General features: G+C 48.5%; 1 protein-coding gene across 1 annotated transcript; it reads right to left on the reverse strand.

Moving 5' to 3' along the window:
• Window positions 1-1859: 1859 nt before the first annotated feature.
• On the reverse strand, window positions 1860-50366 carry LOC126524239 (uncharacterized). Its single transcript, XM_050172571.3, has 2 exons — window positions 49001-50366; window positions 1860-2707 (listed from the first exon to the last, which is right to left on the reverse strand). Exon 1 carries the CDS (start codon window positions 49964-49966, stop codon window positions 49022-49024), a length of 945 nt encoding a protein of 314 aa, XP_050028528.1. The 5' UTR covers window positions 49967-50366; the 3' UTR covers window positions 1860-2707; window positions 49001-49021.
• Window positions 50367-72089: the final 21723 nt, after the last annotated feature.

Below are 72089 nucleotides of genomic sequence, written 5' to 3' on the forward strand. Positions count from 1 at the left end.
TTAGTGAGTGAGTGAGTGAGTGAGTGAGTGAGCGAGTGAATTAGTTAGTTAGTTAGTTAGTTAGTTAGTTAGTTAGTTAGTTAGTTAGTTAGTTAGTTAGTTAGTTAGTTAGTTAGTTAGTTAGTTAGTTAGTTAGTTAGTTAGTTGCGTTTGCGACGAGATGCATAAAAAAGGGCTGCTGCTTCGCGTCTAAGATGCAACTTTCTGGGGAATAAATCGATTGATCTTGTGCTGTGACGCTGCCTGACAGAAGAGGAAGCAATGAGTGAGAAGACGCAGACTAAGTGGCATTTGGTCAAACCTGACTAAAACTGGAGTTCGGTTGCAAAACGAGGGAAGTTCGTTGATTTATTCAAGAAGGATCCGCTTTTGCGTAAACGCATGCCAGCACAGAAATAGTCTTGTTTCAGTTGGCGACTGTAGAAGCTTTAGGAACACAACTCGTCGCGTCCGTCACTAGGTTAATTTCTCACATCTAATAACGAATTTATTATTGGCCATGGACGTTAGTCTATAGTTGCAAAGATTACATAAACATATTTACTAAGAGACCGTATAAGCGCTGACTATTGCAAACAAAGAAATAAATACCCGAAAAAGCAGTTAATTTTGAAGCACTTATACAGTGCGGTTAAAATGGTCATAGAGATGATGTTTCGAGAATTGCTATACTTGTCATATTTACGACGCTGCTGCGTTGCAAACAAGCCTATACTTGAAAGTTTCGTGACCTGATGGAAACGAGCTTTCGGCCGGAAATTGAAAAAGAATAAAAAAGTTACTTTGTGACTTCCTTATTACTCGGCTGATTCTGGTAAATTGATGCAGTCGATGCTCAAGAGGTGCGTTTCGGGGTTCCCGTGTGAGTCGGTTGCGAGGTAAAACTTTCATTTACGTTTCCCGGGATTTTAGACACACGCGCGTCCCTCTGCTTGCTTTTGTTGTCGCATTTTGTTTTTGCGATCAAGATTTTCTTTTCTTCTTTCTTTCTTTCTTTCTTTCTTTCTTTCTTTCTTTCATTCATTCATTATTATCAGGAAGAGAGAAGGGGAAGGGGTGGTGGGGTTGAAATGCAATCATCGAAGCACAGCGTCTGCTGTGATTCGAGGTGTTAATTTGCCTTACTACAACATGCGAGCAACACCGTCAGCAAGCTCATTCCCGATACTTTCTAGCTGTAAATGCGAGAGAGTGGGAAAAAAAGAGAACCGAGAGAGAGTTACAATTTATACTAGCTCTTTCTCTCTGGTAACATTTCACTAGCGGGAAGGAACCTCCTCCGGAACGCGATACAATCGGTGACTGTGCAAGGTGTCGGGAGAGCCCAAAGAGAAGAACTGAGTGATTCGGAGAACACACGTGTGACAGCAACAACGGACGACGCATAATCAGCGACAAAGAAATTAAAATAGTAGCATATTACGTTAAATGCCTTTCAAGGAATGTTGCACTCTGTTTATATAGCACATTTGGATCGACTAGCCATCACTCTGTATATAGACAAAGAATGCTACCTCACTTTCCCTCTATCTATCTATATCTCGGAGCGCGGCGCTCAGCAATGCACACTATCTATGCAGTGCGAGTGTATATAAATATATGAAAATGCAACCAACGCCGCTCATGCGGTATAGCTGAGGTGCCAGGACGGTGTCGAGGACAGCCGGCGCCCCGCGAAACAGCCCGGCTCCCTTCGCGAAGCTTCAAGTCCAGCCTCGCTATTCCACTTAAACGTCAACGCTTTCAGCAAGGAAGATATAAAGCGAAATTCTGGACTGATGAAAGCGCCAATGTAACGTGAAGCCAGATCGACATACTATCCAACTCCGGCTGTCCCCCCCTCCCCCCCCCCCAGAAAAGAAAGTCGCAAATCCTTAGTTTGAAAGCTTGCATCGCGTCAAGCATCGCAACTCGGACGGTATGAACAATGCTGACATTTTTTTTTTTTTTATCGTGGGCTTTCGAGCAACAGTTAAGGATACACGGGGGACGCAAGGAAGATATAAGGCAAGAGGCGCGAGTTGTCAATTAGCTTCCCATTCGGCGCACAACTTCAAGTACCGACGGGCGCACCGAACAAGTTCCCACGGGTTCCACCAGGTACTGCCAGGTTCCAAAATGATGCAACCGCCGGGGCGCAAACCATCTTTTAAACGCCTCACACGTCATATTCGATGCTACGTCGTGCAATATCTATCCCGCTTAACAAGGCGAAAGCAACGTGAGACCAAGAGCGGCGTTTGCGTTAACACTGGCCAGTCCGTGATGTTATACTACAATTAAAATTATTTCGGAAGAGCTAGGGGATCCGCGCTCGGCGTAATGTGCAGCATGGCGCTCCGTGCTTTTTTTTTCTGCTTTTTTCACCTCTGCTGTCTTTAACTTGTAAGCATAAGCTTCTTCCTATAACACGTGTGCTAGTTCGAGGCTTCGGAGACCGCCGTTTCAGAATTTCGTTTTAGATCTCCTTGCGAACAAGACCCTCGGCTCACAGATGCAGGAACGCTCTCAACAACGCAGAGCTGTACGCGGCTCCGACAGCACAAGTCTGGGCTTTTGACTGACTCCGCCGAAGCACAAGTGCAGCACCAGGGTAGCACCGGTGTCGTCTCGGGACCCCACCGCAACGACTGCGACGGAGCCGCACCACACAGGCTTGCTCCCGGCTTGCCTTGGACGGTGACTGATGAGGCAGGGTGACGAGGCACTGGAAAAAAAATTAATAATAAAGCACTTTTCATAAATAACGCTCGCAGCATGTCAACCACTGAAGTTACGGTTTGAATGAGTGCACAATCTGTTTCCATGCGTACTTCGTGAATATCGTTTCATGAACTCGGAAATAGCGCACCATTTTTATACCCTGTGCAAACTAACGTTCGCGAACCGCAAGCTCACCTAATGTAACGAGAGGAAGGACTAAAATGAATGGTGGAAGTATTGTGGCGACGTTTATGTATTTATTTACTTATTTATTTAATTTCTTTCATTTGGCCATCAGATTTCAGAACAATGCAGACACATGGACTTCTCAGGCTAATATCTAAAATTTAGCACTCCAAAGTACAGAACTTAATGCAAAAGCATGTGCTTAATGCATGTGTGGGGTCTGATTAATTCCACGTAACGCTTCGACAATTTCAACTATATTTCCGATGTTTTCGACGCGCCCTTCACTTCTCTCTCTATGGTATGCTCTATATGCTATGCTAAATCGCTCTGATACACCGAATTTGACACACATGACACCCATGGTGTTTAATCCTGGATGCCAGAGTAAAACGAATGTCGCGTCGTCGCTCGTCCGACCACCACTGCCACGTAAAACGAGGGAAAAGAAAAGGAAAAGGATGAGCAAAAGAAAGAAAACGAACAGAATTGTGGGCTTTTCGCGGAAGACGCCAAACGCGTGAGTCAGCTTGGCGACTCGGAGAGCGTTTCGCGCACACGTGCGTAGAGTAGAGAAGCGCCAAGTGAGCGTACGTTCCTAAGCGAACTCGCTGGAACACGCGACAACGAATCCGTCCAATCGGCCGCTTCGATGCAGTAAGTAGGCACAGGCGACGTTCCTACTCCGACCGACGCCAGCCGTTGGCGTGTTGTACGGTCTTTCGTGACACAATAAAAACAAAAAAAAATGAGAAAGAAAGAAAGAAAGAACGCGAGGGCTTGGAAGTGAAAGAAGTGTAGCAGAGAGAAGCAGAAGAGAAGAGAGAGAGAGAGCGAACACGTGGTCACGCGACCGGAGAGCAGACGAACAGTGGGTGCAGACGACAGCCATCGCGCGATCGCACGCAATCGTGGCCCGTAGCGCAAAAACAGCTCGGCGTGTAGCGCGCGTGCGCCCAGCCAGGGTATCTCCCTCTCTCTCTCTCTACCCGTTAATTGCTCCTCGCTACACGCCAGAGGAAAGAATGATTCACTCGCCACCACACCGGCTCTCGCTTTTTTTTCTTTCGCGTGATTGCGTGATCGCGTCGCAAAACGGTGCAGAAGGCTCGAACACCTATAGACGAGCCCCGTCGTATGTGCAGGTGTGTGCACTGTATCCGCGCCTTCATGAACGCGTAAGTATAACGCGTCGTGTGATCCTACAAGATCGCAGTTATGCTGAAAACTGAGGTACGGCCTTATGCGCGGTACGCAGTTGCACCCCTTAGACAGAAACCCTGAAGAGCGTATAGACAGCTTCGAAGTTGCATACATACATACATACATACATACATACATACATACATACATACATACATACATACATACATACATACATACATACATACATACATACATACATACGAGAGCCTGAGAATTACAGGAGGAATTTGAGCCCTCAAGCACACCTAACCCTTACACCGCACTGATACCCCACTCTCGTCGCAGGTGAGAAGGTGTTGCGGTGAAATAATGACACAGGCACCACCCATCTCATGCATCACTCATGAATTGTTATGTTCTATAGAAATGTACACTGTAAAGAGATATGCACCTTTAAGGGTCCATAAGGGTGCAAATCGGTCTATAACTCATATCCCTTACACCCCCAAATGGTGTAGGAGGGGGTATGTTATAGATAGAAACCCTCTTTAATGATGCAAATTTGTTTCCAGTGTAGGCAGAATAAGGTAAAGGGAATTGAGAGTGGACGAAAAGATAACTTGCCGCAGGTCGAAACCGAAGCGACTTTTCCCCATTACGCCGTCGCTGGTTTGCCAATTAGGCTACCATGGCGGCTGTCTTCCCGGCCGCTTTCTTGAGTATTTGTTTGTATGTACGATAGTAGCAATGATCATGATGATGATGATGATGATGATGATGGTTTAATGGCATCCTCTTTGAAACGGAACGGTGACGAATAGTCACCTAGCCGGCTTGATTTGATCAGGTATACTATACATGTTTTTTATCTAGGATTTTTGTACCTTCAAAATCTACTTTGCCCCGCTAGCTACGACTGTAAGAGATCCGGTTGTATCAATATCTTCCCTTCTTTTTTTCCACCAATACTCTACAGGTCTCGCACTTATCTCGACTGCTGACCGGTTGACGCTTCCGTTCACTTTAAGCCCAAGCGCTACTGGATGGGGTACGTTACCTACGGTTCTCACGGGGTGAATCCCTTCGCAGTCCATTAGGATGCGCTGAGTGGTCTCCAGATTTTTTCTGCCGCATACACATGCCTCATCTAGTTCCGAATATTTGCTCCGATACGTTTTTGTCATTAGGCAACCAGCTCGGGCCTATAATAGCAAGGCACTGCTCTTTGTGTTATCGTACAGATTTTTTCTTCCAATTTCTTTCTTCTCATTCTTGTAAAACTCCATGGTCCTTTTTCTTTCCATTCTTTGCATCCAATTAACTGCCTCTGTTTCTGTCCCTCTCTTTCTGATGACTCCTGGTTGTCTATTTACACTTTCAATTACCCTGTACTTGGTTGCCAACTTTCGTAAGCTCTTCCTCGATTCTGTGCCCGCGCCTTTCAAGTACAGGTACTTGTGCACTTTAGCTGACCATTTATTTTCATCCATGTTCTTGAGTCTTTCTTCAAAATTAATTTTGCTCTGCGTTTCTCTGACTTCGAAGGAGGCCCAACCCATGTCACGCTGCACAGCCTCATTTGTGGTTTTACCGTGGGCTCCCAAAGCCAACCGGCCAACCGATCTGGGTAAATTGCGACCCCGACAGGATATCTCATATTAACCCATTAAAGACCAGCGTGACCATATGGTCAAGTTAGTCTGCACAGTGGATTTCAATTAATTAAGATTAGCAAAACGGCACCAAAATCGCCTTTGGCATGCCGTTAGACAGATTAGGGTTCCCTTTATGGATACCAAGTGGCAGCAGGTGTCCGTCGTTTTGTGGGAGCCCCTCGCAAGGGCGGGAATAAGTGTTGCTGTGCGAGTAGCGTCGCCATGCATCACTCCAAGGGATAATGTTTTTTTTTTTTCACTACTTGTTTGAGCAATAGTCGGATATCCTTACCTCCATATTGCTCTTTGAATATGTGAACTTCGATGAGCATTTGTGAAAGATTAATGTTTGATTTATCCATGAACGAGCGTGTTATCTTGCGCGTTGCCATATGGTCACGCTGGGCCTTTAGGCTACCTAACATTTTTTTTTTTTTTTTAACTGCATTCTCATTTCTTGCACGGCTGCTGGCATGTTCCCGCATTAGTTATTTCTTATTTTATTGTCTGAATAGGTTGATGTTGGAATAAATAGCGAAGATACTCGAAGAAAACGATGACGACGTGTCAGTGATTTATATCGACCGCGAGACGCTAGCACCTATTTGGATGAAGAGTCGGCCGATGAAGACTCTGGCGGGCTCAATGACAATCTAATCGGGTGGCAGCTATTAGCCGGCGCTGAAACTGTTTTCTCTGAAGGACGCCGCATTGGTGGATCCGACTCGGACGATGACGACCCAGGCGGGCTAGGTGACGGAACATGAGAGGTTTCTTCTGCTGTAGTTGATGCGGCCATTCCTGCGAAATTATCCACTGCTTCTAAGTGGACGAACGGTGATTTCCAGAAAAGCCTTGGCATATTTTCCTGCCCAAACTTTGCTGCTTACAGGGACATTTCACCTGTTGAGATGTTCGAAATCTTTTTTGACGAAGCCGTCGTGGAGCCGCTAGACGAACAAACAAGAAAGTATGCGTTATTTTTCAATATGCCCGATGCGGAGGTTACCAAAGAAGAATTAGGTTTTCTTGGAGTGCTCGTTTTGTCCGGCTAAAACCGCTTGCCAGGGAAAAAGTGCCACTGGGACAGCGGCTTGGATATGAGCAACACGATGGCCTACAAAGCTATGCGAAGAAATCGCTTCGTACAGATAATGCGATAGCACTATTGATGGCACCATTGAAAGCAAAGTTTCTGGAGCACTTTCAACCTGTGCGTCACGTGAGCTATGACGAAAGTATGATTGAGTATTATGGTCGTAATGGCTGTAAACAGTTTATACGCGGAAAGCCTATCCGCTTAGGGTATGGCGCCTAAACGCCATACCCTAAGTATGGCGTTTAGTATGGCGCCTAAACGCCAAGAGCGGATACCTTGTAAACTTCAAAGTTTATCAAGGCAAGCAGGGGATCCCGGAACATCTGAAAAATATGAAGAGGACTTCGGAAAAGCAGCGGCGCCACTTCTTCAAATGGTGGATGAACTCGCAGCAGAGACGCACGACCTTCCTTTCTTATTGTATTTGGATAATTTATTCACAGGCATGCCGCTACTCAGGCATCTCAAGGCACAGGGCTACGAAGGCACCGGGCACAGTGAAGCAGAACCGTGTTCCCAAAGAGTGCCCTATCGCTCGACCACAATTCGTCAAGCGCCAACCTCGCGGGCACGAAGAGCCCGTGCTGAGCGACAATGGGGTAATTGCTGTCCGCTGGATGGACAATTCTGTAGTAACGATCGTAAACACCATTCACGGCGTAGAGCGAATGTCATCTGCAGACAGGTACTCTCGTGTTCCGAAGAAGTAATGCACAAAGTATGAGGACGCATGTGTATTCCATGATTTAAACCATATCACACTAAATAAGTGCTCGACTATTCGCAATGTGTTTTTGTGATATTTCATAGCTTGAAATAAATGTTTTTCAATTCGCGTATTTTGCTGTAGCGTAAGGGCCCAGTGTGACTATATGGTCACGGGCGATATTTCAAAATCTAATTAGGCAAGAGTAATAATTTTTTGCGTGTGAGTTATTAGTACAAAGGTAAGTTAATATATTAGATTTATTTCAACATAGCAAGAAAAAAAAGAAACCGGTCCCTAATGGGTTAAGCATAGAATGGCATTTGCGAACGTTGTTAGCGCTGACACCACTACTCCTTTCCAGATTCCACGCACCACCTCATACATGTTGTGGCCCCACGGTGGTCTGTGTTTCATTATTGCAGCACTCCGCTTCCCCCTTTATTTTCAGATTCTCTTGGTGGGCGCTTAATTGAGTCTTTCATTCGCTTATGTATACACCGAGGCATTTATGTGGTTTGACTATGGGTATGACTTCCTGTTGAATTGACACCACGTAATTGCTCGTCTCTCCATTAAAGATAATTATTCCTGATTTCTCTCTGCTAAACTTGAGGCCTAGATTTGTCGCTGCGTTGCCACAGATATTCGCAAGTGTCTGTGACTTTCTTTTATCCTCCGATAGCAGCATGATGTCGTCCGCATACGTAAGTCCAAGGAGCTTCTGTTGCACGAATTGTCCATTACGCGTGTAGGATAAACCAAAACCCTAATTCGCTGTTTTCCAGTCGTCTTTCTATGACCTTAACATAAAGTATGGTAAACAATGGAGACAGAGGACATCCTTGCTTCAGTTCTTGGTGAATTCCCACCACTTGATTACCTTTTCGACTTTCCCATTCTTCTTGTACTCGGTTGTCTCGATATATCTCCCTCAGCAGCTCCACTAAATCGTCCCATGTGCCTTCATGCTTAAGATTATCTCATAACAATTCCCTATCTGCGTTGTCATAGGCTCCTTTAATGTGTAGAAATGCTATCGATAAAGATCTATACGGAGCTGCTGAAATCTTTATGTAGTGAGTTAGTACAAACATATCCTCTAATCGTCTGGCTTATGTGAACCCATTCTGTACTTCCCTCGGTAAATCAATTTTTCGACCCATTCCGACAGTTCCAATTTTATGGCTTCCATTGCCATTCTATATATCACCGACGTTACTGTAACTGGCCTGTACGAGGTAGTGATGTCCTTATCACCTTTGCTTTTGTAGGTGAGGTTCATCTTGCTTTCACGCCATCCAACTGGAATTCGTTCTAATCATTTGCTCTATTATATTAGTCAGCAGTGCCTTGCTCTCTGGACCGATGTTTTTGATTAGCTGTATTGCGACTTCGTCGGGTCCTGTTGCCCCGGGAGTGTCAGCCAGCGCCCCACACGGCAAAGGCGGCGAACGCGGAACGTCTGTTCTGTCTGCTTTCCATCAGGCATTCGTCTGCGGAAGGACATCGGGAGCATCAGTCTGTACCGAACTTGAGTGTCCTTTACTGTGTGTGCATCTGGCGTTTGTACGAAGCACCATTATGCAAATTAACGCGCTGATGCTTGCACGATTAAGGTGCAATAAAATAAAAATTAATAACGAAATGCCACAATCGCCTAACGAGTGTGTGTTCTTCTATAAACATACTTCCGCACCGGACATAACCGACCGCGTATGTTCGCTCAGCATTGTCAGATTTATGACATCGTCCAGTTGCGGCAGTCAATTTAGCCTTTCTTTTGCCGTAAAAGCTTTTTTCTTATTTCGCTTCGTGGTAATTGAACAATGTCGATCGTTCTCTTTACGGAGGACAGCAGTTATATAATGCCTCAATTTCAGTGCGTGCGCATACACGCGTATCTTTTTAGCTCACAGGCAAAAAATGAAAGAGAAAAAAAGAAAAACGCCGCCCGACGCCGCGTAACGGCAGGCGAACACGAAAGGGGCGGAAATGAAAGCACACATACGCACACAAAAGAGGCGCCCTAGAACGCAGCCTGGCTGCATACATGATTGGAGCTCGATCATGGTCCGCCATTTTATACTCGTCCTCCTCCTCTCTGGACCGGAGCCCCCACATCGCGGCGTCCAACAATCTTGCCGCAGGTGGAGATAGATCCAGCTGGGGGGCATGCGACCGCCAGCTTTCGCCCGTGCGGGTTCGTTGCGGTCCGTTGAACCCCACCAAACCCCCCTCCCGGGTTTCGAATCGTTTCAGCTAGCTCCTGACAGCCCTCTGTTTTTCGGCTCTGTCGCGCTCACCCATTTGTTTGTTATTATTTTTAGCTGTCTTTCCTTCTTTCGCGTAGCGAGACCTTCCGACTCAGCACGCGTGCCTGTGCGTGCGCGCGCAGCCGGCACGGTGATGATGATGATGAGAAGATCCAAGCTTTTTCAAAATTGCCGATAGCGGCTGTATTTGTAAAGGAAGTACGCAAACTGTTGCAAGCAAAAAAATAACGACCCGCACTTGTACGCATGTCTACATAGAGCGAACCGTTGTGCATCCATTCGTGCGGGGCCAGCATGCATGTTTGCATTCAGAGCAACAGCGAGAAAGAAGAGCCACACAAAGAGTAGAACAGAATGAACGCACGTTGCAGCTTCGGCGCAGCAGCCGCCAAAGTGACATGGCGGAAGAGAAATGCCGAGAGAGGAACGCGCTCAACGAGGTGCATCGACTCCCAGTGACCCCTGTTATTCCGTTCACCGCGTATAGGTGCGCTCGCGAAGGTCTGCGTCGTCTGCTAGCATGTGTGTCGTCTGCTACACAGCATGCCATGTACAGTTCGTCGTCTGCACGCACGCTCGCCTTCCGTTTCGTCTGCTCGCACCGGAGGCGCGGTTGCCGTCTGCTATCGAGCATGGTGGCACGCGAGTGGTCGGATTCTTATGCGCGGTCATGCGGAGAAATGTTTAGCCCGTTTCCTTTCAGTTGCTCCTATATGACAGTGGCTCGACCATTACGTCGGCCCGACTGACTAAACTCTGCGCGTGGCTAAATGAGGGTACCTGAGAGCCAGCGCTGGTCTCGTAAACGCAAACACAGATGCACGCACACCAAGACACGATGGTTGCAAGTCCAATGAGAATCGATTGCAGTTGTTTCCCCTTCAGTCCCCTCAGCGGGGCTTTCTTCTCTCCAGCTCGCGAATCGGCTGCAAAGTGTCTTCTTCATTTTCTTATGAATTTCTTTGTTTTAGGCCTATCGGAGGGGGGGGGGGGTAGGCACTGCTGCGCACGCACCACACTATTTCGCGCGCTCGAAACGGACCAATCAAAGAGCGAGCTGCTGCGTCACGGCCCAGCGATTAATAAAGACGACGCGGTTCGGCCCTCCCCGTAAAACAACAAATCGAAAATGGGAACGCTGTATTCCAGCGAGCTGATTAATGACCGCGCGCGGTGCATCCGAGTCGATCATATCACCTGGACGCATCAGCGTTAGCTTTTTCCGAGCAGCCAAGAGGGAAAGCAGCCCGAGCCAGTCGCGGCGCCGACCGCCGATAGAAATTGATTTCTTTTTCCCCCGCTCCGTTCCCGCGCACTCATCGATTGCGTTAATATATCTCTACATTCCTGCAACCCCCCCCCCCCCCACCCCTTTCATTTAGCTCCCACAAGAACCCCTGGCGTTGTAACTCGTCGCTACTCATTGCGATGCACTGCGTAACGGCTCTAAAGTCGAGCTCTACGCGACCTTTTCATCGAGTCGCTTCTTTCATTCGATAGCGTATTAAAGCGTCGTGGCTCTTGTAAATTCGAGACCTTTGGTATAGCATACGCCCAGTCTAATTTACTTCCGTGCAGCCTTTTTCTTGAAGCTGCAACTTGTTCTTTAGTAAAGGAAGACATCCCTGAGGAATGAGGCTGTCCGAAGAGGCAGTTGTTTCGATGATCAAAAAATATGCTCCGGCGACAAAGAAATGTAAAGGAAAAAAATAACAGAGGGAAACATAATGATGTCATAAAGAAAAAAAGAATAGTCCAGGAGTAACATATCGCATGACTCAGGCCTGCCATAGTGTATGTATAGTAAAAGCACGATGTATCGGCAGCGAGCCAGCGTCCAACTTATAAGCGCGCTATACCATAGTGAGTATCTGTATACTGCCAGTACACAAAAAACTAAACAAAATAGAACTTCAGCGAAGAATAAAGCGAAGAACTGTAAGTGCTACACGCAATGCACTGGCAGTGCGTTCCACCCAAGAAAGCAGAAAATTATAGTTCGAGTTCGCCTAACCGTGCAGGAAGTCAAGTCAGCTAGAGCTGGTTTCGGTCAATCAGGCACCGAATATTCACAAGATGTTCACGCTTAAAAAAAAGACAGCAGCGAGGAAGGAAAGGTGGGGAGGATCATGAGGACTGACCCACGTCGGCTACTCTGCACTAGGAAAAGGGAAAAATTCGGCTGCATGTTGCAGTCCTGTACCACGTGAAGGCGAAGGCCTGCTGCACACTTGGCAATGCGCCGTTCGGCGTCGTCGCGTTGCTGCTTTCGCAGTTCGGCTTCTTCGACTCGCGCCAACGGCCACGTTTTTTTCGACTTTACGTTGCACCCTCTCAGCAGGGGATTGAAACGTATGCTGTTCTGTGTTCTATACGAGTGATTTCATTGAATATATGCACTGTTCGCTTCACTTTCCTGAGCACTTGCAGCCTCAGGCTTACGGGGGTATGAACCATTGCACTTTTTTGCTTGCTTACGGGGCTATGCGCCCTTCGGATGGTTGCGTCGTTGTTATTTTTTTTACAAACGCCGCGTTTCTGTACGCTGTAAGCGTGATTCCACTGAATGTATACACTGTGCGCTTCACTTTGATGAGCGGTTGTAGCCTCTGCATTATGAGAGGGATGAGGCATCCCGTTTTTCGCTTGCTTATGGGGGTTCGAGCCCTTGCTGACGATGATAATTTTTGCACCATTGGACCGGACGACGCATTTTCGTCAAGGCCATCGGGGGTATCAGCCACTTAAGGCTTTGGCTTTAAAAGGAGATCTCTCTGTGTGTGTGCGTGTGCTTGTGTGTGTGTGTGTGTGTGCGCGTGTGCGTGTGTGCGTGCGTGCGTGCGTGTGTGTGCGTGCGTGCGTGCGTGCGTGCGTGTGTGTGTGTGTGTGTGTGTGTGTGTGTGTGTGTGTGTGTGTGCGTGTGTGTGTGTGTGTGTGTGTGTGTGTGTGTGTGTGTGTGTGTGTGTGTGTGTGTGTGTGTGTGTGTGTGTGTGTGTGTGTGTGTGTGTGTGTGTGTGTGTGCGTGCGTGCGTGCGTGCGTGCGTGCGTGTGCGCGCGCTTACAGCCGAGTAACTCATTGTCGTGTAGTACAACGTAATTATGCGTAATATCGTGCAATGTGACAAACCTGTATGCCACAACCATGTGTGTACTGGGCAGCTGACAGCTTTTTTGGTTATATTTTGATTGCTTGTCTGGTTAGTTATTTGCGAATGCACGCGTATGCTGTAGCGGCACGAACCACACCTGAAGAACTGAAATGTGTCACTTGACGCGTCACCGCCATTCATTGAGTTATCAAATTAATATTGTAGAAACGTGGGCAACATATGAGACACTTAGGCAATATCTCAAATTAATTAATTAATTAATTAATCGTACCTTATTATTTAAAGGCCGGCTACCGTGTGCTGATGGTCCATGTATGTTAGTGGTCACATCCGGTAAAACCTCCTAAAGGGGTCCTGAACCACTCCTCGGGCTTGGTGGAAGGACACAGTCCACTGATAGCACATGCTACACGTGAACATCTCAGACAAAATTAAGTAACACTCGAGCGCGGTGCGTGGAGCTCGCAAGAGGAGCGTGTAGAGTCACCGTTCTCTGAAACGCTCTCTTTTCAACGGAAGCCTGACCCTCACTCTTTACTGGACGTCTCATTTCGTAGTTACATCAAATTCCCACACTCGGCACCTGACGTCAATCTAGAAGAGGTGTTTCGATCAGAGCGCTTCTCCCTAATGTCACTGTGCATATTTCACGAGGTGATGTAAGCGGAGGTATGCTTTCGAATTTCGATAATAATTTCGTACTTCCCGAAGAACACTACTGCCTTTTGCTTATGAACGGCCGCGGCCGCCCGCGTGGGAATTAGGCTTTGGCCACCCTGCTTACCGGCGTCGTAGCCATCGAGTCGCGCTAGTTTCGAGTAATCTTGAAGACTCAAGCAGCCTCGAACCCCGCGAAACCTGAAGTCTATAGCCTACAGCCTTCGGCTATAGGCTATAGCCGCTACGAGTCTGCTCGCTGCGCGCCCTGCGGCTACGGTGGCTAGTACTGCGGCTCTCTGAGGACGACTGCGCTCGGCGCGTCGCAGGCGTCGAAATCGGGAGTGGTATCATCTACGGGGTCATCCAAAGTCAGATTTGAACTGCGCGCCGCGGCGACGTTCCGTAGTCGGAAAGTTGTGGGCACGCCCCGCTCCGCCGCAGCTTTTGCAGTGCAAGTCAATGAAGAAGAAGTGGAAGCATCGCGAACTGGGCGTTTGATTGCCACACTTAATTCTACGCTATTCAATGCTAATTCCACAGATATTAGGAAATTTATGCTCCAAATAAATTCGGAATAATCCGCCCATTTCTTGGCCAATCCCCCATCGTGGGTAGGAGCCACATATGCGACAGGCTACAACAACAACAACAACTGCCCTTCTGCTGAACGCACTGAAATACTTCCTGCGGCAAAGTATTTGTGAAATTGTATGCTGTAACTACAAGTGTATTTCGCTACTTCTATAAAATGTGGTTCGGGGCCTGTTTATGACCTCATTCCTTTTGCCCGTCAACCTTACTGCTTTATTGTTGTATCATGTTCACTCGTGATGTGAGTGCGATGACTGAGCATGAAAATACGGCATATATCTTCTCTAATGCTGTCCTTTTTTGCGTATATCCTGCCTATGGACAACCTACACACCTTACTTGAGTGAAAGTTCAAGGCATAAATTTCTGGGGTCTTTACGAATGCCGTGACCTTATACGCCTTACCCAACGGACCGTGTCTGTACAATAAAAACTGTGCCAACATTGTCGCGGAGTCTTCTACGGTGTTTATAGAAGCATGTTTACATGCATCCTGTAAACTAGGCGATATAACCAAGTTTAGGAGTGCAAGCAGCTTTGACACATTCGGCTCCGGTTGGCTATAGCCGCGGCTACAGCTTCTGCACAATGTTGTAAGTGTCTGTACAGTGCCTGAGTGCAGTATAAGAATCGCAGTGGGCTTCCCTATGTCTGCACCCCCTTTCTTTTTTGTCCTTCCCGCGTCCTTATCTGCAGCGGGCACTTACGTGCTCGAAGGGGTGCTTCGGTATTCTTGTCTCTCGCTAATGGAGGGAGCCTCGTTTGCCGACGCATATCGCGCAAGGCACGCCGCTCGATTTCCGCAAGATGCAAAGCGAATGTGTGCTTTAAACCACCACTCGCGGTCTTGCAGCGGGCGCCGTTTCTCCTTAGATAACTGGCGGGACTATTGTAGAAGTAGTGCTCGGAGGTCGGTCTGTGCTGTGTGTGGATAAGGAAAGAAAGAAATAATAGAAAAAGTAACAGCGTCGTTATCTCCGTATGTTGAGCAAAGTTCTGGCCCAGCACACACGCATGCGATTGCTCGAAACGGCCATTTTGATCTATTGTTTTCGTGCGCGTTCTTCGTACACGGTATAAGCGAGGAAGTGGGTCGAACATATACGTGCTCGTGGCGGCGGCTAATGTTTTCATTTATCTGCTACGCATGCTTATTTATGCGGCGTGCGGCTCTCCTTCCAGCTGTAGGTGGGTGTCCTAAACGCCACGTCGTATGTTCCAAACTGGATGTATATCGCATAAAGCTGTAGCTTCGCCATAGTAAGGGTATCTATTATTTGTATACTTAAATACAATCCCTCCGTTTTTCTTGACGGCGATAACTTGGAACCCTATTGACATTTGCGTTCTGTGGCCTGAGAAATGTCTCTATTCGCCAATAATTCCAGTTTGAATTCCGAGCTCGTGAGCTGTTTGGGACGGCTTTTTCCTGCAGCTCATCTGGCTGTTTTAAAACGCATCGCAATAAAAAAAAATTATTTTATTTTACGCGCAGTCGTAAGGATTGTGACAATTTTTAAACGACCCCTCAGTAGTTTGGCCATTGCAAACTGAGAAGCGCGGCACGCCGATCACTCAGCGGTAATCGTGTCTGCGATGTGTCAAACGGTACAAAAAGCTGCTGATATTTCAAATAGAAGCTCAAGCTCTCTTCCCTTCGAAAGAGCCCTCCCTTCCTGCCAGATAATCACGGTTAAGCACGTAAATGCCTCTTCGTAACACTCACTGCTTGCAACGTGCCGATTATGGCACGTGACCTCGGTGCAATCTCGGTTTACACTGTGCAGGGTTTACGTACGCTGTGTACAGAGTTTAAAACCGAAATTTGCGCACAAGTGTTGGACATGTGCAATTTTTCGCACGACCGCACGCGTGCGGGGAGGCTTGCGGCGCTGGGCGCCTCAAGTGTGAATCGGCCTTTCCCTTAGGGCCGATTTACGCTCGAGCCGCGCATCGCCGCAAGCCGCACCGCGCACGCTTGCGGTCGCGCGAAAAATTGCACATGTCCAACACTTGTGCACAAATTACCATTTACACTGTGTGCACAATGTATACCTCGCACATTGTAAACCGAAATTCGTGCACAAGTGTTTGATACGTGCAATCTTTCGCGCGACCGCACGCGTGCGGTGCGGCTTGCGGCGATGGGCGGCTCGAGCGTAAATCGGCCCTTACCGGCACGTTATTGCACGTAGTTGCGTGCGGTGCCTTACCCAGTGCGGCAACGGCCTCGTGAAACCAGCACCAATTGCTGTTTTGCGGCTGCGGGAGGAACGATAAGCAACGTTGACGAGTACTTCGAACGGGAAAGTCTGGTTGGCGGTGTTGACTTATACGCCGCTAATTATGCACATTGAGCGAGGGAAGAGATCCGCAGAGCCATCGCTTTGTCCGAAATCTTCGGAAAAGTTCGTGGCGCAAGTAAAAAAAAAAATTTGGAGCACGACTTGCACTTACACGTCAGCACACGCTTTAAAAGCTACGCATTCCGGGTATCATCGTGTAACGGCCGTCTTGTTGCGCTTTCACTTTAGAAAAGCTATACGTTTGGTCGCCAGCTTGGCGCGAACGTTTGCCCCACGCGCCGCACGCAAGGACAGGCACGCGGCTGCCGGGTTACAAAGTTGCGCGCGTCGCAGTTTCGCAGCCCAGCCCTAACTTCACGCTAGCAGGAACAAAGGCCCCTGGCCCGTCGATGATGCCAGAAACGGGCAATCCAGGCCCGGCCCGAATCCGCAAATATTCTCGTTTCTAAGTGCTCTTTGCCATAGACCACGCGACTTCGCTAATAATGCGACAAGCATCAGCATCGGTTGTAATTTTTTTTTCTTAAGAACCATTTTAGCATAAGGAGATTTCGTCCATTACGCCCAGCTTAAACATAAGCTCGTGGCGTCAGACCAGGCCGCAAGTGAAAGCAGGCTAGATGCACCTGCGTGTAGCGGCTCGAGTTTCCATACGCCACTCGTTCACTAACAATAATAAAAGAAAAACAAGGGACACGACTAAGCCCTAACGATAGATTAGAGAACAAGGAGCAGAATAAGCGTGCGAAGAAGCGTTTGCTTACTTAGCGCTTTATTTTATATGCCAAAAAGGAAGCCCTCCTCGAAAAAAATATGTAGAAAGGAGCTTTGTATGATTTCCAAGGAAATCGATAAAATTCCACCTTCACCAACTTCCATGCGGTGTTAATTTAACCGTTGTGAACTCTTACGCACAAGAGTAAAGAGAAGCTGATCTTCTTTCTTTTTTTTTTTTTTCACCGCGTTTACAGGTTCTCTTAGCCAGTGGCCATTCTCCTCCCCCCTGCGTGACAGCAAGCAGGGAACGCAGGTTTTTCGCCGGCAGTGGCACTGCATGTCCGATTCGAAACAACAGCGCACGAGGCCTACAACAGAAATTTGCAATGGCGCCTAGCGATATGTGGCCTTTGTAGGACAGCGAACCCGCACAAGTGACTATATCACTGACTATAGGGTTAACTCTTGCTGGCATGTGATCGTGTGTTGTTGAGCGGCTGTGATCGTTCTCCATGTGTGTGTGTGTTCCTTTCTTAATTACCTATCTACGTCCACCACTTGAATTTCTTAATGGAGGGCAGCAAACTGGATCTTTTGTTCTGGTTAACCACCCTACTTTCTCATTTTCACCCTACAGTGTGCAAATATCTTGAAAGACTTCGGGGGCCAAGTTCATTCACCTTCTAGCTCTATGTATATATATATATATATATATATATATATATATATATATATATATATATATATATATATATAACTTTTTTTTAGTTGAACTTTCATAGCTTGCTTTGTCATGGTTCACACATTCTGCGCGAAATCAAAATCCATGTAATGCTAAAATAAATAAAATCACGATGGTCGACAAAGTGTGCCTTGTAAGGCCGGCACCACGATAAGACTTTTTTAACAACACTTCCAGCAGGAACGGCGTTGTTGGCGCACAGCTCTATACACCAAGCGGCCCGGCACCCATCGCCAAGCCCGAAGCTTTCATTATGCAGCGGCAAACAAACATCGTGCTCAGCAGCTTTACGCAATCTTCTCTAAACGTGCCCGCAAGCTCTTCCAACAAGTGGCGCAAGCTTCTAATCGAAAAACCTCGCTCCCTTATGAAAAAGATGAGGAGGCGTTGTGTTGCTAGCACTGCGTGACGCGGTTATCAAAACATACGTCGGGCCTGGTTTTCCCCGTAATTGATCCCACAAGCTCCGTTCCAGAGGTAGACGTTGCCCGCATGGCAATTTGGGAAGCATAGAAAATAGGTAGTAAGAGAATTGAAAAAAAAAAAGAAAACACGTATTGCCAGTTGCGCGGGGCATGAGAGCAGATGACACGCCCACTTTAGGATGGGATTAGGTGGCCAAATCGGAACTGGCAACCCCCGTAATCACTCCCGATCCGGCCTCCCCCCACCCCAACCCGGGTCCTCTAGCCAGCCATCTATATACTAACCCCGCTCATGGGCGCGCTTTCCCGATCTCCTTCAAACCTTCCTCCTTTCTAACTGTCCTCCTCTTTGCCGCAGGCAGCTTTCCATGGTAACGCAAAAGGAACGTGGGATAAAAATGTGACAAGACAAAACCACGAAACTAATGCTTACTCCGTATCGTTCCAACATAAGGCCCACACGAGCTCGAAGGAAAATAGTGCGCTCTCCCTTGCTGTAGAATGCGAATACCGGGAAAAAAAGGCGACCACGATGAAGCCGATGCTGATTAAGCTCGCATCGTAAGTGACAGCTTGCAATCAAAGATGAGAAAGATAAAGCGACAGTGACGCGAGTAGTCACAAAGGAAAAAAAAACAAAATCAAAAGAAAACATCAAACAAAACGAGAGGAGGTTCAACTCTCAAGCCCCCACTCACGTAGCGAGAAAACCATCGTTCTCTCCCCTCGTCCCTGTTTTTTTTCCCTTCATACCATTTCCTCACCTTCGCCTGTTCGCTATTCTGCCTTTTTTTTTTACTCTGCAGAGCTTTCCGTGCGTAGGGACGCTATAGGGAAAGGGTGCGGCGAAGTGCGTGCGCCACTGCTCCGCGCGTGTCCACACGACAGGAGTCTGTCTCGCCGTGTCACAACGCGTTAACCGACCTGCCGAGGGAAGGCCGTCCCCGAGCGATGCTGCCACTCCAGTGCAAGCATTTTATCCCCATCGCTTCAAGCAGCTTTTGTTCGTTTGCGCGCGTCGGCGTGGGCCGTGGGCGTCGATGGACTGGATGCGGTCGCGCGCGCGACAGTGCTCCCCCCTCGCCTTTTATACTGAGCGGCGTGTGTGCGGCAGTGCCATATGTTACACTAAGATGCTCCCTACTTTCCTTGTACGCGCGTTCCCTTTTTAGAATACTGAACTTATAACATCGCGACATGACACAGACCACAGGGGAAGAAAAGGAATCGCGGGACAGGACACCAATCGAGAATCCGCGGTTCCTTTGAAAGCGAATAGCTTTCTTTAGTCTTTGCGCCCGTTCTCGTAGTCAGTGGCGCGTGGTCGCTATTTTACCGCCGATGCAAAGGCGCCGATCCAATGGGTGCCTGCTGTGTTATAACCGAGTTGCTAGGCGCATTATAATCGCCGAAGGACAACTATTTTAGCTACTTAAGACACATGTGCTGTCACGCGACAACTTTGGGGCGCCTGAAGGTTCACGTACTGTAATGGAGCGCTTGAGAAGCACAGCCCTCCCGTCATTCCGGCCCCCCTCTCCCTCTGCGGCGGAGGAGGTGGACGGCAGTCGCCTTCTACTCCTGCACTTGCGCCGCTGTAGCCAACACACACTCGCGACGAATCGGCCTATATGTAGAACCACCTCTACTACCGCTACATATGTGCTGGCTAACGGCTCTTTTCTCGACGGAATTACGCAAAGGAAAAAAAAAATAAGCGATACTTCAATTTATAAAGCATTTAGTAAGCAATTTAGTATTATCTCTGCAAAAAGTACACGCCTTCGCGCGCATCGTCTCTTTCATGAAAGTTAACTAGATCGCCAATTGTCATCGAGTGCGTCCGCACAAATTTTGTGTGCCCTGTGTCTCGATTGCTATAAAATTATGTTGTTTAATTATATCTATGCCAGCCACCTCAACTGAACGCGCTTTTTTAACTCAACAGCGTTAAGGAGCTCGTGTCGCAGAAAAGCTGGTGTCGGTGGCGTTCGCCATGAGCGAAAAATCCCTGAAGGCAATCCATGAATAAAAACAACTTGCAAGATGGGCTGTGTGGTAATCGAACCATGGTCTCCAGAGTGTGAGACGGAGACGCCACCACTCAGTCATGAGTTCGATAGTTCAAAGCGCGACAAAAGCGCCTCTAGTGAATGCGGTGTTGGCTTAGAAACGTGCCGTAGAAAGTTACATTGTGGTGTATATCGGTAATTATGAGCATGTAAATAGAGAAGTCGCAGTTAAACGTGTAGCAAAGTACGTTTCCGCTACATTTCCTCTGCACTTGCCCACACGCAGAGCCCTTTTGCGGCAAACACAGAAGACCCCCTCCTCGCAATGTACGGCGCAGCCCCGACAGGTGGCGCGCCACTCGCCCGCTCCTCGCGGCCGTGCGGGGGCCGGTGCGAGGCGCGTCGCGGCCCGGCTGTCCGTGCCGATCACGACGTTTTGCTCGCGTAGATCGTTTCTCCCTCCGAGACACCGAGTGCTTTGGTTCGTTCCGCTTGCTCACGCGTACGTTTCGTTGCCGCGCCGAACGCTGCGTTGCTCAGCGCTTACCGCGTGATTGGTGGGTGCAAAGTCCGATGCGGGGCGGCTCGCAAGTGATAGCTGCGCCGTAGCGCATTGTCTTACACCCCTTGGCGGGTGTGAAAGCTTCAAATGGCGTGTTGAGCGAAAAACCGGCGTCTTTTGTCTGTAGCAACGTTACGGTATCTACACCAGCTCCACGCCAGGTCACGAGCTATGCCTCAACGGAGCAGAGCGAGCTATAGCGCGCCAGGTGTTGCGTGAGGTGAGAAGGCATCGCTGCGACGCCATGTCACCCTAACTCTCGCTTTCGGCACGAGCGCTCCTCGACGGAGTAGAGCTGGTAGAACGGGTGAAAGGGAACTTCTGCTGGGCGTTAGTGCGCCAGGTGTTGCGTGAGTGGAGAGGGCATGGCTGTGACGCCACGTCGCCATAACTCTCGCTCTCGGCACGAGCACTCCTCGACAGAGTAGAGGCGGTAGAGCGGACGGAAGGGAACGTCTTCTGCAGCGCTATCGTACCAAGTCTTGCGTGAGGGGTGAAGGCACCGCTGCAACACCACGTCACCTTCCCTCTCGGCACGAGCGCTCCTCGACGGAGTAGAGCTGGTAGAGCCGGTGAAAGGGAACGTCTTCTGCCACGCTAGTGCGCCAGGTCTTGCGTGAAGTGAGAGGGAATCGCCGCGACGCCTCGTTACCCTCGCTCTCGCTCTCGGCACGAGCGCTTCTGGACGGAGAAGAGCTGTTAGAGCGGGCGAAAGGCAACGTCTTGTGCATCTCTAGCGCGCCAAGTGTTGCGTGAGGGGAGAGGGAATCGCTGCGACGCGTCGCCCAATGGGCATCGCCACGTCGGGGGCATGCGGCGTTGGTACCGCAGGCAACTCCTGCTTGATGCTCGGGCAGCACGGACCGCTTTGGTACATTGCTCGCAGCGCAAAGCTCGAAGGACCGCTCCGCACCGTTCAATAGGACATTATATGCCTTTGCATTCACAACTCATAAGAAGTGCTTAGGTTTCCGCGGATTTTTCATTCTTCCCTCGCTTTTCCGAGAGGCGTCTAATTCGCGTAACTATATAGACGACGTTTCTAGCACAGTTGAGGTATGGCTTTGAAGTGACACGCCTCGACTAACAGGGAGCCGTTTGATTGATTGCTGTGATTCTTTATCAAGGGCTGCAGTTCTAGTTTTAGAGCGATATATATAACGGGTTTGATCGTCATGCCAGCCGCAAGTTGGAAGTCATTAGGCTTAATTACACAGGCTCCAGTGTTGCTGCCGTACGCAACGCGCTACGCGTTGATCCCAAATAATATTTTTCCTGTGGATTTATTGGTGTACGAATTACCAGTCCGAAGCAAAGGTATATGTGCGTGCGTTGTGGCTATTCTTTACTGTGCACGCCTGCAGGCGTGTTCATGTGTTTGTGGTGGATGGGAGGGGGGCTTGTGTTTGCGTTTCTTTCTAAGTGTGTTTTCTAGAGAAGTTCTTATATTTCCTGTGCACGTGTCCTAGAGAATCAAGGGCGGGCAAAGAGGCGTACTGTTTCTTAGACAAAGCAAAGCAAGCAAGAACTGACATTGCCTCAAGAGAATACTGTTTTATCACTCGGTCCTTTATGAACCGTCTTATCAAAACATCAAACGAAATCGCGCCGTCGCGGAAACACGTTGCGTGTTTTGATGATTTTTGTCACGGCTAGCGTGCATTTAAGCCGCCTCGCTACTTTACTTTGGTATACTCAATTTAATTCCAGGATCTTTTTTCTTCTTTTTTCAGAACACCTTGAGCGCGGTCATGCTCTACGAGGTAACCCCTTTTCGACCGGCCTTCCAATATGGGATCTACGTTCGCTTTTCTCAGAGTAAAAAGGAAAACGCGCTGGACTTGGAGACAGCATGTCACCGCTGGCGTTGAACGTCCACCGCGCATATCAATGGAAAGAGAGATCGAGCTAATGAAACAAGCATGCAGGCGGATCTGGATCTGGCCGTCCGGTACATCCCTGTCGCAGAGAGCCACGTGACCACTGGTGTTGCACAGTGACGTCTACGCGTGCGTCAAGCGCGGGCGCTAGCACCTGAAGTGACACTTTTACTCGCGAGCCGTACTGCAGCTGAGCTCCTAGTCGCATGTTAGGAACGTTCATGCGGTAGCGTTGCGTGACTGGGGCGGCTGACGAAGTACAACAGCAGCAAGTTAAGAATAATATAGTGCTTAGAGGGGACCGACAATGCCCAAGCACTGCGTTTTATATGCGGAAGCATTTGTTTGCATTCCCCTCACCCGCGTTGCTAAATCTGTCTTTTTGGCATCTGTGCGTTCCCAGGGCCCCACAGAGGGCGCCCCGTTTGGTGTCGGGAGATTTGGGGGCCCGCGGTATAAGCACAAATGAGGTAGTGCAAGGCGACACGGGTTGAGCTTCTTTTCAAGTCAGAGAAGCGCAGGGCAAGATTAGGGCTGAAGAAAGAAACATGGATGAAAAGAAATGGCCGGCTAATATGCAGAAATATCTGCACCTCAATAGCGTGGACATGGAGTGGAGGAAGAGGTGAAGAAAGCGGGCAACCAAGTAGAGGGTAATTGAAAGTGTAAAGAGACAACGAAGAGTCATAAAAAAGAAAGTCAGAGAAACAGAGATGGCAAATTGGATGAAAAGGATGCAAACAAAATAGACCACGGAGATTTACAAAAACAGTTAGAAAGAAATCGGAAAGGAAAATACGTATGAGAACGCAAAGGGGAGTGCCTTGCTGTTTGAGGCCCGAACTGGCTGCCTGAAGACAAACACATACCAGAGCAAATATTCGCCACAGAATGAGGCAAGCGTGTGTCGCGAAAAAAAAAAAAGTCCGGAAATGACTCTGCACATCGTAATGAAATTGCAAGACATTGACCCAGGGAGACCCGTAGGGAGTGTCCACCTTCCAGAGGCGTTGGAATTCAGAGGAGGAAGGATGGTCAGCGGTCGAGATAAGTAAGAGATGATTAGAGTATTAGGGGAAGAAAAGCAGGCAAGAGATTGATAAAACCGCAGTCATTGTAAGTGTAGATAATGCTACACCATAGTGATAGAGGTATTAAATACGAAAATTAAGATCCAGATCAGATAGACAGAATAAGGCTAGATAGCAACGGATGTAGTAAAACCTGATTAAATTGAGCAGGCTCGCGGGCTATTTCCACGCGCCCCGATTCAATGGAGATGCCAATAATCATCACCATCATCAAGGAGCATTTATAGGCTTTCAAGACGTGTAGCCTGATGTACATGCATTGCCTGTCTCAGGGCCCCCAGATTGCATAGCGGCGCTCCGCTATGATGAGCGTATAGATGATGATGATGCTATATGTTCATGAAAATGATCATGACGACAACGATGGTGATAACCATGATGACGATAACATGCTCTCACATTGACAAGGTGTCATCGACGGATGGATACCACGGAAAAATTTTCTTGGTATTCTTAAATCAAGTTTCTAGCCGTGTTTATACAGTCTTGAAGCCAGATACTCGTTTGTTGAACGAAAAAAAAAATAGATTGAAGTTATCGTCATAAGTTCAAGCGAGGAAAACGAGGACCAAGAAAGATGTCGGCCATTACAATTTATATACATAATGGAATAAAAGAGAGAGAGAGAGAGAGAAGAGAAACACGCTCTGATCACTTGCAATGGTATCGTACTAATCGTCCACAGAGGCTCTTATATTGCTAATGTGAGAAAGCTATTCGTACGTTCGATGCCTGGAGGAAGTTTTAAAACGATACCCTGAAAAAAAGTTAAAAAGAGAATTAACGATCCAGCTCTCAAACTCAAGACTATGTGCAGGATGAACTGCTTGTAAATCGTGCCCAATGTTGGCCTTCCTGTTCAATAGTTTCGATTCGTATGAAAAACGCATTCACGGGAACGCTACATGCAGTTTCGAAGTGGCTTTTTCCGGTCTTTGGTTTTTGTTTCTTCGCGTTCACGGATGACCGCTACTTGAAGCCCCTAAACGATATGGGCGATAGGTCGCCCCATGCATTGGCAGCCGTTCGATAAAAGCCATGACGGGAACGCGCCACCGTGATAGGGAAGCGCCGTTTTTCTTTTAGAGATCGCGCGCTCTGTTGGCAAAGTCAAGCCAGGAAACGAAGAAGCGACGCAGCCGGTCATGTCGCTGTAGAAGAATCCATATATCCGGAAAAGCGATAGGGTATCGAGTGCGCTGATCATAAGTTTTAATGACGCAAACTTGAGGCATAAGAAAAATGCGGGGCCAAGAAGAAATGACGTGGCGAGAGATTCGACGGAATATAGAACAGAAATGGCTAATCGAAAGCTACTTGTTGGGTTCCCTGTAGCTTTGGAGCGTGCGGGGAAATTGAAGCGTGCAGCGGCCATCACGCGTGCCGCGAAAGGAGCCAACGTACAAAACAGAAACGAAGAGTCATAAGAAAAAAAAGAAAAGGTCACTAGACACTAAAACGCGAACTTCAGAGAGACGACGAAGCGCCGTATGCGGCGTCACCAGGAATAGCGACGTGGGACACTTCATATGCCGTACGGGGGTGCCGCGAGGCCGGCTTAATCCTAGCCACGCGATTCGACACCGTGCTAGTCCCAGCAAGCTGTCCGAGCTTTGTGTGCTTATGCGATGCGCGCGATTGACGCCGGGACGCCACCGAGGTGGTTCGCGCCGTGGTCGAAGCGGCCGGCGCCTCTGGCCGAAGGGTTTTGAGTGATGGGCGCCGGCGATAAGAGCAGTGCGGTGGCAGGCGAGAAATATAGAGAGAGAAGGTGGGGGAGGGGGGGAGGTGTATCCATCAGGGCGCCATGGCCAAGCGGCTCCCTCGGACACGCAGCGCGCGGCCCCGTTTCCCACAGGCTGTATCTTCCCTATCTCCCGCGCTGTTGTCGTGACGGCGTTGGGAACCGTTGGATGTGCTCGGGCCCTCACTCCCGCAGTCCGAGTGGTGGCGAGAAGGCGCCGGCGTGGATAGAGGAGGAACGACATACGCAGCGCAGGCTGAGACAACTGAGGCGTTGGCTGGCGGTGCATTTTTCTTTCCCCAGGGCATGGCGCACTCTTCAAACACCCACGTTGCATCGCTCTCGCCACCTCTCTCTCGCTCCCTCTCTCTCATAACATTTTTTTTTGAAACTTTTCTTTTCATAGCCAACAGGCGTCTTGGGCGCAACAAACGGCGTTGAGCCGCCGATAGCGGCCTGCAGAACAAGGCGCCCGGTTAGTGCGCTGCCGCTAAGCTAATATCGTGCAGCCTGACCTACTGGTGGCGAACTTCGAAGCGACAAAATGTACGTGGAACAAATGGCGATCTTGGACTAGTATTTCTTGTCTCATTGTTCGCGTAGTGATCGCGCGGGTGCGGAGGCGCTTGTCCTGCCGTCTAGTGCATGTGTCCATGTAATCCGTTCTCGAGCTCTTTCTATATAGGAATTCCTCATTTCTGATGTGGGCCTCTGATCGGATAGTCAAATATGGATCTGGGAAAATGTCACGTCCATTTACCATTAATTGTGACGTTACAGGAGAAAGACACGAATTTTCGAGAGTCTCTAGAGAACACACCTCGTCGCACCACTCTGTTAGTGTTTGTACCTGCATGGACACGGAAGCGCGTTTATCTGTAAATGGCATTTGTTGGAGGTCTCGAGTGTGCGTGAGCATGTTGACGGGGCCTTTCGGTCGGGCCAGCACAAGCGTGTGGCGCTTAAGAGGAAACTCAGTCCGGGCCGCGTTACGCGAATCTTTGGTAGGTGTTGTTACCCCCTCGCCACGAGCGCACTTAGTCGAACTACGTTTTGTTTGGGTCAGCTATTCTGCAAACAGCTCACGTGACAGGTCAAAGAGAGATGCAGACGACGTAAAAGCAGTCGTGAATCCTGCGCCGGTGAGCTAGCCCATGGACGGCACGAATGACTGACAGCATCGAGCGGCTCTACCGTGCGTATTCACTAGCGAGAAACGGGGTTGGCACGTGCATACCTGCATTCTCTAAAATTTTGCAGAACCAGCTAACGCTACTTGAGGACTCTGTTTGAAATAAGCGAAAGTGGCCGATATTGTGTTTATTATCACGGCAGCTTCTTGAAAACCTTTCAGCCATGCTGCCCACTAGGTAAAAAGAAAAAAGAAAGGTGTGTCATCGGTAACTATATTGTAGAGTGCTAGACGATACACTTCTCGTCAACCTACCAATCAACCAGCCCTGTAGCGAATAAAAGCAAAACGAAAGAACTGCTCAATGGAACAATGTTTCAGTTTCACCTCGCGACAAGAAGCACATTTATTTAACACGAGTAAATAATGGCGGTTCGCATGTCTTTTTTTCTTTTTTTCATCTCATATATCTTGTAACCGTTGGGAACAACAAACGACAAAGTGGCCTTACGTAGGCTAGGCATGTATTTAGTCCACACTGCGCTTACACAATAGATGAGATGCTGATGTATGCGTGCACGCACGCACACGCACAGAGAGAAAAGAGATAGACAGAAAGATATTTCTCCGTGTTAGATTATCTACCAAGAACCGATTTTTTATCCTCCATGACGGAGGCTGTTAGAAACGGCATGGTGTTAAAGGGCTGCGTATTATTATTTGCAACCGGAGATTCTCCAGTGTGCAGCCAATTCTCCGTCCTAAAAAAGCGTCCTTGCATTCCGCTCCCACCGAAATGCCGCTGCCGCCATCTGGCACTGTGCTCAGCATCAGGACCCCGCGTATTGCAGTATTGCCGTGTAGTAGTGCGTAACATGGAATTGTAAGTGCAGCAGCGCCGTTGTATATAGTGCCTATAACGAAGTACTGCTCTACGGAGGCACATTTCTGCTCTAGGCGATCAGCTAACCTTAGGGTCGACATAAAAAAAAAAAACACGATGTGCGACCCATCACATGGATTACTCACAAGATTACTGACCTTGGAGAGTGGGATATACCTCGGTACCTCTGCTACTTTAATTAGCACCTCGAGAACAATCGCGCACATTCGGGTCGGTAATATGCACGTCATGATGCCTTTGCACCGGCTTCGGCCGAACACTGCTTAGTCGGCCGTTTTCGCTGAGAGACGCAACACGTCTCCATCAACTGCCGCACGGAGATCTACAGAGCGTTCCGGCACGTATGCTCAACGAGGGGATCCGCGCCACAAATCGAATATCTCTTCTTTTTGTTTTTTTCACCCCGTCAGCCGAGCGTTCAACCGACATGGAGGCAAAAATTGGTCCTAACCACTCAACCAAGTTGGGTTTGTGGGAGGAGGGAATGAAAAGACAAAATAAACGCGCAAGGGCAAACGAAAACAAGCACTGCTCATTCGGCCCGCCTCATACTGCCACCGGCGCCCATCCTCGATCCACTTCTCCATTATCGGTTCATCATGATCGACCCTTCTGTTTCGTCCCTTTATTTTTGTGTCGCATCCACGAATCGCGTGTCGTACGCTATGGCGTGTATGCGTTTTTACTTGCACAGACTGTCAGGTAGACGGCGCGTGGCGAGGCACCACCACGTATCATCCGCTGCGACCAACGCGCTCAGTCCACACCACGCAAGCAAGCGCGGCCCTACGCAGCGTAATCGCCTTCCTCCTCGCCACAGCCGAAGTAATGAGAGAGAGAGAGAGAGAGTGAGTGTTACGAAGCTTGCCACCCGCTCCCCCTGATCGCTATCCAAACCAAAAGACAAGCGCCGATGGCTGTCACGTGACGGCTGGACGCCACGCGACTCGATGCTGCTGGCAGATGGTGCAGCTGCCGACGCTTCAAACCATTCAATGTGATCACCCCCTCCCCTCGTCCGCTCCCCCTCAAACCCCGCGGCGGCGGCGCGGCGGTTGCGTGTATTAATGCGGCCGTTCCCCTGCCGCCGCCGCCGCTTTTGAACTGAGAGTGGCCGGCTAACGGTTCCCTACGCGTGCACAAGCCCGTATAGCTGCGGCGGCTCGTGACACGAGTGCGATCTATGAGAACGCGAGCGTAGAAGCAAAACAAGAAAGTGTGGTAACGGGGATCTACGCGCTCTCTCTCCCTAGCTCGACGTTTTATTTCTTGTATTGTTCCCTCTTTATCTGTCCGCAAACAACGATTCCATAACCTGTACTTCCCTTCCTCTCTCTCTCTCTCTCTCTCTCTCTCTCTCTCTCTCGTTTGCTGCCTACTCCTCGCGATAGGTAGCATCCTTGCGGCCATAGCGTTAGCTTTCTCCATTCTCCGGCCTCGCGTTTCCAGTTACAAAATCTGGCGTTCATGAACCTCTTTTTCTCCTTTCCTATGTACTCTTCCCCTCTCTTTCCGTCTGCCAGATCGGCTGCCTGCAACCTTCTCTCTCTCTCTCTCAAACTTTCACTACAGCCAGCAGATACGATAGCTCTCACGACCCTTCCCTTCGGATTTTATGGGAATCCTCAGAACTATTTCACTTCCCATCTCAGCCTTCCCTTTGTCTTTCCTTCTCCTCCGTCTAGCACTTCTCGCGACTCAGCTTGGCCTTTCTTTTTTTCTTTCACCTACCTCTTCATGCTTAATTCTTTCCTCTCCACAGTCCATCCGTTCGGATCTCCCTTTTATCCCGGGCCTACCTAAGCACTCCGCTATGCCTTCCGCCCCGTCTGCTCGGCAGACAAAGATAGACAGAACAGGAAAGGGAAGGGAGGGGGGGACGGGGTCTGCTGCATCGGCGGTATGACATGTGGTTCGGTGGCGGCGTCTGCGAGCACCATATCACCCCTCCCCCCCACCCGCTGTAGCATGTAGGTATATACGGGACCGTTGTGCGGGGGAGACCGTATGGTTCGAGTTGGTCGCATAACGACGCACTGTTCTCTCTGCGGGCCGCTATGACGCGTCCCTACTTAAACGAAAAAAAAAAAAGAAAAAACGCCCGCGGGTGCAGTCAGCCGGGAGTACGCGTGCTGGGGAATAAAAACTGTCCACACGCCGCCTGTTGGTTCCGTTAGGCTGAGCCTCGCCTCGTTTTCAGGAGGACGAGATCGCTGTTATGCTTAGAGCGATAAACCTCAACATTAATACGCGCACTGTCGGCATAACGTCTAAAGACACATACTAGGCAGGCTGCGTTAACGCTCTACGTTTTGAGCGCAGATGCGGGTATTGGCAAAGGTCTCCTGCCGACTTACGTTCCGCGCAAACTCCGTCGTCGCCCGACATGTCTCAACGCAGGACAACGCACCTAAAACGAGTCGTCGCTTACGTATAGCAAACTCTGTAATTACCGCTAAAGAGGCACCGACTGTGTTCTATACGGAATCGCGCAACCAAACAACAAACGCTACGTAAATATCCTCGCTGCTAGGAATGTGCGCCGTCACACTCATCATTCTTTTAACAAACGAAACATGTTGACTTTTTGTCCCGTTTTAAAGCGAATAGTTTTCTTCAACATTTTCGCCGTCCCGTTTTTGTACTGTAGACTCTTTTCTGCTAAGGCACTTGTTTTCGCACAACCCCGTTGCGCAGTGCGTTGGTCGGCGAACGCCAACATTGCTATAGCAGGGTCTTTCTATACTTTCCTTCGATGGAAAGTATTGAAGGACCCCGGTTATAGCGCTTTATAGACGCACGGAATGCTTTCGCGAGAGCTTTGTGGGTAGCGAAGGTTTATACCATCTCGTCTTTTTTTTTTTAAATTGCCTGTGTCAGAGAGCACAGTTCCAGCCATTGAGCTTAATGACACGATGAGGCGGCCATTGCTTCTACGAGAAATCAAAACGCTTAAATGAATAAGTAACATTAGCACGCTAATTAAGTTTCTAATTAATTACCTTACGGCACGTATTTTCATCTGCGATTTATAGCCGGTGAGTTTACAAGGGGTACACTGGGAACTAATTCTCAGGACTGCATCAGTTTGGAGATATTCATTTTCAAATTGTCCGACCAAATGTGTTCCAGTTACTTTTGGGCTTCAATGCATAAAAGAGCGTTTTCCTACATAAGTAAGGGGAACAAAAGCGCATTTTTATCGCAAGTTTGACGGCGCATATCTCGAAACCGGTGCCATCCTCAGAACCCCCCCCCCCCCCCCCCCAACATGCTTTTCCAACTCACCACCTACAATTCGTAGATTAACCGTAAAGTAACTAATTAAAAAGTTAACTATTGCAGTTATGCTATTTATTCAATGAAGCATTTCCATTTCTCGTGCAAGCAATGGCCGTCTCATCGAGTAATTTAGCTGAAGGGTAAGAATTGCGCTATCTGCCACAGGCATGCTTTTCAATATAATCGGTGCAGCTAAGGAAAGAACACCCCGCATATCTAGATGACGTGGTAGACGGCGGCGCCTGGTGGCGTTTCTCTGCCATCTTGGCGGACGGTTACGGGTGCGTTTGTCGCGGAAGTCCACTGCGCGCCCCTCGTCGAGGTGTCACGAAAGGTATTCTTCCATGGACAATGCACAAGTCAATTCCATATACTCGCAACTAGAGCTAGGTGGATATTAACCTTTTCGGTATATCGAATAGTCAGACGCCGACGCATATATTTACTGCAGGAATATTTACTTCGATGTAATTTACCGACTTGTACTGACTAGTGCAACCAAGACTGTTAACTAGCAGGGACAAATAATGAGCTTTAAATACAAGGTCAAGAATTGTCATTAAAAGTACTGCACGAGCCGCTTAAAATTGTTCGAGCCTGATTGCAAACTACCTTTCCAGGAATGAATGGCTGCTGTATGACTAGCTTTTCATATAACCCTGAATGAATAGTTGCTCAAAAAAGATCAGAATTTGTGGGAAAATAAACAAAAATCTACTAAAGAACTTGAACTTGGCCCGTTGCAAAGGAACATCATTGGTTGTAGCGTAAAAGGTATACTTGAGGCTTGATTAGACTGCCAAGAACCCTAAACGACAGATTATAAGCAACAATCACAGGTTGTCATGTCGGCTACAGCCGCACAGCCACAAACTACCTAAACAGGAACTCCATTACTTGTACCACTTGTTTTGTTTCTGCATTGCTACGTAACTTTCTGTCGTTGTATCCCTACTGATAATTTACGATACTTTATTTAGCAGACGGAGAACTGGAAGCGGACTTTAACAGTCGGTTATTGCTAACTATTTCTTTAATTTTTCAATATTCGAAAATACCCAATAGTTCATTTTCGAATACGAATAAAAATAGCTTGTGTGTAATAATCGATTCATGTTCGAAACTTCCAATATTCGCCCACCCATACTTACAACCCTAATTATGACTGCCTTCACTGTTCCACTTTGCTTGGCGCTATTTGGCCATATCTGGCTCTTGCGCCAATAAAATCCATACATCATCATCATCTTTACTCTTCCCATATGACACTCAGCGCAGCCTCTGGGGTAATCTATTTGCGACTCGAACTACTCGCCCCCTATTGGTCGCGCCAAGAAACAGCCCATCCAGGTTCAATCTTGAAGCGAAAGAGGGCCTGCTATCACGGCATGCGCTGAGTGCCTTGTAGTTCTCAAATCGTCGTCATGGCACCGCGCACAAGCTTGAAAATGAAAAAAAACGTTCACCTACGATTACAATACTCCCTAATGCGATATTTGAGCGCAGCTCTATACGTGTTTTCATTTCGCGATATGTTGGCTGTAGCGGACAATCGGTCTCGTGCGGCACGCTGCAAACGGAGCGAAGTGTGGCGCGTCTGCCTCGTCAGTCGGGAGATCGCGAGAGGCAGCGCGTGGGTACGATTCACAGCAGCCGCCGCAGACAGACCTTCGCTCAGGCAGCGCTTTGTTTCCATACAGACGACGCACGCTTCTCTGGCACCGCCATATCGTAGCCATCGTCACCGCACAGCTCTTCTTGCGCGGCACTACGCTTGTCTTCTAACGCTTTCGTTCCATCAACGACGAGAGCGGCCCTTCGTCGCGGGGAAGTCAGGCCGCCAGTGTCAACGGCGTCCGCGCCCAAGGAAGCGTCACATCGAGCCTTACTCGTAGCCGCTCGCCATCGCCCCTTGCAGGAGCAGTGATCCCCGTCACACACGCTGGTACCTTGGACTGGCCTCAGCAGCAGACGCCGTGGTCGAGCATAGCCGTCCACACATCACGGGCCCCTGGCGCCACCTCGAAAACGCAGATGAGATAGCCCAGGCGGTTACGCATGCCGTGGCCGCCGGCAACTCAGCGCATGCGCGTGTCGTCTGCCCTCCTCTCCTCCTCCACTTTCTGCCTCATGGTTCCACTGCACCTTAATGTTGCGCTTTCCTCCTCTTATCTTCGCTATGGCCCTTTTTCATCTAGCCGCTGCGCTCCGCGTTCGCTTTCATTAGGCAGTTTTAGCAGAGCGTTTGCTTGCGCTCCGCTCCGCACACGTTTCACGCGCACTGGTGGCTGCGTAGAATGCATTGATTTCGCTTATCTAACAAGCGCGTCTCCCAGAGACCCCACTGACGTGCTCTCAGCTTGGCGGTAAAACGATTACGAAAGCAACTACACGCCCCCTGACGCAGCGCTAAATCAGGTTCCTAGCGGAACGTGTTCAGCGTCCCACGTTCCGCTGCCGCTGTGTGTGCTGGGCGCACGCGCGTCAGTGTTCCCGGTAGCGTTTTGCTGAGCGGCTGCGTGCCAATTGTTGTGATAGGCCGGTCTGAGCGGAGCGGACTGTAAACGCTCTGCTAAAACTCTCTATTCTTCGTGGTGCTCGTTCGCCCGGTTACGCCGACGCCGCCGACGCTCGCCGTAGGAACAGGCTATTAAGAGCTGCGCTCCAGAAAATACGGATGTCGAAAGACTTGTGTACCATATGCGTGTCATTACGGTCAAAAGAAAGCAATGTATCATTTCATCTTTTCGCGAAAGAAGCTGACGACGTGCATCGGAGAACGACATGCAATGGATAAAAAGCTTCGTATTGGGAAACGATGACGCCTGACACTACACCGGTTTGTTCCAAAGCCTTCACTCGCGGCTTTCTTTCTTCACGGTGAGCAGAACATTGCATTCGATATCTTTCTGGCGTTCTAAATCGCGGAGAGAGAGAGAGCAAGGACAGGAAAGGCAGGGAGGTCAACCAGACAAGCACCCGGTTTGCTACCTTACACTGGGGGTGGGGGAAAGGGAATAGAAAGAGAAAAAAAGGGAGAGAGTAAGCAGAGTGCGTGTGGGAGGATGCACAGGGACACTATAAACGTTCTCAAATCGCAGAGTGTGCTTTGCATAGGGAGGCACTTTAATAAATTATAGTGATGTACGTTTAAACTTCATTTGGTTTTGTCCGTTTATAGCTTTCTGCCGCAGCATTAGCGTTACTAATGCTTTAAGCAGCAGGAAATATTCTCGCTAAGGTACTTTTGTCTGCAGGCACGGTAGCAGGAATGATAACTGCCTCGGAAGGTCTGTTAATGATGACACATGTTATGCCCACATATCGTTTTCACAGCATGCTTTAGTTTAGCGGCGCAAGCATGAGGTGCTGTTTTCTCATTCAATGCGTTGAGTTGTCAGTTTATTTGCTCGCAAGAAATTTAGAAGCGAGAGCAAACAACGATCGTTCCAGCTTTGGAGCGTTCGACCTGCGCACAGCGCAGCTATAGTCGTCTTTCCGACACTGTTCGCGCACCTAAATTACAGACATAACTACAACTGGTTCAGCTCATTTTCAAGTCATGTATTTACACTAATACATGTGAGCTTGCCCAAAAGAAAACCTTCCCTAAATTTTGGAAACCAGTTAGAAGAAACTCAAACTTGGTCCGATTGGTTGTTATTCACTTCTCGCGTTTCGGCAGAGTTTGAGAATGTCTGCGGACGGCAGGTGTCTGCTGTATTCGCAAGCCCGTACCCTGCTTCGAACACTGCGTACAGCAAGCATGAACAAGCACCAGCCATCGGAGGGAGAAGACATTATCACACGTAACAGCTAACTATTAAAAGAAAGATGCACCCCAACTCACAAATGGAACTCTCCGTTGCTTTTATACCAAGACACACTGACAGTATTTAGCGTCGTTCTGTCAGTGCAGAATATACGTATTTAGCTTCTGAAAGCACGGCAGACGTTACTGCCCGTATATTGTGAGATGCTATATGTGATATACCACAGAACGAGTCACAGCGCGGAGTTGCCTTTGAAGGTCGAAAACAGTCGAGCATCGTACCTGTACCAGTGGAACAACGTTGCGTACTAGTGCTTGCACCTTTCGAAGGCCCGCTAGTCACAAAAAGACGTCCCTTTTTTAAGCCTCCAGCTCGCTCGAAAGGCTCTTTTTCTTTACAAAAAAGATCTTACGCGGCTCGATGGGCAGACCGGACGTTGGCGTGCACAGCGCAACGATTTCCACGGTTTCGTCGCTGAAGTCCTTGAAACCGATCAAAATAACATAATCAGCGTCAACGGCTCCTTCAACTTCAACAAGGCACCTCGACTCGACGAGAAACGCGTGAACGCAGCATCAAGCGAAAGAGCCACCGTGAACCTGGATGTCATAGCCATCTTTGTTTATTGGGCAGTGTTGCCAGCTCAAGTAACGGATTCTTGAGTTGCCGATAGTATGGTTCAGAAATCGAATACTGCTAAATATTTTCACAATTATCTGACTTAGAATAAAAGGTTATGTGTGATCTGCTTAAATGAACCAAAACTTGTGCCAGCCAATTAGATTCGCTTACTTACGTGGCTTCAAGAGGTTTTGCGTACCTACTGCTGCTTTTCCCGTGGAAGTATGACTTTGTGTACCAGGCTTTAAGATGAAACCTGAACGCCCTGGCAAATTTTGTAGGTGATCTTCATATCAGCGCTCAGTTCGAGGTAATATATTTTGCTTGAGTCCGTAATCTTTTATTTGAGGATTAGCCTATTATCCATGACAAGTACGGCAAGCTGGGCGGGTGAGTAAAGTAGCAATGTGAATGCAAAAGAGCGGACGGGAAATACGAGGGCAAAGAAAAGGTAGACGTGACATGCGTTCTCGCGTCCACTTTTTTCTTTGTCCTCGTATTTTTCGAGCTCCGCTTTACGTTGACTACAATTTATTTCAACAAAGAAAAATCCCTAAGCTGAGAGCGGGCTGCCAGCTTGCTTTGCTCTCTTTCCCAGATGAAGGGCACGCGCACTGAGTTTTTGCGGATGGTATACTTGTGCTGATTGTTTGGGTTATCAACGACCACAGGGGTCAGCCACGAGGCGTACTCTGGCGTTAAGCACTGTGTTCATAGCTGAGCGGACGACGCTCTGTCGTAGAGGGACGCTAGGCGAAGTAGACTCGTGTAAATCTCCTTATCGTTATCCCGATCAGACGATGCTAGGTGCAGCTCGCAGCCTAGTCACAAGTTTTATATGTGAGCAATCCCTCGTTGGTTGCCGCGCTTCAAAAAAAAAAAAAAAAAGGAATGGAGCCGCTCAAATGCCTTTACTCTTCTTCCACAATGCATAGCGAGGACAGTAAGTTTGGAAGCTTTGATGTCATGAGGTAAGAGGGTGTATCTGCCAGTCACCTTCTCCTAAGTTCACGCACGATGCGATACCTGCAGTTCAGAGGACCGTTCTATGCCTGCTGCTCTGTTCGTGAGTGACGTTGCGAACCAGAATCTCTTCAGTTTAACATCCCTGCTGTCTTCCCCCCCCCCTCCCCCCCATTTATCTTTCTCGCCATCAAACACCTATGAAAGCGGACGGAGGGACGACCACCGCGGAAGCTTAATTGCTAAGACACCGCAAGCGCATTGCGGAGGATACGGGTTCCGCTCCTACCGGCGGCATCGTTTGGTCCACTTTCATACCGTTTTACCCTATTATTTCTGCATTACGAATAAACATAGCAATTAACATGCCCCGTGCTTCCTCTTCCTTACAAAAGTTGTTGACACACGGCTGTATTTCAGTCTACTTATTTTTTGCGTTCAATCAAACATCTGTTGAAATGGAAAAAGAATATCATGCATGCTTTTTGCAAAGGTGCGTGGCTTCATTGTCTGGTTTTTTATTCTGAAGGTGTACAAAGAGGCTCAATTCAGTGCTACAGTCGGGGAAATAACTCTGCTGTCGTAGATGCGTGGAACAAGCACTTCATTTATGTGCGTCTTTCCTCGATGAGCAATTTCACCGGGCAGACAAAATCTAATGCCGTAAATATCGGTTGTTTCAGCAAACACTTTCGATTTTTTATATATTTTTTGTTAAATTGCCAGTGGCAGATAGCGCAATTCTAATCCATAAGCTGGTCTCTTCGAAGATGCGGACAGTACATGCACAACACATTAAAATGCATAACGGACTAATTAGCAACAATTACTAATTAATGTTTTAACGAATTAATTTATGCCACATATTGCAATTTCCAAAGCCTAACGGGTGAGACTGCAAGTCATATCCACTTGATGTCATCCACACAAGAACTGTGTGGATGACATCATTTACGAGATACATCTCTTCAAACTTGCGGTAAAAATGCAATGCCGTTCCACTTTTAGTTTTTTCACAAAACGTTGTTTACGCACTGAAGCATAAAAGCAACTGGAACGCCAAAGCATTTATCCACAATGTTCGATCGGGAATCAATATATCGAAACTGGTGTCATTCTGAGAACTCGTCCCAAGTGGATCCGCCTTGCGAGCTCCCCGGTTAGAATTTGTAAATTTAAGTATGTGCCATAAGGTAACCAGTTCGAAACTTAATTAGTGAATTTTTGTGAATTAGTCGATTATGCATTTCAACTTTTTGTGCAAGTAATGTCCGCCTCTTCGAGTAGACCAGCTCATGAAGTATACTTGTGCTGTCTGTCACAGGCAACCTTTAAAAATTTTTGATAGGGTTCGCTGGAACACCCGGTATACGGCACTGCCTCGACTCATTGCGAAGCTTCAAATGTGCACCAAACTATGCTTTCTCGCTCTTTTCATCCCTATACCCTCTTACCCCAGTGCAGGGTTGTAAATTAGACGTGCGTCTGGTTACCCGCGCTGCCTTTTCTCTCTTCCATTTCTTTCTCTCTCCTCGACTCTGCAATAAACTGTGAAGCGGTTTGAAGGCCATCACGATTGGCCTGGCAGAAACGGAAAAGAAAAAAAAAGGAGATGTGGTAAAATAAACGCGCTTTGTGTTGCCCTGCAAAATCAATTTTAAAATGAGGTAAGAACATGTGTACCATCGTCATGCACTGACAATGCGGAGCGAGAGAAGAAAGGCACAGTTGTGGCTTCGCCCGAACAATGCCAAATTACCCAGCTTACCATTCTTATACGATACGCACCCTACATATCCCATAGTCATATGCAATTTCATATGAGATACTGTATAAAAGCTACTATATACTGACATCAAACCACATCAACGTATGAGATCATGGTATCATATGGGATCACTGGCAAGCAGCACATGAGCGTTTCCTTTTTTTTAACGTGAGCTCTAATTATATAACTTCTAATTATCGTATACAGTGTTGCACCGCCATATTATTCTGTCCTGTTGAAAGGACTAATCCTGTTTGTCACAAACTTAATTAACCATCTATCTACCTATAGAAAGCCATCTCATCGTATCCATCATCAATAATCTTCATATGGAATATGGAATATTGACAATCTTCATATGGAATATTGAGATTACTGAATCCGCCTTTGCCTTCCATAAGCTTGTCACTGAACCCACTGACGAAGTGTTATTATGGAAAACGTCACCTAATATGGCTACATGCTGTGCACTGTCAAAGTTTTTTTTTCTGACTTATACTGTGCTTCCATTCTCAATGTCCTTGTGATTACTGTAGCCTCATTATTGAGCGTTGCACTGCTCTCAATGTTGTTTCCCCTGCTTCCACTGCTTTTGTAGAAGAAAGGCAAGAACACGTTCAATTGTATTGCCACTTTTTATTCGTGTCTCCTCCAACGACATGTCTGTACCATGTGCTCATTGGAAATAAAGATTGTCACGGCGCTATTATTATATTATATATTAGTCCAGTTGTACATAGATAAAGCAGGATTTCGACTCTACAATGGAATCACGGAACGCTGTTCTTTTGACTGTGACAAAGTGCGAAGTCTGGTTATACCTTTATGCACCAGTTTGCACAATGAGAGCTAGTGGCGCTTAAGCGGCGTCTAAACCAAAGAGAGAGAAAGAGAGAGAGGGAAGAAAGGGAGGAATGACAGGGAGGTTAGCCAGTGTAAGTGCCTGCTGGCTACCATGTCCTGGGAAAAGGGGCAAATGGAACAACAGGTAATAGAAGAAACAAAACAAAATAAAGTCAGAAAAATTCATACGATAACCGGATGCTATGCGCTACAGCGTTCAAAGTCAGTGACACAAGTCACAAGCCCTTAAAGGGCCCCTCACCAGGTCTGGTCATTTTGAGCTGACAAGCGCAGAGCATACATTGCGCGCCAACGATTGGGCTTGCAAAGAATTACATCGCTACGGGCCGCGGAAAGGCCCAAAATTTCAATCCGAACGCCATTTCCCTCTTCACTCGGGGCGAATCCGCCCGGAGACGGACGGTGACGTACTCGGGCTCCTGCGCGCCTACGTAGTCGGGCTCCTGCGCCTCTACGTAATCGTGTCCGCAGTGTGACGTCGCTCGTGGTGACACGTGACTTCGAGAATTATTCAAGACAGCATCTTTTATCTGTGCGACTTGTTGCTTGAATTGACGAATTGAAGTTTAGAGAAATAATAAAACACACAAACGGAATGTCTGCGTGTTTCTTGTTTTACTTCGCACCGAAGCAAGATAGATGGTACTTCCGCTTCGTCTGCTTGTTCCCACGGCCGTGCGGTTACGTGCGCAGGTACCGAAACTATGCCATTTTCTTCCGGGTTCCAGACCCGCCGTGGTTGCTTAGTGGCTATGGTGTTGGGCTGCTAAGCACGAGGTCGCGGTATCGAATCCCGGCCACGGCGGCCGCATTTCGATGGGGGCGAAATGCGCAAATACCCGTGTACTTAGATTTAGGTGCACGTTAAAAATCCAAAGGGGGTCCGAATTTCCGGAGTCATGTGGTTTTCAGGCACATACCCAAGGGTTGCCGCCCCCCAGCCCCCGAAAAAGAAATCCTGGTTACGTGCCTGGTGGTTTTGGCAAGTAAAACCTGAGTTTAAGACATGGTGTAAACTTTGCACATAGAACACCATTCTACCACCCTGAACAAATACAAAGGTGGTACAGAGCGATCCAAGAAGGAAGGACGAGAAAAGGGTGTTCGTCGATCACGATATTCCTTAATGTGAAATGTGAGTGCAGCTCGATATGCGTTTTCATTTCCCCATATATTGAGGCCAACAATTCGAGATCGAAACCACCGCACCAAATGGCAGTGGGCCAGCGCCTTCGCAGAGATAGGGACAGTATGGGAGCACTGGCACATGGCGAGTGGGATCGGAGTCAGCTGTGGAAGAAGACTACGACGAACGCGCCAGCGTTGGCACGAGCGCGTTCGCGCGGTTACGTCGAGGGACGCCGACGCTTAACCCAAGAACGGGCATTATAACTGCGTTCTAATAACGAGAACAAGGGCTCGTCGTCGTCTTTTTCGGATCCTTCTGTCTTGTTTCGTGCTGCACCCCTTATAAGAATCGAAAAACAACTATAGCTCAGACCACCACCCTTCGAATACAAAGAGGCAGTAAGTGCGCACTAAAGGCGTTCCGCTGATACAACCACTGTAAAAAATTTCAGAAAAGAAAGACATGGGCGCAGAAAGGGTGTTTCGGCGCCCCTGTACACATGCAATACACATCCAATAGGGTGCGGCTTCCTTTAGCGCCGTACCGGTGCTGCGCGTACATGAACTCTTAATCTCATTTCACATAGGTGCCGCCAAGAAAGCGGAATGTGTTTGCAAGGAATTGGGAGCGTACCTGCGCCACGGTAGTTTCATTTTAGCAGTTTTAGCACGAAACTCAACGGCCTGCGCAGTCCGACCGCGCGTCTGCAAACACATCTGCTCACTGGCGTCAGCTGCCGCTTCATTCCGAGTCTATATTCATACCGTGCAGGGCAGGGCACGGTGCCGGGAGGTGGGGGGGGGGGGGGGGGACGCTCACCGGGGCAAACGAATATACAATGCATATTGCATACGGGTGCCACCGGGCGCCGGTCGTAATCGATGCCGGTCAGCGTGGCGGTGGAAGCGAGCGTGCGTTTTGCGCGGCGACTCGCAGATGCCGTCGTCCGCGTGCATTTTTGAAGAGAACGCGAGCCGTTTACCCGCTCGCTCGAGCCCCCCTCCCTGGCTGTTCGTATTATACGAGCCCATAACGCTATATCGACGGCCAGCCCGCCGTGTCTGTGTCTGTATGCGGCGAAATCCCGCGCGTTCTCCGCAATGCGTCCCGCGCAGCGCAGGCATCCGCGTGCGACTCGATTATTCATTTCCTTCGCCCTCCCGCGTGCTTCCGTCTCGTGTTTGGCGTTTGCGTGCGGCCGAAGGTCACGTGGAGCTGCCAGGCGGCAACCTGCGCGGGGAGTGCGAACTGTCGTACATGCACGGCCAGGGGTGCACCTATGCGTACGCGCCAGCAGGCGCACAGAGGAGCGCGTCGTGAAGACACATTCAATTTGGTTGTGCCCGCCACGGGACGAAGGCGTTTCCCGCAGTGCGCATTTGACGCGGGACACACAAGGAACCGCGCGAGGACACAGCATTGCCAACTGTCGTTGTCGTGGTTGTGTCTGCGCTTGTGGTCCTGTATCGTGCTTGTACGAACCAGCGCCCACTGAGCGGGTTGACGATTTTCCAAAGCACTCGAACGGTGTCGCTCACGTGCCGTCCGCTCCCACGCGCCGTGTAGCCACTTATCGCAAAAAGAAAAAGAAAAAACTTGATCGTTCCGTCTGGTCCTCCGGTTACGGGTTCTGTGTACTTCGGTGTCTGCCCAGCTCCGCATCTATTACCCTTATTATAAAGAGGCTTGAAATATCGTTCACACGCATTTACGCACAAAACTCCCGCTATATAGCCGCGCATTTGGCGGCATTCATGTACGGGCGATTTCATTTTCGGGGGAAGGAGGCCAGCCCGTATTTACAATTTACAGAAACGTTCTGACGCTATAGCTATAGCCTGTGGCAACGTGGGGAAATAATATTAGTGGATGCAACCAGCCAATCGCAAAGAGCGCTTACAAACGAACAGTGTTGTGAGTTCTTGCATGGTATGTAGGAAAAAAATTACGGAAATGTCTCCCTAAGTTACCTTACCATTAAGTACACCACTCTTAAGCAAAATTACACCCTTTTTCCACACAACAATAATCGTCACCTGCCTTGTCCGCTTTTCCTTTCTTTAACGCGACGAGCCCGGTACTTCCAAGTCACGAAAGGCATGCCCGTTATCAGCATGACAGAGGATTCTAGACAGGAAATTATCGAGTACATTTGCTTAAGAGTGTAGCAGCGCGTTGCTAAGAACACGCCAAAAAATTTTACACCCTATGGGGTTTATCTTGTCCCACAACGATAATCGTCATCTGCCTTGCTTGCGTTTCCTCTCTTGAAAACTCGGCACTCGCTACTTTCCTGTCGACAATGCTCTGTCATGCTGATAACGCGCAAGCCGTTCGTGAATAGGAAGTACCGGGCTCGCAGCGTTAAAGGAAATGCGGGCAAGACAGATGACGATTATTTTTTGGGGACAAAATACAAACCAAAGGGTGTAAATTTTTTTGAGAGCGAACCTAGCAGCATGTGCGTGGTAGGGACGTACTGAGCTTATTCGTACACTGCTTGGTGATTTCATCATTATTTATTTTCAAGGGTGGTGAAGCATTCCAGAAGAGCTTTGACCATTTAGGGTTACGTAATTTGCATCGGACGTCCAGTAGAGGAGCGTTTGTGCAATCTGTCCTCATCGAGAAGATTGCGCCACCAGGAATCGAACCCAACACCTCGTGCATGCCCGGCAGCACCATAGCCTCAGGGCCACCGAGCAGGTTGCGTACTTGAACTGCATAATAATGGTGCGGCTTCTTCAGTCGAGGTACTATTTTCTTTCTTTCCTTCTTTCTTTCTTTCTTTCTTTTCTTCTTTCTTTCTTTCTTTCTTCCTTCCTTCCTTCCTTCCTTCCTTTCTTTCTTTCTTTCTTTTTCTCATCAAAGATACCATTTGGCGTGTAAGAAAAAATGTTGCGGTGTTTCTGGCAAAATAATGTAGCATTCTATATTCCTTCGTTTCCATCCATTCCTACATTTGTAGCCCCTCAAGTTCCTGGTTTACCCTAGCGTTTCGGTTGATCGTTGCCTAACAAGTGGTCGATAAACTGCATGGGTCTCCGCTTTCGTTGCTTCTAAAAGTTAGATCTGAGGTTCGTGCATGATCAAAAATCATCGCAAGGGCCCCTGTGTGAAAAGAATTTATGCCCTTAAATCAAGGAACTACAGAGAGAAGCGCATCACCACCAAATGAATTTTCATTAGGTAAGAAACGTATGTAAGAAAAGAAAGAAAGAAGGGGCTCAGGAAGTCAGCACTTGTGTCTATAATTCTTTCATTAAGCCAAACATGTTGCTTTCCCGCACTTCATGCTGTTGCGATGCCGTTCAATCTGGAGGCCCGACTAGCTCGCCCAAATTGCTATGGTAGATCTGAGTCATAACGAACGCCATGGTGCAGGGCACCGGAATAATTTCGACCTCTTGGGGTAACGTTACGTGAGCCAACGCGTATTTTCGTATTCTAGCCCGTTCGTATAATACGGCCACCCCTTCCGTGGTCTCCAGGTTAGTAACAGAGCGCCTTAACTAGCGTGCAAATGCTCCTGGTACGGTAGCCTTATCGACAGAGTATGAAAAATAAGCCACAAGAAAGCCACCATCATAATGCAGGAAGTAGCATGGCATATGTGCATATAAAGTAGTCTTGATGTCAATGTGAACTGCTTAATGCGGAAGCAGAATGCGCGTGGTTCTCCCAGTCTAGCTGCGTATACCAGTTAATCGCACAACTAGCCAGCACCACTAGCTACTACCATGCCTAGCAGGCTAATATTAATTTTATATAGCTGAAGTAATGAGGACGAACCAAACAAAACGAAAACACCCGAAAACGCGACACAGAAAAAAAGAAAAAGAAGTCAAGGACTCAGCCCTGACAGCGAACAAGGAAGTTTGTTGCGCTCCCCGCAACAAGCAACAAGCCGCAGCAGTGGAAAAGTCGAAGAAAAAGGCAAGCATGAAAGTTCTGTTTTACTTAAGACCCCTGACATCTGCGTTAAAAGGCGACAATTTCAGCGGTTTGACTCTTGTGCGTTCCCCGTGGTGAAATGTGTGAACGCAGCTTCGGCAGTGGTCAAAACATACTAGGAGCTCATTTATGGTCACATCTTTCAGTCGATCGATTATGCTCAAACAAAGGTTGTTTTCTTCATTTCTTTTTCTGCACATAGCACAGATTGCACCGAGATACATACGCTCACTATTCATCGCGTCTCATTCATTCTCAACTGCTCAAGAATTACGGGTCCTGAAGTTCTATCGGCGCCTGACACACACACGCACACACACACACACGCACACACGCACACACACACACACACACACACACACACACACACACACACACACACACACACACACACACACACACACACACACACACACACACACACACACACACTCAAATGCAAGTAAATAAATAAAGAAAGAAAACCGGGCAAACAAAACAGCAAAGTGCGCTTTGAAAAGCTGATGACGATACCAGTTCCCAGAACGATAAATATCTTACCCAAGAGTGAAGTAATTTCCCTGTCACGTTGTGCAAGTGTCCTTGGAATAAATGGGAAATGGCTCCTTGATAGCTTTTGTTTGTTGATCCCTTAATGGTCTCTTATATCTACCAAATATTCAAGTGCGGCAAAAAAAAAGCGAAAACAAAGGAGAAGGAGAAGAAGATCACGGATGACACTCGCACAAGGCGCAGGGCACGGTCATGACACTGCCGTCATTCACTACCGTAGCGAAACGTTGCTCTAAGGTCCTTTCCGTGTAGCGTAAGCACAACCACAGGAAAAGTGAGCGTCACAGAAAACGCGTCGGTCTTTCAGACAGAAAGTTGCCATCACTGCGCATCTGTCGAAAAATAGTCGTGAGTGAGCTATAGCGTCTCAAGTATGAGGGTAGCAGTATGTGGTACAAATTTTTTCTCTTCCTTGAAACACAAGTTCTGCACAGAAATACTTTGTAATATGACAAAGTGCACAAACAACAAGTCCTGTTTCTTTTTGTTTTGTTTTTTAACATAACCTCATCGTAAAGCCTATGGTATATCGTAACATCGCTATTGCAATGGATTATGCGATTAGCTTATTTTGTATATATTCTAAAAGATAGCTGCCTGACCGCCCCCATAATACTCTCTGGACTGTTTTGCACACGCATGAACCCACCTCGAAAGCACTGCAGCAACTGCAGCCCTTGAATGTGCATCGACGCGCAACAGTATAGAGAGGAGGTACTCTCTTCCACCAAATGAAAGGTCGATGAAGGAACAGTTTTGATTTGAATAAAGATTTGATTGAATCCACGGGTGGTTCCTTCACATGGAGTAGGCTGATCCGCAGCAATCTCCGCATGATTGAGTGAATGAACACGATAAAGTCACACTCAGGTGTCCTCTTGCATGCCCTGATTCAGCATCCCAGCTGTGCAGCAGGTCATATATACAAAAGGCTACCGCGAGCCGACCCTGGCGGGCGAGGCCGGCTTCTCGTTTTCGAAATGCCTTATCTTAGTAAAACCTACGAGGGCGAACCAGATAGCAACTGTCTCTATGTTTTATTAGCCAAAATAAGTTACATAAAAGTAATCACAAACATACCTACTATTCTACGCACCTTACACTATTTTCCCGCATAGTCCCCACCCCGGTTCTGACATCCGTCTCATCGCAGCACTAAATTTGAGGTGCCCCTGTAGTAGAATTTGTCCGGCTGGCTCTTGAAGCATTGTGGGACTGGTGTCTTAGCTTCATTGTTGCACGTGAATCGCTGTCCTGCACGGAACTTATTCAGCGGACCAAAAACATGGAAATCACTCGGGACGAAGTGCGGGCTCTATGGTGGATGGTCCCTACTCTCCCAGTTAGATGACCGGAGCTACGGAGCTTGTCGGCGGTTCTGATTGCCACATGCGGCCTCGCAATGTCGTGGATGATAACCGCGTTGTCCACATCAAGAATTCCTCGGCGTTTTCGCCGATCCCAGAAGACCGTTAACATGAAGACTAACAGAAGACCAACAGATGGCACTGAACGGTTTTTTTTTTTTTTTTTGTCTCAGGCGAACCCGGATGTTTCCACACCATGCTCTGCTGTTTCGATGCTGGCGTGAAAAGCAGTATCCACGTTTTATCTCGAGTAACAATGCGGCCCAGGAAGCTTTAACCCTCCTCGGCATACTGTTGCAGATGATTCAGGGAAGTAATCATTCGCTTGCCTTTCAGGTCATCCAACTGCTCAGGCACCCACCGATGTGAAACCTGCCGGTACCGTAGGGACCCACGAACGATGTCGTAAACACTCCCATACGAAATGCCCATCTCCTTTAAGTGCACACACGGATCTGCTTTCGCCATTGCACCCATGCGGGAAATGTCGTGAGTCAACGACGCACCCGGCCGCCACCAACGCTCATTGTCATGCCCTCAAAGTCTTCACGGCCTTTTGCGTACTCACAACACCACCACGTCACACTTCTCAAAGCGAGACACCTTTCCCCACACTTGGCCTGCATTTCCCTGTGCATTTCGATGAGCGCTCGTCCCTTGTTCCATAGGAAACGAATCGCACTTCGTTGCTAGTACGCCGTAGACGGGTGAAGCACAACCGCTATCTTCAACAACTGACAGCAGCGCCATGCCGCGGAGCTAGCCGCAGATAAGGCCCAGCCGATCCAAGAAAGGTCCATCGCTGATAATGGACATGTTGACGTCGCATTTACAGCCGCAATGTGGCTAAAAGAAATAAGTGCAAAGACTTTCTCATTCGCCCTCCTACGTATTTAATTTTCACTCATTGCTTTGTGTGCGATGACCTTGACATCGCATGATACGACAACGTAGAACTTCGAGCGACACGATAACTCGAAGACTCGCTGCCCTTCTTTTCTGCTTTATTTTACAACGTCACAACGAAGCAAGCAAACCGGGCCGCAACAGTCCTAATTTTGTGTCAGTTGCTTTCGTGTGACCTGTTTATGCGAGTCGTACAGCGAGTATCCTAAGGCTACTTCACGTGTTTTCCTGAGCAACTGACTTCAAGCAGAAAGGTGCACAATGTACAGTCGGTGTCGCAACTTTTCGGACCGCGAACGTTTATTCACTCCTCATCGGAATGGCCGACAGCGCCGCAGGCGACTATTCCGTGTGTGATGAAACTACAGAGCACATTCTGCACAACTGTCCGTCCTTCCGCTCTCAACGAGACACCGCTTAGAAGACAGGTCGTCCTCGGAAGCACAGATGATAGGACCTCGGCCGAAGAAGTGCAGTTTGTAAAAGATCAGCGAAGCGTTAATGCGCTTCTCGAACACAACTGGACCAGACGATCGTTCCTGACTACGCGTATACGTGGGTCAACATTCATCTGCGGTTGTGACGGGGGGGGGGGGGGGGTGACAATGACTCCACCTCTTTCTTCTTATATTTCCCTTTCCCCCACGTTTGGGGATAGCCAACCAGACGCGACCACGGTTAACCTTCCTGCCTTTCTTATCTTTCTCTCTATTATGGTCCACGGGGTGTGAAAAAGAACTGAACATTTTCGCAGCCTGGGCACGCCATCTGGTATTCGGATTTCGAGGCTTTGAGTATTATTACGCTGAATCAATGTAGCGTCGTGCAGTTTTATTGACTACGGTCACAAAGTGCTTGGAAATTGAATTTTTTTCGGATCGTGCGGTCGGTAACATTCTGACGCCGACTCTATATAAACAGTGTCTTCCCCCCCACCCTTTTTTTGTACACGAAAGCAACAGCGTTAAAAGGTGATCGTCCCAACTAACATGAAAAAGATGGAGTACTACGCTGGGGCTCTGGATTTTAATATCGGGTTTTAATACTGGATTTAGTAATAATGCGCTCTGGATTTTATTATTGCGAGTAGAACTTTTCTTCAGCACAGCCCAGCACAAACTTCAATACGAGAAAGCCACCCATTCCAACGTTGTCCAATCCCTGCTCAAATATCGAGGTCCAAAGTTTCGCACGCTGCAACTTCGCCACGTTTAGGCTGCAGGCACGCAAAGGGCCAATAATTCTATGACAACATAGTGGCACATCTCCGCGACCAACAAAGCCCTGCCGCAGGATATTATTTTTTTTTCTCCCTTACTGTCCTCGATTTCACGCAGCTGATATCGAGGCATGTTATGGCTGGAGGGCCATGCCGTGCATTTTTCTCCCGCTCTTTGTTTACCGCGCAGAAGCTTGTAATACCAATCCTCTCGGATTAGGTTTTTTTTTTCTTTCTTCTTTTTTGACTTTCGATATGGCCAACCTGACCATGAGAACGGGGTCATTCAAGCAGATCTACGGTAAGATAGAGGCTGTGAAAATGTTTTCCACATGCAGCACACGCATTAACGTTCCTTTGCCTATGTCTATATACAAATATATATATTCTACTGCATTCTGTGCCACCACCTACAACGTCGTTTCTTATCGCAATGTTTACCGTGTCACTTCAATGAAGAGCCGTTTATTTCTGCCACACGACGCAGCATTTCCGACAGAGAACGACAGCACCTATGGGGATAAGCGCCAGTGATGGGATTGAATCTGACATTACCAGAAAGAACGGGCCAAGTTGACAAAGGTTTTTGGTCGAAAGTGCTCTTGACTATTGGCTGGTCACCTTCGCCAGAATTTCGCCGGCTAGAATTTGCTTTCAATGACAATTTCTGCTTAAGAATTTTTTATGAATACGTACCCTGGAGCCAAATTTACAAAGTTTTGTGTTTGCAATGGCTCTTTGCCATTGGCCGGTCGTTTTCCCTGATGATATATACCTGGCGTCAACATTGGCTATAGAACGTTCTCTTACGAACAGTTCTGATGTACGGGCTTCTTGTGAGCACGGGCAACGGTAGGTGCGTCAAAGATATTAAGAAAGGAGACGGAGGACGCGTGCTCGGAAAAAGCGGTGACGCGAAACCGAGCCAAACAAAAAAACGTCGTGACTCACTCACCGTGAGAAAGTCGCCCCACTCTCACGTGGCCTCCGCCTGCGCGTGAACGTTGGCATGCTTGCGGAGGTAGGCGAGCCTGCGGAACCTCTTGGGGCAGACGGGGCACGCGTACGGCCCTGCCGCCTCTTCGTCCGAGGTGGACGAGCCCTGCTGCTGCTGCTTGCAGTCTGCCGAAGGCGACGCACTGCCACCCGTCTCGTTCCTGGGCCGGTGCCAGCGGCGGTGCGACGCCAGGTTGGCCGGGCAGTTGAACAGCTTGGCGCAGTCCGGGCACCGGTACTCGAGGTGCACGATGCGCGAGCACCGGTGCTGAGCGAGCCCGAACGCGTCGCCGAACCGCTGGCGACAAAGGCGGCACACGTAGGCGCCGATCTTGTTCTCGATCTTGGCGAGCTCGGCGCGCGCCTCCTCGCTCACCACCACGGGATTGAGCGCGGCCGGAATGTCGTAGTCGAGGTCTTCGTCCAGCTCCAGGTCGTCCTCGTCGCTGTAGGGCCGGATGAAGGTGCCGGAGACCGGAGAAAGCGTGTCGTCGTCGAAGAGCAGACGGCGCACGGCCGACTTGGCGGCGCCGTTCGGGCTTGCCGTCCCGCCGGTGCTTCCTCCACCAGCTTTGTTGTTGTGCGGGGAAGGGGACGTATTGGAGGAGCTTTTGTGGGGAGCGCCCACGCTGGCGCTCTTCCGTGGAGGGCTTCCGTGTAAGAGGGGCGGTGGACCCGCGGGAGAGAGTTTTTTTCTCTTAGCCGCTTCCTGGGAAGACTGCGGCGGAGACGCATGGTCCGGCTGTAGTAGAGCGCTGGCCCGGAGTAGAAGCGACTCGCAGCTCTTGACAACGGCTGCCGGCGGGGAGCAGGCAAATCGGACGACGTCCTCGTGGTCGTCCGAGGAAGACGACGAGTCCGAGCGGTTGTCCTCGCCGTCCGAGTTGTGGCGAGTGTAGCGCTGGAGGAGGAAGCCCCTCGGCATGTTTCTTCTTCGTCGTTTCGCTTCGCTGTCGTCTGTCTCGAAAGTGCGTCGTCGGTCGTCTGCTTTACCGTTGCTCGAAGCAGTACTCGAACTTGTTTTCTCTTCTATGAGACTAGTTGTCGGTTCGATACTCCTAACGCCTGCCACGAGGTATCACGTTCGATAATGTATCTACACTTTGACGTCTTCTCTGTCGCACGCACAGGAACGAACTCTACGGAAATCTGTTATTATAGTCAATCTCTTTCGTCTGCAAGAACAGCGTCGTCTGTTGTTGCAGGCGCTCGCTGTCTTCCAGTGTCCGTCTTCCGTCTTCTCGACGGCGTCTTCCCACGGGAGTTCGAAAATTTCGAGCACTTCGCGCTAAAAGCGCTGCTGGCCGGTGTTTGAACCCTCGCGGTCGGCAGCACGGGCGCTGCTAGCGGCGGCCCGTCGCGGCTGACGCGCGTGAGTGAACGCAGAGACCGGCCGCCGGGCCTCTTTTTCGAAAAAGGGCGGCGCGGCGCCGCCAAGCGCCCGCCAGGCGTCGTTGCCGTCGATAGCGTCGCGCCGTCCCGCCCTCCTCTCCCAATCACCAAAGGACGGTAAAGGAGGGGGACTAACGGTGCTGAAGGCAGAGGGGGAGGCGGTTTGAACCCCAGCATCTCCCCGCTCCGCTGCTGCCAGCTGTTCGCCACCCGCTGGGTCTCGACCGGCGAGTATGACCTGGCGGTGCCAGTTGGACAACACGGGGCGAACATAGGAGGGGTCGGGCAGGAGATGGAGCGCACTCGCGCCGCCGTTTGCGTTCCATAATTTCACGGCCTGTCAAACGCGCTCTGCCCCTACTGAAGGTATTCATTAATCTACTTATTGTCTCACTATGGGCACGCATGCTTACGCGTTTAGCGGTTCGGATTAACGCTTATAAGGGCGCGCATACGTGATTCCTAAGCACGCCCGCGCATACATGCGTACATGCACACGTCCACTCGCGAGCCGAAATCTGGAGATAACGTAATCAGCAAAGAAATTGAAATTTTCTTCTGGCACAGCTTGGCAATGTGGAAATGCTTCGACGCGTTGTAATGGCCGAACACCCGCATGTTGGTTGTACCACTCGATTTCAGTATCCTATCAAGGCTGCGAAGGAAGAAAAAAAAAGAAGAAATAGCGGCACCATTGATCTCCAAACTGCTTTTGCTCGAGTGCATGTACGTACATGCACCCGAATGCATAGTCGACAGCAAAAGTTAACGGAGCACGCATGCGCGTGTCAAACAGTCCCTCCGCGACACTTTCGGTGCGTCAGCAGCTGTGAGGAGTGTCGCGTGGCTGCGCAAGGCTCGAAATTGGACCGTTTGTTCTACGCCGGAGTGACAATGTTCCTGATCGGCGCTGGGTTTCTCCAATATTGACTTTTCTTACACAAGTTGCCGGCAGCCATGTATTCCGGGTATCGCTTTAGAATCGCTGAACACTGTACATGAAGATGCACGCGCATACATATGTACATTATTATTCTTATTATTATTATTATTATTATTATTATTATTATTAGTTTGGAAATCATATATACACATAGCAGGAAAGGGAAAGCGTGGAGCTGGCTGGCAAGTGCCACCGGAACGGCCACAACGCCTGCGTGCTCTTATGAAAGGAGGAGACAGAAACATAGAAATGAAAGATGGGAAGAAGGGGAGGAAAGAGGGAAGAAAGCGAAAGATGACAAAATCTAAAGGAATAAAGCAGAACGCACACAGTATACAGGTCACGCACAGTAGGGCCGGTCATTGCAGGTCAGGATACTAAAGAATGTTAAAATAGAAGAGATAGTGTCTGAGGTCTTCTCATTCGAAAATAGCAAGCAATAAAGAGTGCTAATAACATGAACCTAAGTTAGTTGCCTCTAGACAAGTAGGGAGGGCGCGATGTGTCTGATCACGTTGAGACGCACAACCACCTGAGTACAAAGATTCGTCGAGTGTCGTACACCGCAGGCTAAGCCAATGATAATATGTCACTATAGCGACGTGCGCTGCGCAATGAAAGCGGAACACTCCAATATCAGCTGGTGAAGCGCGTGGCACCAACCGCAAGACGTACGATGGGCTGGCCACACATCCTTGTCGGTATAAACGTTCGCACACGTTCGCACAGCCAAACTTTAGCTTGAGTAGCTATGCTCTAGCGCGACTAGAGGTAGGCCTCGACCGCGATCACGGGGCGGGAGCGTTCCACTTGAGACGTGCTACTATTGCTGCTGCTTGAGTAGGTGGTGAACATACATACATACATACATACATACATACATACATACATACATACATACATACATACATACATACATACATACATACATACATACATACATACATACATACATACATACATACATACATAGATACATACATACATACATACACACGCGCACGCACACACACATGTATGCCCTACTTGCGGTCATAAATGCTAACAGCCTGCTTTACGCTTAAATTTAGGCAGCGCCACTCACTGTAGATAACCTGACAAGTTATACGAAGAACGAAGGAGGCATAAGAAAGCGCAGGTGTTTAAAATATTGTGGTAATTCAACTAATACCACTGATTAATGCAATTTCGTCATGAGAATGGTGATTTTTATGCTTGCATTAGCGCGTAAGATAAGCTGGAATCGAGATCCAAGATTGACCAAGAAGCTCAGAACAAAATGTTGCAGAGTGAGGAACTCCTCGAACCATTTATTCCAGTGCTCAGGCCGCCATCTACCCAGCGAGCAGTGGGCTGTCTGGCATAACATTCGGCGCAACCGTACTCACAGGCACCTCCTGGTAACCTTGCATTATTAATTACATCCCTTTTGTATTTCGATACATATGCAGTTTTTCGATGCATATATAGCATCACATTCGCGAAGAAAGTCAACATCGATCTCTCTCGTTAATTCTGCGCCTTTTGCTGAGGACTTGAAAAGTTGGCTTTGTTTCACGACAGACAAAACGTACAGAAAAGACCACATCGACAGAGGCGGACGAGTCGGTGAGCGAGTGACAGTGAGCATTCACTGTAAAAACTTCTCTAATGTGGTAATCTACACTTCCAACGCCACTGTCAAACCGATGCGTTATTGTGACACCTTATCCGACCTTTGCATAGCCTTCTGCACGAACTAACTTTGTGATAGCCTTGTGATGATCTTGTGATGATCTTGTGATTATTCTGTGCCAATGTTGTTAGACCGGCACCCTTCTGAACCAATCTGTGCCTTCTGTGGCTGATATAATTCACGAAAGGCTAATACTACACCATTTTAAACCAGAAAATAGCTTATAAATCTCTCGCTATAACGTACTAATTTCTTTGTAAAGATTCTAGTTCACGGGCTCGGTTCACTAAGGTCGAAATGGTCGTCATGAGGGGAGTAGGATATTGCCGGGAGGGCGTGACAGGCACAGTATTCTATTATTGATAACTCCGGTCATAGAAGGCAAATCCAAAGCCGTTTGTTGAAAAACAATCCCTACCGATCGTATGCTATAAAATCTATTGAAAGTGGCCTGTACATCTTTTCATCGATATGCAGAGATGCATTTGACGTTAGGACAGACTGTTCCAGAAATACTTCGCAGCAAAAGATACTTCAATGCTTTCAGCAGAAGCGGAGTTATTGACAATAAAACATCTCCTATGATCCCCTTCGTGGTGCTCCCGCTCCTTCAATGCTTTGTACTGCGAAGGCTACGGCGGAGTCGGGCAGTGCCCACAACGATCCGCCTACTGGCGCGCTGTTCAAATTTGATTTTGGATGTTGGCGTAGGCGCCACTAATTCCGATTTTGGCACCTACGACGCGCCAAACTTGGATGCTGTCCCTCAACTTACGATTGAGTTCACGGTGTCTCGACCCTTTGCTGTGCTACAGCGTGTTAGACGCGCGTTCAAGATAGTTACGCGCGGCTCTGTGTTGTCGCACCGAGTGACAAGTAGCAGATTTCCTCTCGTGCTTATCTCTATGGCAATCACACAATATCAGAGGGTCGAACGAAACATGGTCTTTATGTTCGCTCATTCGCACCCATGCACCGGGTAAGCGATTGATGCCGCACTGCGGACTCGCGTTGAAAGGATTCCTAATGTAACAAGCTTCGGTCATTATGGCGACACACATGGGAGGCGTGCAACTCGGGAAGCAGACGACGTGTTCCTTTCGTCGGATGTCGGCGCTTGGGCCGGCTCGCAACGGACCTGGAGCCACGTCACCCATAGAGAGTAAATATTTTTATTTAAAAGAATGGTAGTGAAAGTGTAGGAGGGACCCTTAGTGGGCGTACCTGCAACGATCTCGACGACAGCACGGGTCCGTTGAACTGGAGCCCGGCGGACCTCGGGAGGACCGTCGTAGACGGCATCTTCCCACACCTTTTTGGTGCGGAAGGGGCGCAGGATGACTGGCAGGAGAGGCAACTCGCCCACAAAGACCGTATTCATATTCTCTTATGTCATAGATAACAAACCTATTTAATCAGTTAAATTCTTCAAATACCTAGGTGTCCCCATTTCTCACGAGTTTGACTGGTGTTTGCATATGAATAACATATATCTGCTAAGAAAAACCTCGAATTTTTTTAACGTCGCTTACGAAAAGCTCGTGCCCACGTAAAACTATTATCATACAAATCTTTAATCAGACCTACACTGGAGTAAGCTTCTGCTGTGTAGTGCCCGCATGAAATTTACCTCACTTTAGGGCCTTGAAGCTTACAGAATCGCACTACTAGGTTCATTCATTTACGAACAGTTTCATAGAATAATTACTAGAGGGAACTCTGGCGCAGCCATCGTTCAGCCACCATGGGAATGATGGGAAGTATCTCGAAAAAATTGGCTGAAGGCTTAGCTTGGTTAAGCCTGGAAGATTGCGAAAGCAATACCCTTGGCTGCGCCTTGGTTCGGCTGATGGTGTGGACATGGTTGCCCTTTGTTAAACTTATGGCTATACATCATCCTACATAGCGCAAGGCAGCGCGCCGACCACTGCGAGGAGCCGAGCTGTAGCCCCATTTATCCGCCTAACGTGATGTCACACCAGCGAGCACCCTCTCTCGGTAGCGCCGCAGCAGCGGCGTGCAAGGCTTCGCATCCACCATCGATGCCACGAGCTGGGGCCCCGTCTCTCGGTCTGGCGTGACGTCACACGGTCACGTGACGCGCAGCTGTGTAAGGACGCGCCACGACCACCGATGGGCCGAAAGTGCGAGCAGTATTGCTTTCGCAATAAAAAAAAACACTAAGGAAGGAAGCAAGTGGACAGAAAGGCGCTAAACCGCCAACTGATGGATTGAAGGTGAGTAACGTACGAAGAACATAAAAAAAAAATGTCTTGGAAAAACGAGACCGTACCGATTCTTCGATGTCATACCGAATGATGTCACACTGATACAGTTGGTTCTCTCCCCTCTTATGCAAAAGGTTTCATGTAATAGCCTACTTCTTTCTTTTAATAATCTGCCCTAGAACATGCGCAGCATCGAAAAGGGGGCGGCAGTGGCATTAGGGGCAGTGATCTGCCAAATGTCGCGGTGTTAGAATCTGGGTCGCAAGCCCCAAGGGTAGCGTTGGCCTGGCGGCCTGGGGCACTGGAAGCATCCGAAGGTCCCGGCAAAGCATGAGTCAACTGGTAACAGAACAACTTGTTTATTCTAACATCGCAAAAGAGCGGCCGGTCAGGTCGACCGAAGTGGAGAGACGGGAGTGCACGTTACTCAACAGAAGAAATCGGAGCCTCTCTCTCGGCGTCCGGGGGCAGCTGCTCTTATACTCTCGGAGTTGAGGGCAAGAGGAAGGTCTCGTGACGAGACCACGTGACGGCGGGGCACGGACGAGCTGAGAGACATGTTGAGACGAGTGTAGTGACGCATCCGCCGAACTGGCGCCTGTCAGACCTCCTCGCTTCACACTTGGGGAGCTCCTCTCCCCGGCTGCCGCGCTTTGACAAGCGTGGGCACACACACACACACGCACACGCGAAGACACGTGGCACTGAAACACGCCTGGACGCGCTTGGCGGGGAGGCTTTGCGGGAGCTCCGAACGGGCCAAAATGTCCGCCGCTTTGAACGAAGCCCCGGCGTCCGTTGCATCCGCGCCGGCTATACCGCGCGTCGTAGGCGAAACGTAACAGACCGCCCCGCCGGGGGAAGGAGATCCCGATGGTCAGGGGACTGCATCCGCTGTCCGGAGGGATGTCGCTTGATGATGCTCATAACCGAAGTCCGTCGTCCTTCGGCGTTTCTTGAGCGCAGCGCACAGAGAAGGCCTCGTTCTCTCGTTCAGGTTCACACAGGACACTGCAAAGTGACTTCGGGAGAGTTGACATTTTTGTTCTCGTTCCCGGCAAGCGTTAGAACTACGCCGAAACTCAACCGCTCAGTCAGCAAGCACGGCACAACCCTCACTAAGCCCTGCCAGGCTCTTTCCCCTTCTATACTACTGCCTAGTTCCTTACAGTAGTTTAGCAGCACTCAGAACGCGTCCACAAATCGGAAAATTTGCGCTAGAAAGCACATCATCACTTTGAAACACTACACAAAAGCAATATGTTAAAAATCCTGCCTCAGGAAGAAAAACATCAGTAACAAACAATTTTGAGGCTCATTCCCACGTTAGGGGCTTCGACTTAAGCCATCGGCGTTACCGTTGAGACTCCCCTTTTTGTAACGCACCTCAAAGGAATATTGTTGCAAAGCGAGGCTCCAGCGCAGGAGGCGGCCATTTTTGGGAGAGATGGTCTGCAGCCATTGGAGAAGGCAGTGATCCGTCTCAATGATGAACCTCGAGCCGGCTAGGTAGCATGACAATTTCTGAACGGCCCACACGATACACGCACATTCTTTCTCGGTGGCGCTGTACGCCTGCTCACGACTGGTCAGCTTACGACTAGCATACAGGACGGGGTGTTCTACTTCTCCATTTTCCCGTTGGCACAGTACAACGCCCATGCCTCGCTCACTAGCATCGCACTGAACAACGAACCCTTTTGTGTAGTCGGGCGATCGTAGCACAGGCTGGCTTGTTAGGGCGCTCTTTAGGGCGCTAAAAGCTCTTTCCTTTGTCTCGTCCCAGACGACTGTTTGCGGCTCTGTCTTTCTTAGAGCATCCGTCAGGGGAGCCGCGATATCAGAGTACCTGGGGATGTACCTCTGATAGTAGCCGGCGACACCTAAGAACGACCGAATATCGGTCTTCGTGCGTGGTTGCGGGAAGTCTCGCACAGCGGCCACCTTTATTTCAGAGGGGCGGCGACGACCCCGACCAATCACGTGACCGAGGTAGACAACCTCGGCCTGTGCTAACTGGCACTTGGGAGCCTTGACTGTCAAGCCCGCATCGCGCAGGCGGGTTAGCACTGCCCGCAAGTGGGCCATATGCTCAGGCCAGGATGCGGAGAATATCGCTACGTCGTCTAGATACGGTAAAGCGAATTCTTGCTGTCCCCGCAACACTTTATCCATGAGGCTTGAAAAGCAGTATGGCGCGTTCTTCAAACCAAAACTCAAAACTTTAGGACGGAATGTCCCCATTGGTGAAATGAACGCCGCATACCTACTAGCCTCTTCTGTAAGTGGAACCTGCCAATAACCCCTGACAAGATCTAGGGTGGAAATAAACTGAGCGCTACTCACTCTCTCAAGGCGCTCCTCGATGTTAGGGATCGGATAAATTTGATCCTTAGTGATGGAATTAAGCCTGCGGTAGTCGACGCAAGGACGAGGTTCCTTGCCCGGTACCTCAACTAAAATCAAAGGGGAGGTATAATCACTCTCACCCGCCTCAATAACACCGAGCTGTAGCATTTTCTTTACCTCAGCCTCCATAATATCGCTCTGGCGGGGTGACACCCGGTACGCCTTGGATCGTACTGGCTCTGGGGAGGTAAGTTCTATGTCATGAGTAAGGACAGAAGTCCTACCAGGCCTCTCAGAGAACAGACCTTGAAACTCTTGTAAGAGCTGGTGTAGTTCGGTTTTCTGCTCAGGCGACAGCGATGCTTTACTGATTAAGTCAGTAATGACTTGATCGGTGTCTTTCCTGTTCGTCACTGAGCCTAGTCCCGGAAGCTCGACCGGAAGCTCTTCGGGAACGTTTACCATCATGCACACCACTGCTTCCCGTTGTTTATAGGGTTTGAGCAGATTACAGTGGTAAACTTGCTGTGCTTTCCGCTTTCCTGGCAGACTCACCACGTAGTTAACGTCCGACAGTTTTTGAACAATCCGTGCTGGGCCCTCCCACTGCACGTCGAGTTTGTTTTTTAGCGATGTGCGCAATATCATGACCTCATCGCCCACCTCGAAACGACGGGCCCTGGCTGTCCGATCATAATAAACCTTGGCCCTCTGCTGGGCCTTTGCCATTGCTTCACCTGACAACTCCTGTGCCCTTCTTAAGCGTTTGAGGAGCCTAAGCACGTACTCCAACACGACTGGGTCGTCGCCCCTGCCTTCCCACGATTCTCGAAGCATGCGAAGCGGAGACCGCAGCGAGCGACCGTACACCAGCTCAGCTGGCGAAAACCCCGTAGCCGCATGCGGCGCGGTCCTTAATGCAAACATCACTCCAGGCAGACACAGCTCCCAGTCAGTTTGATGTTCAAAACACAATGCTCTCAACACGCGCTTCATGACGGAGTGGAGCTTCTCAACGGAATTCGACTGTGGGTGGTACACTGAGCTGTGTGACAGCTTTACCCCGCACCTTTCGAGAAAGGCTGTCGTCAAAGCGCTCGTAAACACCGTGCCCTGATCTGACTGGATTTCCGCAGGAAAACCAACTCTCGCAAATATGGACAGTAGTGCATTGACTATCTCAACTGAGCTGAGTTCTTTAAGCGGCACTGCTTCAGGGAACTTTGTCGCTGGGCAGATCACAGTCAAAATGTGTCTGTACCCCGTGGCTGTTACCGGCAGAGGTCCCAGTGTATCAATAACGAGCCGTCTAAAAGGCTCCGTAATGATAGGTACCAACTTCAACGGCGCCCTCGATTTGTCCCCTGGTTCGCCCACCCGCTGACAGGTGTCGCATGTCTTCACAAAGTGGTCTGCGTCCCGAAAACACCCTGGCCAATAGTACTCTTGCAAGAGACGGTCCTTAGTTTTCTTAACTCCTAGGTGTCCGGACCACGAACCCCCATGCGACAAGCGCAACAGATCCTGACGGTAGCACTGAGGCACGATCAGCTGATCGAACTCCACTCCTCTGCGGTCTAGATACTTTCGGTACAGGACCCCACTTCTTTCCACAAAGCGAGCATTTTTCTTGGCGACACCTTCCTTGACAATGCAGCGTATGTTTTCTAGGCTGCCATCCTTCTTTTGCTCGGCTATCAAAGCCGCCCGGCTGACTTTTAGCAACCTATTAAGTCCGTCTGACGTAGGCGCGATGAGCAAATCTGCAGATAGCTCTTCTAACTTTCCCGTGTCGGGCATTTCCTCTCCAGTATCTGGTGCCTTCAACGCTACAGGCTTAATTTTGTTCAGTTCGGACGTGCTCTCAATATCAGCTTGCTGCGCCTCTGACCCTTTCTCATTGTTCGACAACGTCGGCCCCGCAACTACCGCCTTTGCAGCGAGCTCCCGAACCTTCGATCTGGTTAAGGCCTGAACGCTAGCCTCACCAAACAAAAGCCCCTTCTCGCGCAGGAGGTGATCGGACCTGTTCGAAAATAGGTACGGGTACTGGGGGGGCAGCATAGATGACACTGCCGCCTCCGTCTCAAGTGCTCCGAAAGGTCCTTCAATAAGCACTTTTGCTACGGGCAGACACACGCTATGAGCTTCCACGACTTGCTTGATCCATGCACACTCGCCCGTGAACATATCGGGTTCTACGTAAGAGGCGTGAACTACATCCATTGTGGCTGCGGAATCGCGAAGCACTCGGCACTCTTTCCCGTTCACGAGGAGGTCTCGCATGTAAGGCTCGAGAAGCTTCATGTTCTCGTCAGTGCTGCACAATGACAAAAACACGACTTTTGTTTTTGTTTCTGGACACTGCGCCGTAAAGTGACCCGGCTTCTGGCACGTATAACACACGCGCGCTTGCCTCGTCTCGAACCGCTTTCTGCGTTCGGCTTCGGCTGCCGCCGTCTCCTTACGTTCGGTCGGACTGCTTTCACTCGCATCCGCACTACGTGTGTCCCCCTTTGCTCTCATGGGCGTGAACTTCGGCCTCTCAAACTTGGAGCCAAATTCACCCTTTTGACCGTCCTTAGCTCCACGAGCCCGACGCGTCACAAACTCCTCGGCTAGCTCAGCGGCTCTAGCCACCGTACTAACGTCTGGCCTATCGAATACCCAGTACCGCACGTTCTCAGGTAACCGACTATAAAACTGTTCCAGCCCGAAACACTGCAGAACTTTTTCGTGGTCACCAAACGCTTTCTCTTCTTTGAGCCACTCCTGCATGTTTGACATAAGCCTGTAGGCAAACTCTGTATATGACTCACTTTTACCTTTCTCATTTTCCCGAAACTTCCGACGGAACGCCTCCGCTGACAGCCTGTACTTTTTTAGCAGACTCGATTTCACTTTGTCGAAATCCTCTGCCTCCTCTCTCTTCAAGCGAGCGACTACGTCTGCCGCCTCGCCGGGTAACAAAGTGAGCAAGCGCTGTGGCCACGTTTCCCGAGAGAACCCCTGCTTCTCGCACGTTCGCTCAAAGTTAACCAGGAACAAACCAATGTCCTCTCCAAGCTTAAACGGCCGCATCAGGTCAATCATTTTGAACGATACTCGTTCTCCTGCACCGTGTGCCTGACTTCCATTACGAGCGCGTTCCATCTCTACCTCGAGACGCTTCATTTCCAAAGCGTGTTGACGGTCGCGCTCTTTTTCTTGTTGCTCTCGCTCTTTCTGTTCTTTTCGTTCACGCTCATCTTTCTCTTTCTGTTCTTTAAGTTCACGCTCCTGTCTCTCTTTCTGTTCTTTAAGTTCGCGCTCCTGTCTTTTTGCCCACTCCTCAATGGTCTCAAGGCATTCCGACAGCTCGTCATCCTCAGCTTCTAACTCAAGAATAGCCCTTAGCAGTTCTGGTTTTCTGAGTTTGTCTGAGACATCCAGACCCAACTCTCTTGCAAGCTCCAGCAATATCGGTTTGCGCAACGACTTCAAATCCATGGCTGCTCTGAATGCTGCTTTCTCTACTGCCTACTATTGTCTTGCCGCAATGTAACCCGGCAGCAACGACAACCACAATTACCAGCTCTGTTTCTGACACTAACAAAAGCCTGGCAAAACTCAGAAGAAGAAAGTCCCGCACTCACCAAACCTCGCAGCCAAGAATTCAGTGCAGTCGTTCCGCTGCAGGCAACCAGTCATCACACAGGGCTCGTTGCACTGCTCCCGGATGGTCGTTGTGCTGCTCAGCATACAGTCAACCGCATATCTTCGCTGCTGGCCTCCGTTGTCGCGATCCCACCGCTGCCACCAGTTGTTGTAATCCCACCGCTGCCACCAGTTGTTAGAATCTGGGTCGCAAGCCCCAAGGGTAGCGTTGGCCTGGCGGCCTGGGGCACTGGAAGCATCCGAAGGTCCCGGCAAAGCATGAGTCAACTGGTAACAGAACAACTTGTTTATTCTAACATCGCAAAAGAGCGGCCGGTCAGGTCGACCGAAGTGGAGAGACGGGAGTGCACGTTACCCAACAGAAGAAATCGGAGCCTCTCTCTCGGCGTCCGGGGGCAGCTGCTCTTATACTCTCGGAGTTGAGGGCAAGAGGAAGGTCTCGTGACGAGACCACGTGACGGCGGGGCACGGACGAGCTGAGAGACATGTTGAGACGAGTGTAGTGACGCATCCGCCGAACTGGCGCCTGTCAGACCTCCTCGCTTCACACTTGGGGAGCTCCTCTCCCCGGCTGCCGCGCTTTGACAAGCGTGGGCACACACACACACACGCACACACGAAGACACGTGGCACTGAAACAAGCCTGGACGCGCTTGGCGGGGAGGCTTTGCGGGAGCTCCGAACGGGCCAAAATGTCCGCCGCTTTGAACGAAGCCCCGGCGTCCGTTGCATCCGCGCCGGCTATACCGCGCGTCGTAGGCGAAACGTAACAGCGGACACGCAATCACGTCTGTGTTACGTCTGTGTTCACTCAACCTATTGTTCATGCATCTGCCAGTTTGAGCGCCGTAGCTTTTTTTTTCCACGTGAACGTGAAATCTTATAAAGCATGGATTTTCCTACAGTAATTATTAAAGGGAACTCCGGCGCTGCAATCGTTCAGACACCAGGGAAATGATGGGAAGTACATTGATTTGTCTGATCTTTGTGCTTGTGGATTCATACGTTCTTGTGGATTCGTTTATTACGCTTTGCGTGCGTTCATTGTCGTAAATTTAAGAGCAATCTTTACTTTTCGAAGTGCAGAAGACGCTGCGAATACGCACAATCTCTACTAATTGAAACGATTCAGCTTGTCGGTGTAGCCAAATCGCAGCGCGCCAAGCGTCTCAAGGCACTGGCTTGCCCGCGATAAATTCATCAGGGCGTTTCATGTCGACTCCCAATGCAAGCGTCCATGGGGTAATGGTTTCGACATTCGCCTACTGTGCTAGAGGTCGGCAGTTCGAATCCTGCCATCGGACAATTTTAATAATGTTTACTTAACTATTTATTACACTGAACCTTGTTGAAAATAGATATACAAGGTCGGCGAGCCGCTTGGAGCCAGATGGACCTAAGTTTTACATAATTTCATGTGCTTCCCATAACTACCACGCTGGCTGAACCACCCAGATTGCGCATCTCGTAGACACTACCTCCAGAGCCCCCTCTAGTAATTATTGCATGAAATGCTATGCTATAAACCATAGAGTTTCCTACAAAATTTACTAGAGGGAACTCTGGCGCTAGTGTCTACGAGAGCTGCAATGGTAGCGCTTGTCCCAGCCTGGGAATTATGAGAAGTACATGGATTTGCCTAAACTTCGTCCTTTTGGCTTCAAACGGCTTTGTGACTTTGTAAACTCGTCATTTTCAACAGTGTATTGCGTTATAAATAATTAAGTAAACATCATTAAAATTGCCTGACGGCAGGATTCGAACACAGGGTCTAGCACAGAAGCCTGATATTGAAACCATTAAGCTAACGGACGCATGTATCGACAAGCGAACGAAACGCCCTTATGAATTTATTGCGGGCGTGCCAGTGCCTTGAGACCCTTGGCGCGTTTCGATTTGGCCACCTGGACAAGCTCAATCGTTGCAATTAATAGCAATTGTACACGTTCCCGGCGTCTTCTGCACTTCTAAGAATATAGATTGCGCTGAAATGAACGACAATAAGATTTATATAGCGTAATATACAAAGCCACAAGAACGTCTGAATCCACAAGCACGAAGATCAGACAAATCCACGTACTTCCCATCATTCCCATGGTAGGACAACGACTGCAGCGCCAGAGTTCCCTCTAGTAATTTTTGTAGGAAACTCTATGCTATAAACCACTTCAGGTCTACAAGCGACGAAACGCGCTGTGTGCTTCTTGGAGCAAGTGGTTTAGTACGCACATGTGCTGACACAGCACAGCAAAAGCATTTGCCGAACAAAAAAAAAAGGGAAGAAAGAAACAAAATGACGTTTATCTAGAGTCGGTGTCAAAAGATTACCGACCGCGCGATCCGAGAAAACATGTAATTTCCAAGCATTTTTGTGACCGCAGCCAATACAACAGGATAACACAAAATTGTCACAGCACACTAATACTGAAAAGCTCGAAATCCTAATGCCAGATGGCGTGCCCACGCTGCGGAAATATTCAGCTCTTTCTCATACCCCGCGGACCGTAAGAAAGGTATAGATAAGAAATAAAGGCAGGGGAGGTTAACCGCGGTAGCTGCTGGTTGGCTGTCGCACACGTGGGGAAAGGGAAATATAAGAAGGAAGCACGAGAATCACTGCCCCGCAACCGCCACAACCACAGATGAATGTGTTATTGCTCACGTATATGCGTCAAACGTGCGACTAGTTCAGTTGTGTTTGAGAAACGCGTTAACGCTTCGGTGATCTGGTTAACCTCCCTACCTTCCGCCTTTCTTTTCTCTCTCTCTCTCTTTCTCTTTACAAACTTAACTCCCTCGGCCATGGACTCGGGATCTCTGCTTCAGAGAATGGTCTGTCGTCTAAACGGCTGAGACCACTATCTCGTTGAGAGACGAAGGATGGACAGAATGTCTACACACAGTACGCTAATCGCATAATGCGTTACAATAACGGTGTTACAATACGGTAAGCTTTAGGATGAGGTTATGTTCAAAGCACACCATAGAAGACATGTTGTTTGTATTCTTTGCCATGTTACAAAGTGTTTCGTTGCACAATATATGTATCAAGTAACATAAGTTAATTCGTACTGCATAGTGCGACGTTCATATTCGAGAAACTTTATCTCATTCACGACTATTTTAGACAAATGTACCGTGATGGCAACTTTGTGCCTGAAAGATCGGTGCGTTTTATGTGAAGTTGAGTTTTCCTGCGGTTGCGTTTACGCTATACAGACAGGACGTTACAGTAACGATTCTCTACGGGAGTTAATTGCGACAATGCCGTAACCACGGCACTGCGTCTTGTGCGAATGTCGGTAATGTTTTTATTCTGCTTCTGGTTAGTTTTAGTTCTCATCCAACTCGAATATTTAGTAGACGTAGGATACCTTTACAGAGATCGAAAAATTAGAGATATCAAGGAGACATTTCCCACTGATACCAAGGATATTTGCACAATGTCACAGGAAAATTGCCTTACTTGTCTGTACGATTGTCATCTTTCTGGGCAGTGGTATCGTCATTAGGTTTTAAGGCACACTGAAAAATAAGCAATACGGTCATCTGTCAACTCACTGTCAGGAACGCGGCTGTGGGCCGGTGTATGGATCCTGCCGGGTTCTTGCGAAGCACAAAGATAAAGATGTGCGAGAGATGATTGAGGCTCAGGCTATCTGGCGGAATAGTGATACGTGTGTTAGTGCCCCTTCGGTCGACTTGTTAGATAAGGAGACGGCTTTTTTGGATGGTTGAGATTTGGATGAGGTGGCGCCACTGTGCATGGGTTATATAGGCGTATTTCCTGAAAATCAAGTTGTTGAAGTTAGCGCATTGGGGTGTCGTCTCCCTTCCGTCCTTGTTTGCTGGCGCTAAATATGCTTTCAGGAAACAAGAGACGGTGCATTCAGTATACAGCAGCATAAACAACCGTCTCGCTAAGTTGTACCAACGGTGTCAGTGATGGTATCCGCGTTTTCGCGAAAGAACAACACGGCCTATAAATAAGCACTTAATTTATGCGACCACAGTTTTCTCTGATAATGTTTTATGGCAAAGTTAAAGAAAAGCGAGAATCAGAGGTAAGTTAACAGCCCATAATATGATATCTGGATCACAGTTGCCATGTTTAAGTGGTTCGGCCGCTCATATTAACTCGTCTCGGTGTGGAACAACGCGGCACATACGCGCAGATATGCATATTTTGCTACGTTTTGACATTATTTCATATCAGCGATGCAGCTTTTCCTTGATATTTGATACTAACAGCGATCTGCGTCTGTAGATGTCGATGTAAACAGGTGCACCGCTTTGATAAATCCGGCGTGGAAGGCCACAATCGGAGACTTCTTGAATATGCGTAATGTCAAAATAACGTTTAAAAAGAATACAAAACTCGAGCTCCGAGTGCAGAAATCAGCGATAACAAAATCCAAGGCAGCCGTGCCGGCGAAGGGAACTCAGCGTGCCTTTATCGGCCTCACTGTTTGCACAACAGCGCACTCAGGCTGGCTCACCCAGTAGTCATTGGGTGCTTCCTGGCTTCAAGGAACGACATTCTGCCCCGGAGAAGCCATTTATAATGACTCGCGATCCACAAAACGCACTACTGACGCGCGCTCAACGTGGGCGCAGGTACACAAATCAGCCGGCGAAGGCCCCGGCACCCTTCCAAAACGTTTCCAGCGGCGCGCGGCAGAGGGCGCCACAGGAAAATGAAGAAAAGGCGGATTTTAGGCCACGTGGTGGCACCCGTCGAGTAGCGGCCCCAGCGCTTACTTTGGCAAATGCCGTTCTGTGTATCAAATCGGTTGTCTTGTCGGGGTTGAAAGTTAACCAAAGATCTGCGGGGCGGTTGGCCTTGGGAGCCCGCTGTAAAACCACAAATGAGGCAGGGCAGGGCGACATGGGCTGGGCATCTTTTGAAGTGAAGTGCATAGCGCAATTAGTTTTGAAGAAAAACTCAGAATGACGGAATAAAATGAATGGGTTGGCTTAAGTGCACGGAAAAGCGTGGACACGGGATGAAGCAATGGGTCAAGAAAGTTGACAACCAAATACAGGGTAGCAGAAAGTGTGAATGGGGTGAAAACCAGGAGCCACCAGAAAAATGTGAGAATGGCAAAAGATTAACGCAGTGAAACCCGTATGTAATGCATACCTTTCAGAAGCGTTTGGATTGAAAGTGGGCGGAAGCATCAATAACTCAGCAGCCAAGATAAGCAAGAGACGTTTAGAGTACTGGTGAAAAATAAAGTAGTGAAGAGATAGATACGACCGGATCTGTTAAGGCACAGGTAGCACTGAAAGGTAGATAGAGAAGTGTTAAGAAAGAAAGAAAAAAGATTATGAAGATTTATACAAAAATGCTAGAATGGAAAACATGTACATCACACTCGATTAAATCAAGCAGGCTAGGTGACTATTGTCACCGATCCGTTTCAAAGGGTGTGCCAATAAAGAGTCATCATCATCATTGCTAGCGGCTATAGGAAAATGTAGGCGCAACTCTGGTCCCTTTGGAAGCATATAGAGTTACACTGCCTTGCTTCTCCACAAGAAAAGTAGAAAATTACATATCAAGAAAGTAGTCGGGTAAGGAGACACAATCTCCCCATTGCTATTCACTGCCGGCTTAGAAGCATTCAAGATATTAGACTGGCAAAGCTTAGGAGCGAGGATCAATGGCGAATATCTCAATTCTCTATAACCTTCGGCTTGCAGACGACATTTCCCTGTTCACCCCCCCCCCCCCCCCCCTGCGCTGGGAATGTGTTGCAACAAATTAATGAAGACCTTAACCGAGATAGTGTAAGATTAGCATTAGAGAATAAAATGCAGGAGAGAAATGTAACTTTCTATAGCCTGGCAAGGTAACAAGAATTCATGATCGCTGGTCAGCCTCTAAGTCTATGCACGCTCCGTTTAACGAGGTCAGTTCAACATGGAAAAGAAATTCGTAGAAGAATAAATATGGGGTGGAATGCACACGGTATGCATTACGAAATCCTGACTGGGAGCCTACCGCTGTTGTTGAAAAGAAAAGTGCACAATCATTGCACTCTATCAATGCTAACGCATGGTGCAGGACCTTCGAGGTTAACAAAAACTCTCGAGAAAGCTTTGAGAGGAAGCTTTAGTTCGGGACCTCCTATCTAAATACGTGGGAAAGGAGAAATCGTTTTTCTTGGCAACCACTGCATCAAGTTTAATGAGCTTTGCTCAATCTGAAAAAAAAAGAAGGTAAAATCAAGTGACAGTCAGCTGTTAGTTCTTCATTCGGGTCGTCGATCCTTAATAAATATTGATAAATATAGCAAGTTTTCAAATGAAATTAACAACTCGGTAACTGAGCAATGAAATATGATACCACAATTCTGCGCATTGCTCAGAATAGTACTTCTAAAGTGGACAAAATTGATGGCTCTCAAAGAAATCACTAGCTTATGAGTAGAGCTTTTGCAAAACCCTTGTAAACAATGTAACAAATTCAGGTAAGATATAAATTGCCGTATTAAACTCGTTTGCTTTGGATGCTCTATCGGATGCAGTTTACAGAATTGCGATATCTGCTCTCGGTGCAGAGCTACGACTTTTATCTTTTTCAAACCTACCAATCTTTAAAGTTTCATTAAGGAAATGCACGCCATAAATCGAAATTTAGCTTCAAACCGTCACTATAATTTATCATTTTCTCTCAAATTCAAATAATTTCATTAAGATCAGCCCAGTGGTTATCTCAGAAAAGCATTTCTATGTTTTACATGTATTTGACTAGGCGGCATCATAGTTGGGCTCCAGCTAAAGCTTCGCAAAGAGCGATGGAACGAAAAAGTTTAGTGCGTGACGTTAAAAGAGAGGAATAAAGCGGTATTGATAAGAGAGCAAACGGGGTTAGCCGATATTCTAATAGACATTAAGAGCAAAAAAATGCACCTAGGCCGGCCATGTAATGCGTAGGGTAGATAACTGGTGGACCATTATGGTTACAAAATGCGTGCCAAAGGAAGGGAAGCCCAGTCGAGGACGGCATAAAATTAGGTGGTGTGATGAAATGTGGAAATTTGCGTGCGCAAGTTGGAAAAAACGGACAATTGGAGATCGCTGCGATATATGCCTTCGTCCTGCAATGGACATAAATATACGACGACGATGATGACGATGATGATGATGATGATGATGATGACACACGAAAGCGAGCGGGCTTGTCGCGGCACCCCGCGGCAGCCACTGTATCTACGTGACGTAGCAGACGCTGCTACATGCAACTGTAGTGTGTATGCATAGCGGTTGCTCTACACACGACAGGGCTGCAGAGCCCGCTCGCTCTCATATTCTCCAGTCTTGCCGTGCTACGGCTGTGCGGACCGGGAATACCAAAATTCTAAAGATAGGGAAATAGATGGAACCGTTTGTAGAGGTTTAAAAAGAATAATCATCGCCAATTTTCCTGAATATTGTATAGAATAGCCACCCTGGTCTGGTAAATCTATTACTTCAAAAACGCAATTCCCTATTTTAAAGAATATTTTGACTATATTTTGAGAACCATGCCAACGATGTGTGTTGTTCTAGTAATAAAACAAAGATCGATCACACTCATATTGCATTCTGAACTCATCCTTTTTGTTGTAGTAAAGAATAGCGCCTCAGATTGTTTCTTTTATTTTTTTGTTTCCTCTTTTTAGCCATGAAATGGGGTTGTCCGATGAAAATCGTACAAAGCGGGTGAGCTCCAGGGATGCGTCCCGCCGGGGCCATGCTTAATTGCTCTGTTGTCTGTGACGATTGTTCAAATGAAGTTTGGCTTAGTTTAATCCTACAAGGACACAATAAAAAAAAAAGGGACACGAAGTCTTTGTATAACCCGTGCCCCCTCCAGAGATTTTCGGAGGGGGCAGAGCCCCCCCCCCCCTCCTCTCTAGCGATGCCGAAGCGTACACCTCACCTTCCCCCTACAAACACACACCTAGAATGTCATTACCAGAGCTTTGTCACCCCCATCATTTGAGGTCTCTTTTGACTTGCCTCGACCTGTTCACTTATTTCATTGTAGTTAATAGCTGACTGCATCATTGTTGGCGTGGATGTGCACGGCTTTTATTCATACTTTGCTTTATTTCTGCAAATCCTGACAATAGGAGGACAAGCGCATTAGAAGCACCAGCGGCGGCTGCCTCATTCGCATTTTCTCACTTCCACATTGTCTTAAATTTCCACGGTAAACACCATGCACATACTCAATATATTCAAATAAACACACAGGACAAAGTTTATTATATTTTTGAAAGAGGAGGAGGTAGCTAATAAAAAATTATTTCTAAAGGTATGGATAAGCTATGTCTAGAAAATTAATATGTTGCTGTATATTCCTTTTGCTTCAAGTTTCTTAGCGCGCTTTTCTTACCCTGAAAAAACCTGCTGACTTCAGTAACCCCTTCGACAGAGTCTTTTATAAACAGCGTTTGAAATGCAGGGGAATTATATATGTCTGAGTATTGCTTCTCTTTTCAGTAAGCCGTGCTAACGACTCAGGAAAAAAAACGCTCTTCTAATAATTTACAACATTTATTAGGGATGGAAACATCGCCAATTCAGCGCAGAGCTCATAAATATATACTGGGTGTCCCAATTAACTATCATTTATCCAGATTAAAGAAAAAGCAATTGCGTTTCTCGAAGAAAACCTAGTGCATATTGTTTCCGGTACAGTGGAGTAGCTGCCAGTAAATCTTTCAATACTGTGATTTAATTAGGTAATTATATTTAATTATCTAAGTTTAGATGTATCATCCTAATTATAAAATGCTAATGAGGCATGTGTAGCCACAACCAAAGGACATCTAATTGCCTACTATTTTTTTCCGACTGTTAAATACACCCCGCGAAATACAAAAATACCACGTGACTGCGCTACCACCCGCATCATAAAGCAGTGCCCTCTGAGTTAGCCAGACCGAACTAACGGAAATAAAGAAAAACATCCTGATCGAGCTAGTTCCTTATCTGTCGCACCCTGGCTGAAGTAACACGTCGCGTTTGGTGGGAGTCGGAAACAAGCTGTGATAGCTGTTGTCCTAGCGTATTGCACGGATGGCATTTTCCTTTTCTTTTTGCGACAAAACCTATCACCACAAAAGCTAATTGGCAACGTCACTGGGAAGGTCTAAAGATGGGTTTTGTTTCGTCCCAGTAGCCATGTCTTTCTCTAATTACCAGAAGGAAAACATGATCGTTGTCTTGGGAGCAAGAGGAACGGCAGCAAGAGGAAGGCCGCAAATATGTATCAGTCATGCAAGTGTGGCGGTAGACCGAACGCATCGACTATCATCCGAAATTATGAAAACCTGAGACAAACCGGTAACTTACAGAAACAGCGGTGGAGGACTCCATTTTCAAGTCCTAGCCTACGCACGGATGTCCTAGCATTCATGGCTTCAAACCCTCATGCCAGCGTGCGAGACGTGGCCGCCCAGGTACGAATTTCCAAGTGATAAGTTTCGAGCATGCTTGGAAGATAGGGACCTGCAGAATCTTCTAGATTTCTCGAATTGCGTCCCCAGAAAATCCGATGAGTCATTGTACTTTTTAAGCAACATCGTGTGCAGATGAAGCCGATTTTCACAGAAATGCCCACATAAATTTGCGTAATTCACACTATTGGAGTGACTACAATCCACGCTGGGTAAAGCGCAATTCGCACTAGTACCAGCGGTCGTTCAATGTGTGGTTCGGAATTTACGACGGTGCTATAATCGGCCCCCTCTTTTCGACCACGCACTGACTGGACAGGGTTACGTGAACAAAATCCTTGAAGGTGTGGTGGATCAGTTTCTCAGCGAAGTCCCGCTGTCACGTCTTCCCCTTGTGTGGTATCTGAGGCGCCAGCACACCGCAGCGGCCGAACACGAAACTCGCTGGATGCGACTTTTCATGCACAATACATAAGAAGGCACTGGCCTGTAAATTGGCCGGCTAGGTCCCCTGACCTCTCTCCATTCGATTTCTTTCTTTGGGGTTATGTGAAATATCGCGTTTACGTGATTGAGACGGACGTCAGATGAGCTCGAGGTAAGAATAACGGATGTCTGCCGTAGAATTCCAGCGTCGGTCATCAAGAAAGCCACAAAAGATGGGATAAAGCGGACTCAGCAATGAGTAGCTGCAAAAGGACACCTATTCTAACAGATCCTCTAGGCAGCAGCTGGTGTTCAACGGCTCTTACGAGCTCATAGAGAACAACAGCACACTGGAATCTGATGGTTTTAAATGCGTAAGCATTTCTATCCTTACCCAACGGAAAAAACCGTCCCTCTGTGCGCCCCGTAAGACGATCTCTTTCAACATAGCGCCCGTAGCAGCGAGCGAATTTACCTACAAAAAAAGATTAAATTATGGGGTTTTACGTGCCAAAACCACTTTCTGATTATGAGGCACGCCGTAGTGGAAGACTCCGGAAATTTTGACCACCTGGGGTTCTTTAACGTGCACCCTAAATCTAAGCACACGGGTGTTCTCGCCCCCAACGAAATGCGGCCGCCGTGGCCGGGATTCGATCCCGCGACTTCGCGGCTCAGCAGCCCACCACCTTAGCCACTGCGCAACCACGGCGGGTATAAATTAAACTGCGTGCTGCCTCTCGCTTCAACGCCAACGAAGAGGCGAGAACGCAGCGCTCAAGGAGCTCTCGGAACATGCCGCACTCTGCTGCTTTCGCAGATCGCTTTCAAGATACGGGCCACGCCAGACGTAGCCGCTGCCGGAGCACGGTTGATCACGGTCCGTAATGGTTCAGTGTATACCTAATAAATGTTGCATACAT

The sequence above is a fragment of the Dermacentor andersoni genome, chromosome 3, assembly GCF_023375885.2.
Source record: "Dermacentor andersoni chromosome 3, qqDerAnde1_hic_scaffold, whole genome shotgun sequence".
In the NCBI taxonomy this organism is placed as follows: domain Eukaryota; kingdom Metazoa; phylum Arthropoda; class Arachnida; order Ixodida; family Ixodidae; genus Dermacentor; species Dermacentor andersoni.

Coding starts and splice junctions, on each gene's coding strand:
- LOC126524239 (XM_050172571.3), bottom strand. CDS start 49,966: ATGCCGAGGGGCTTCCTCCTCCAGCGCTACACTCGCCACAACTCGGAC.